The 72,089-nt window shown below is 36.8% G+C and overlaps 2 protein-coding genes across 4 annotated transcripts; both read right to left on the bottom strand.

Moving 5' to 3' along the window:
* Positions 1 to 34,307: 34,307 nt before the first annotated feature.
* On the bottom strand, positions 34,308 to 36,005 carry LOC149959712 (uncharacterized). The gene has a single exon (XM_090167379.1). It carries the CDS (start codon positions 36,003 to 36,005, stop codon positions 34,308 to 34,310), a length of 1,698 nt encoding a protein of 565 aa, XP_090023505.1.
* A 16,065-nt stretch (positions 36,006 to 52,070) lies between these two features.
* rogdi (rogdi atypical leucine zipper) lies at positions 52,071 to 60,590 on the bottom strand. 3 transcript variants are annotated; one of them, XM_090166529.1, is made up of 10 exons: positions 60,536 to 60,590; positions 60,276 to 60,347; positions 59,288 to 59,370; positions 57,689 to 57,752; positions 57,526 to 57,609; positions 56,045 to 56,155; positions 54,663 to 54,761; positions 53,041 to 53,169; positions 52,885 to 52,968; positions 52,071 to 52,646 (listed from the first exon to the last, which is right to left on the bottom strand). In XM_090166529.1, exons 1-10 carry the CDS (start codon positions 60,581 to 60,583, stop codon positions 52,605 to 52,607), a joined length of 816 nt encoding a protein of 271 aa, XP_090022655.1. In that variant the 5' UTR covers positions 60,584 to 60,590; the 3' UTR covers positions 52,071 to 52,604. The 3 variants fall into 3 exon arrangements, with proteins under 3 accessions (XP_090022655.1, XP_090022656.1, XP_090022657.1); XM_090166530.1 differs by having other exon boundaries at positions 56,054 to 56,155; XM_090166531.1 differs by lacking the exon at positions 57,526 to 57,609.
* Positions 60,591 to 72,089: the final 11,499 nt, after the last annotated feature.

Here is a 72,089-nt window from a genome sequence, read left to right as displayed (position 1 = left end):
TTGTGCGGTACAATGATTTTAAAATCCAATTTAGGAAAAAAGCAGTAAATAAAATATTATTGAAAATACAAAGCATTCTTTACCTACACAGCTACAAAAAAACGATAAACCAATCAAATTAATTGACTCCCTTTTCAGAAATTGTCGTATTTCCATTAATCGCTTCTAAAACCAACCCTGACAAGGCTTTAAGTTTGTCCATGTTGCCTTCAAAAAGAGCAACTGAAGGATTCGAATTTCTACCGCCCGCGCAACGCTGTCTCCCAAAGTACTGTTCTAGAGGGTCTTGGTTTAGATGCTGAGTCAAGATGTATTTCGCTCCTTTTCTTAGTAGAAATTTAACAATTCCTACTGTCGAAAGAGCTATAATCGTGAAACAAAACACATTGATAAGTTAAATTATTTCATAGTCCTTTGTGAAGTCCAAAAATAATTATACCTGTCATGCGTAGACCCTCAATAGTAGTTTGGCTCAATAACATCTTGCTCCTTGCACTCTTAGAAAAATCTCCAGTCCGATTATTAACGTCTTTCTCCCAGTCGTCCAAATATTTCATAAAATCTCCCTCAAGCCACTAAAAAAAAATATTAAAAATAATATTATTTATGGAAAAATTCTGAAAAGGTCTTCTTTACCTTTAATCGTTCATCATTCTCATTTTTGTAAACTCTTTTATCAGACTTCCTTTTACGTACACCTTCAATGCAATTTTTTACATTACACAAATCAAAAAATTTGTTGAATGTGCGAATAAACTTCACAGTTTCTGGGTATTTATTATCACCAAATAGCGTTTCTATTGCAGAGGCTACAGTATCGCTCATAACTTGGGTTGCCAAATTAACTTTCATTTTTGAATACCCGTTTAAAAACACATGGGCATATGTTAGTCGAGATGCATTTTTAAACTGCCCTATCATTCTTAGTTGGGAATAGTACAATCGGAAAATTACTTTCCATGAAATATCCTCACCATTTTTCCACATACTGCGTGACTTAGAGTGTGCACCACTATTACTGAAGCAGTTGCGAACAGTTTTTATTAGATGAGGTGCATCCGAAAGAAAAAATATATCCCTTTCTTCATCAGCAGCGTAGATATTAGGAGTAACGAAGGGAACAGCTGTTTCGTCAATGGCAGACATACGGAAAAACTTGCGATTTGTTGACGCCCCATCTCCAACAACAGCTAAAATTCTGAATCCATTATTTTCCAGCAAACTAATGGCTTCCCAAATAATTGAATAAAGCTCGCCACTTGTAACACCTTTTGTTGGAAAATGGGCAAAGGGAATTTTTATGTTACTGGTAATTCCACGGATCATAAGTTGGAGGATACTTGTTGCTAGAAGCGGTGTAGTACTACCCATTAAATTCTGTTCAATATCATTAAGAGTATTGTGATGTTCACTAATATCAGTAAAACCAGTAAGGTATCCAGTATCTTTATGGCAAATTAAATCTGGTTTGATTGACATTTCATCTAGTAAAAGTATGAAGTATTTTTTGTGTTCAGGGAGGTTGTCTATGTCTGTTATTTCTACCATTTCATTAAATGCATCTTCATTGAGCCCGGATTTGTTTTTTAAAGTGTGATTGTGATTGTACAATGTTCTTGTCGTGGGTAGCGTGATAATTCCAGATTTTTTTTGGGCTTCGTAAGCTGACTTTGACTTATTCTTGATGTATGAGCACCACTTCAGAAAGAAACTGTCCCATCGCATGCCATATTTTGATCTTTCCAAAGCTTTTAATTGCTGCTTAATAAAGATTGACATGAAAGATCCAGGTTTTTCTTTATTAATTTTCTCTTTAAAAAGCTGCTTTATTGCTGAAAAGTCTTTCTTTGCCTTCTGGGATAAAATGAGTTTGGATTTTTTGTTTTTGGATTTAGATGCGTTGATTTTGCCTGAAGTTTCCGTAGGTCTAAGATTAGCTACCGCTTTGGCCCGCAAACGTAGAGTTCTAAGACTAGATCGATATTGTCGGCACGCAACACAACGTTTCTTATTCACTTCAATGAGAGCATCACATCTATTGCTATATACAGCTCTTAAGTTATCAGAATAACTGCTGTTAGTTTTGTGGTTGTTTGGACGTCTCTCCTTGAATAGCCTAACAAGATCTTTATCATCGTTCCCGGGGCAAATTTTAAAACAATTCATTTTTATTAAAAAGTCATATATGTCCTTATTGCTCTCAATTTTTAAATTCTTCTTAATTTTATCAGATGATACATTTTTTCCCAATGCATTAATAGTAACTTTAAGATTATTTAATTCACTGGAAATGGGTTCAATTGCTGTGATTGAACAAGATAAAACTATCTCTTTATTTCTGTGTTTAGTAAAAACAACGCCTTTATCCAAAATTTCCAGCGACCATCCACTTGGTGGTGACAGGACTTTAAAGTTCAGTTGATTATTTCTATTATCATTACCAGAAACACTGTGATTTTCATTTCCTGAGATTTTGGTTAACGCTTTTTCATGTGTCGTTGTTTTCTACAAATATATAGGTTAAAAAATGAATAAAAAATCTACTTAAATTTCAATTTATCGTACTTGATTATTAAACACAAAATTAGAGTCCAAGAGATTAGTCAAAGGAATTGGATCCGGATGCTCTGTAGTTGGTCCGCTTAAACCATGGAAATGTCTTGAACAGACATATGTCCCACGAGTAACATTTGATAATGTTAAATCATTTCGCCCACAGGCAGAAATCCAAAGTTTACATTTTTCAGGATCTTTTTTTGCCGATGGAAACTTCACAAAAAATACTCCTGGAGCGCCATTAACTTGTCTATTTACGGAATTTTGTTTTGACACACATGAACCATATTTGCATGCAATTCTTTGGGGCATGATGATGATGAACGCCAAACTACTACCTAAGCCTTGGACTCCGTAGGAAATTTTCTACACCTTTAAAATAAGAGTGTTTATTAATAATAATACACATATAAAGGCTTTAATAATGTATTTTAGTACAATATTATTTACCTTTCTGTTTAAAACTTCACTATAAAGTATGTTTAAAATATTTTTCGTTCAAAAAACTTTTTCGGTTAAAATAAAAAAACTTGGTTCGGAAACGAACAACCAATGACTGCCAAGAGAGATAAATTCTCTCTGCTGCCAATGAAAATAGAGAAATAAATTTGTTTTTAAGGTATTGTCACGTGACCGGAAGAAGACCTGGCCAGAAATTCGAGCAACGGCCGCTCGTAGGAGCGACATTATGGTTTGTACTAATAAAGGCTAGCCTTCTTCTCCCTATCTAAATTCTCTCTGGCTGAACGTAGCCTAAGTTTCGCTTGTGCGTGAAAATAGCTAGAGGAATTTGATCGAAAATATCTTGTTTCCCAACCACCCGCTACAAGAGTTCTTGAAGTCTGAAATAATTGTAGATTGAGAGTGTATTTTAAACTATTTCTAACGCAAGCCAGAATATTACAAGCTACACGCGATTTCGAAAACGCGGTTCTATGGTTTCGTCGATCGTTTGTAGAAGATCTATTTATTAAAAAAATGGGCACTCAAAATCTGTAGAAAGGCTCTCTACATGTACATGTAGTAGGCCAAAACTGCGCCATAAATACCATTATACAAAAACCAGTTCTACGAACTGAAAAAACAGTGTTTATTCTTGTAAGTGTTACGGCTAAGAAGGGACAGACATTAAAATAAATTTAGAATTCATGTTTTTACGAAACATTATAACAAAAAATGTACGCAAAGTTTATCCAGAATAAACTCTATAAACGTTAAGAGATTATATACAAAATTAAAGAGTGGAAAAATAATTAAGATGTACGATTCGAAAATCGCTCTTGTCTACGTCACTCCGTAGTCGAAGTCGACCAAAAAGAATGGTCTAAAACTAGAAAAGTTTTATTTTTCATAATTTTCGAAGAGTCTCCGTGTCCTTTTTCATTCTCACATTGTGAGAAATTCAGAAAATTGTCACGGAGTTGTATTTTCTTGCATACCATCTCGTTTTCTCATTGTACTCTGAAATTGCCTTGTATATTTGTTCAACTTTATACATTTGTTTTCTTAAATTTTTTAAACCTTTTTTTTTTAATTTTCTAGGAGCAACAAACACAACACCCCACGCAAGGAGAACGCAACCCGTCAAAAGTCGTGGATTTTCTTGTGTACGTTTTTCATTGGCTAGAGGCTTTAGCGCCTGCTGCCGTCGGAAGGGGAAAATTCGGAAATTGTCTCCCCACCCCGCCCGTAAAACGTAAAGGCTCGTAACGCTCGTCAAATGAAATACGTACACAACCCTTCGTTAGCGTGTTTAAAGGCTAGCTGCGTTCTCCTTGTGTTTATTGCTCCTAGCTGTAGGGTTGCGCAAAAGTTAAGACAGTCGTAGCCCTTTGGCAACCCTATAGAGAGGTAGGGCTCGGCGTTCGGTGAGAAACTTTTCCGTTCATTTCTTTTATATCCATATCCGAAAATTATCCGAATAAAACTTATTGTTGTACATTAAATCGTATAATAGTCGTGAATAATATCCATAAACAGTTAATCGATTTTTTATTATTAATGGAAATTTTGGCGGTTAATTTAATACAACCTGTATATTGTTCTTCAATAAATAAATAAGTAAATCTTCTATATATCACCCCGCAGTTATAAATAAACGTTTTTAACTAAACTAAAACATCCATGATCACTTCCTTTCAAGAAATATTATAAGAACAACTAACTCTATTAAAATCTAAAACTACATCTTTTTTTAAGTTTTTAAAATGAGAGAACATACGTTTAGGACAGGAATCCATACCTCTACTTGGAAAGCTTATCGCGGCATATTTTCGTCTTGATGTGGCTGACGGTTTTTTTTGACGTCACTATGTTAACTTAACAAACAACAACGTGTGAGGGGAGCGCGTGGCCAAAGTCGTCAGAGTGATCTTACCATACGCGAAACGGCAGGATAAGCATTCCAAGTAGAGGTATGGATTCCTGTTTGGGAATATTATGCATCGTTAAAATTCTTGCTTTACAATGTATAAAATAGTCTAGCTTTACAATGTGCAACGTACTCTTGCTTTACAATGTGCAAAATAGTCTTGCTTCACATTGTGCAAAATAGTCTTGCTTTACATTGTGCAAAATAGTCTTGATTTACAATGTGCAAAATAGTTTTCCTTTACAATGTGCAAAATATTATTGCTTTACAATGTGCAAAGTACTCTTGCTTTACAATTTACAAAGTACTCCTGCTTTACAATTTGCAAAGCACTCTTGCTTTACAATTTACAAAGTACTCTTGCTTTACAATTTACAAAGTACTCTTGCTTTACAATTTGCAAAGTATTCTTGCTTTACAATTTACAAAGAACTCTTGCTTTACAATTTACAAAGTACTCTTGCTTTACAATTTACAAAGTACTCTTGCTTTACAATTTGCAAAGTATTCTTGCTTTACAATTTACAAAGAACTCTTGTTTTACAATTTACAAAGTACTCTTGCTTTACAATGTGAAAAGTACTCTTGCTTTGCGTCCTCGCGCTATTTAGGTCCACTCTCCCAACCAAAGGTCCGTGGGCCTCTATGGTTTTGAACCTTGAACACGTAATGTTCTATATATATTTTCACTCTGTGGGAAAACTTCTCTTTTTGTATCACTCTTCGACGATAATATAGCCATAATAAAAATAATTACTCAAGAATGAGACCCCTAGAAAAACAAATATGTAAAGGGTCAGTGGTAATAATAATAATAATCAGCTAAGCTAATACCAAGGCACCACCTACCGAAGGACTACTAATAGTTTGCGTCATCAAGGATTACTGGTCCCAAAAAAACATTATTTCGATGATTGTGATATTGTTTTGAAAGTGTAGATGGAGTAGCAGACCATTGATGACGACGAAGAAGCCAAGAAATATAAGGGTGACCATTCCCCTAAGATGTTAGTTTTGCTTTACGAGATCCCCTGCTGAGGCGTACCGATATGGGGGGGGCAGAGGGGGCATGTTTAACCGGGCGCCCAAAAGCACAAAATTAATCCAACTATATACATTGCTTATATTTGAATGACCCTAAAGGCCCTTTATATGAGCCTAGAATTTAGTTTTTAACATTTAATGACAGAACACTGTCGCAGGACGAACTCATCTGGACTTCGTTGGGAATTTAATCAATATATAATTCACAGTAGAGCAGAACCAACGACGTAATTTTTAAGTGATAAATTTATATTTATAGAGCTCGGGGAAACGGATAAATCAACCGACAAAATTTCAATTAATCATAAAAAAATTGGTTATCAGTTTATTTATGGATATTATTCACGACTATAATACGATTTATTATGCAACAAATACATTTTTCGGATATGAATATAAAAGAAATGAAAGACAAATTTCCTATCCGAACGCCGAGCCCTAAATATTTATAACTAATTTATTTTATTCATGACAAGCATCGGGGGTGCCATATCAAAATTTTAACCGGATGCCCCAACCCCTCGGTACGCCACTGATCCCCTGTGGGTTACAACAATCCAACTACATGGGAATATACAGAAATATGAAGCTAACCGTATGAAAACTAACGTTGTTTAACTGCTTGCAGGTAATAGACAGCTACGTGTCTTGGATAACGAACAAACATTTGGAAATTGCAATTAAAAGTCGTAACGCTCACGTGTCTCAATCATTTTGGGAATTTGGCTACTGCATCTACAGTTGCTTAGATGGGCAAGGCCATTTGGAGCGAGTTCTGTTGCCAAACGAAGCCCTGGGTTCCGACACTTACACCGGGCTCGTGATTTCATTGATCTCGGTGTCGTTGCTGTCTGTCTTTATTTACTGGAAACTAGACAGCCTCGGATGGCAGTATCCGATCCGAAAATTCCTGAAATGCTTGTTCTTTCATGTTTCTCATCTTCTGCAGAACCGTTTAAGTATCGCTTCAAACAAAGATTCAATATTTCGAAGGATTTTTCATAATTTTTCACGACTGGATGACAAAATAAGCTTGTTGGTGGCTTGCCATCCAGACGACGCACAGTAGGGCAAACTGAGCCCAAACCTGGTCCAAATTAATATCTCAAAAACCCATTCCTGTTCATCATCATATTTTATGCTATCGCCATGGATCGTTTTTAATTTGGACACCTTTTTTAATTTCATATATCTATTTAAAATCTGTACCAAAAATAGAAAATAGGCAAATATCGGCAAAAATTTTAATCGATATTGTGATACATAATGAACACTCATGAACTTAATCTACCTAAATTTATAACTAAAAGTCTCATTATTTCTAAAAGGAATATATTAGTTAAAGACCTTTAACTTCGTTTTCCAGAATTTACACTATTTGAACTACGCGGCTTTGTATAATAGTTTCATAACTCTAAAATATCGATATCTACTTGGTATTGATATTTCCAAAACTAAAGACTGCAAAAAAAATATCTTTACCTTTTAAATCAAGCCTGAATGTATACCAAAAACTATGCAAAAACTACTACATGTACTTAAAATTTCTAAAAAAATCTACTACTTTTAAGGAGCCTGGCGGAGAATAAAATTAAGCAGTCAAAAATCAAACACCGGTAAATTGTGCGGTTGTTTATAAACAAATATTATAAATTAAAATAAAATTCATACGCGCGATTTATTTTTTTGACTTTTGGCCAGGTTTGGGCTCAGTTTGCCCCACTGTGCGACGCGTGAACTTTCCCGAAACCATGAATGTATTCATTTATACCATGAATATCGAAATGTTTTAGGTGTCTTGCCATCAGTCGCTTGGATGAAAGGGACTTAGTCATTATGACTAAACATCATTAGAAGTACCATGTTAATTCTAATAAAGATTAATTCGCTCTCTCATTAGTAGATAGCCGTAGCAGTTAGATTTCATAACAGGTGGTTTATTTTCTATTTTATTTCCCAATGGGACCGCAAAGAATCGATGACCGTGGTCTTAAGAGACTCCGACGTTTCAAGATGTATTGTTCTGCACAGTCCTCGGCTTGAATTTTATTAAAGTTAATAAAAACCATCTATAGCCTATAATGCAGTTAAATTACGCGAAAAGGTAGAAAAGTCCATTCTCGAAGACCTATAATTGGTCCGAGTATTTCGTAAGTTTTCTCATATAAATTTGTTAGTGTTTAGCTTTTTTTACCACATTTTTATTATGGACTTGAATTTTACTAAGGTCGCTCATGATCACGCTCTAACCTCGTCTCAGACAAATTCAGGGCGCCTATATGCTTAGGCCTACCCAGCCTACTGATTAATCCACCACTGAATTCTGTACAATATCAGCTTATCCCATGACGAATATAAAATCTGAATAACTCTTACGTCGTTAGTGTCTTGCAAAATATATATTTCAGTGAAGACCCTCAATAGGCGCTTTATTAAAACATCTTCAAGTAAATCGCCAAGAATTAATATATCCGAGAGCCAGGACCTGAAAATTATTGTTGATATAGAGCTTGTTGAAATAACGTAAACCTTTCAACAAGTGTTTAATTTTAACCACGTAGCTTTTTCAGGTATATTAAGGCTTAGCAAAAACATGACGTTCGGTTTACAAGTTAAAAGTTTCCATTATTTCAATAAGCACTATATAAAGAGTAACTTGCAGGTCCTGGCTCTCGGATATATTACTTCTTGGCGATTTCCTTGAAGATGTTTTATTTAAGCGCCTATTTTCCGCAAGCAAAGACCTTTGATTTTATTTACAATTAGCCTTTTCAGTAACACAGAGCGACCTAGCAGCCCAGTAGATAATATAGAACTCCTTAGAAGTGTTTTATTGTACCCTAGATTCGAATTCTCAGAGCTCCATGATTGAAGGATTTGTATCGAAGTGTTTACCCACTTCCGACCCGTGACCTCCGAAAATTCAACCTCCATCAGTCACTGTATTGTCCTATCACGGCCAACTTTGATTACGCCCTGTTCGCGCGAAAGCGCGTCATCAAAGTTGGCCGTCGTTTTATCTATAGTTGGTTACCATGGTAGCTATGGAGCTAACTGTTTCGGCAGGAAGTGGGTAAGCGCTGTTGACTACGCGCGAGGCAGCTATTTCGAATCTAGGGTACGGGGTTTATACTATCTTCGGTTTAGCCATAGACCAAAAAGATTATCCAAGACAGCTATTCTCTCGAAAACGCAACGTAACCCTTGACCGGTAGCACCACCTTTTGGAAAACATTAGCGAACGCAGAATTACGTCACTTTGAGTACAACTTACGTCACAGACTTTTTTAAGAATTACTTGGACGAACACCTTCAAGGAAATCGCCAAGAAGTAATGTTTCCGAGAGCCAGGACCTGCCAGTTACTGTTTATATATTTGAAATAATGGAAACGTTTACTTTATATGATTAATTTTACAGCTGGTGGTGAAATAAATCGACGAATTTCGTCTAGGCTGATTCTATCCGGTTGGCTGTTGGGGGCTGCTCTGATTCTGACCAGAGCATATTTAGCCAACTTCAAGGGAGAGTTAATCACCGTGAAAGTCCAATACATTGACACCATTCAACAACTCATTGCAAAACCTGGATTGGCCGTTAATATTTACAATAACATTGGAGTTAAGAGTTTACTAGAGGTAAGCGAATTAAACGCCACACTTAAAAGGGATACATGGAGTTGTTGAGAATAATCCCTACACCCAAAGAGTATGAATGACTACGTGAACTAGAGTTAAAATGACCGGGTTAGTTCGACTCAAGTTGAAGGAGCCTTAGAGACGTATGGAACTCCTATGTTTAATACCCCAAATCACGGTACCGCAGCGCCATTACGGGTGCTTTCGGAGACGTAGTGCGTGGCATTTAAATTAAGAAACGCGTCGACGCGTTTTCTGAAAAATGGATTTACATCACAAATTTTCCAAAACTAACCAGAAAATAGAAAGAAAACTAAAGGAAGTAAATTTTCAAAAACCAAATTATTTGAATAATCGTAAATATTAAAAAAGGATCCGGTAGTGTCGCTGCGGTACTGCGATTTGGGGTCTTAAACATCGGAGTTCCACCCCGTCCGATTCACAAATGACTTGCAGGGAAACAAACATTTAAAGGATGCCATGTTTGGCTCGGCTTTAAAGCCATTCCTTTATAGTAGATGGCGCCAATGTTAACTTTTTTGGCGGGAAGTGAACCGGGGTGAATCAAGCTAGCTGTTAACGTCGTCTGACTTAAAAGAGCTGCTATATTTATAGATATATGGATATTAAAGCAGCTCTCAACGAGTGATTAATATTTCATATTACGAACTACAGCAAATGTGTAATATATGTTCCAAAAATTAGGATGGAAGACATTAAGTTTTATTACAGTAAGTAAAACTTCGCGTATTTTGTAGAGAGTTATGTAAAATCATCCTGCTTGATTGTCTAACTTAGATAGGTAAGACCCAAGGTGGGTATATTACTCATATTTAGAAGTAAACTATAAGAAATGTTTCTGTTGTAGAAAAAAGGATGATATTGTTTTAGTAAAGACAAGATGTTTTCGAAGCTGCAACAAAAATGATAAGCCCCACATGGTTATTGCTGCATTACAGATTTCAACGCCTACAATTTTGGATGGATACTGCGAATGTGCGGCTGGAGGTAATGGCACATGTAACCACTCAATTGCACTGCTTCGTTTGTTGTCCAATTTTAAAATGAAGGATATTAATGTTCCACCAATGGAGTTATCATGTGCCGACCTACCACAAAAATGGAGGCGACCAAGAGGAGAGAAGATAGTTCCATTATCTGTCATTGACATTAACTCCCAAGCACCGAAGGAAGGTGGAAGTATAAAGCCTACCTTGTGCCGAATGTACAAATCCACAAATGATCATCGGGACCAAGCCAAGCTCTCTCAGGCTACAACTAACCTTATTGAAAATCTCAACGCAAAGGGAGATGATGGTTGGGCAGCACTTCTTCCAGATCCAAAATTGGCAGAATGGGTTGAAACAGAAACTGGCGGTGCACCAAAAGGCTCACCATTAAGTTTTCCAGTTTCCCTACATGAATTTGGATTTGAAACAATTCATAACCTGACCGTGTTTCCTTACCAGTCTACGAGCATCAATATTGAGCAACAACGTTATGGGCTTATCCCCTGGACAACAGATTCCTCTGAACAAGCACTCAACTCTTCTGAAATATCAATAATGAAGGTATGATGGTGCCAAATATTTCTTAGGTTTAATTCGATTTAACAAATTTCTCTGATCATTATTAAAAAAATGAAATATCACTCCAGGCTGCCAAGGAATTAGAAGAAAAAACCAGGGCTCAAGTAGACTGTGAGCTTTGGAAAATTACACGCTTGACAAGGTTAAACTAATCAAATTTTTCCGCTGTCTGTAAAAGAAGAAACCAAGTATGGACTGCAGCTGGGGTTAGAAATATAGTTGCACCATAGGATATTGGACACAAAGCAGCGATAAAATATGGAAACACATTTTAAGTAGTGGCTAGATAAAAGTATGAACAACAGATGAAAGGTTTTTGACATCATGTTGTTGTTAAACAATCTGGTTGACCCGAGAAAGTGTTGGCTAAGTAGGCTAGGTACATCACCTTAGAAATAAAGAGTCCCTATTCTAATAAAAGCAGCACTCCGAGAGATGCGTTGAAATCAGATTTTCATTAAAATGGTTGATGTCAGGCCTGCGAACGCGTTCGCATTTTCGGTGCAAAGTGTAATCACTGCGTACGCAGTTTCTCGAGATCTCTGCGTTCGCAGTTGCTAGTAATTAGGGAACAAAGTCGAAAAACCGTGTTTGCAAAACCACCGTGGGACGGTGAGCGTTAACGGATTAATTTACAGTCGGGGTTGGTTTGGTGGTTTTTTTTCGTTAACGCTCGCCGTCACGACAGGTTTAATTCAGTGGTTTGGATATTTCGCTATTGTAATGTTTATGTGTAGGGTGGTAATGTTGTGTTATTGTTATGACGTTTGTGGGTGTTGAGTTTGTGGTGTGTATGTACGGGTGGTATCTCTCCAACTCTTTCTTATTGACTTTTGGGACGGACCGAGTGCTGAGTGTAATGCTACCTCTCAACATCCAATGGCAGGGTTTCCACCAATTGTTCACGGTATTCGTCTTAGTATCAATTTGCGATCGCATCGGGCGGGTTTCGAACCCGAGACCGCCTGTTTGACAGGCGGACGTTCTACCACAGAACCACCGACACTTATTACGTTTCATTGAAAATTAGACCTTCAGCTTTATCGAAAGCGTATTTAATAGAGTACGAAATTTTGGTTTAATTGAAATAGAGCAAGATTTCGTGGAAGATTTAAATTATTGCATCGAAGAAATTCTAATTTAGCGATTTCTCATTTGATTAAAAACAAATGCGTCACCCAGGTTTCGAACCCGGGCCGTTCAGTTAGGCAGTCGAGCGCTCTACCACAGAACCAACGATAACTTCAAGCAAATAAGACACTCATTGTAAGCATAATAGTTAACAAAGTCTTGAATTTTTTTACGAATGAAATTGTGAAGGCCTAATGTGGTTTTTTTACGAAAAAATTATAAAGACTTAATCTTGTTTAATATAATAAGTTGCTTTATTTCAATTTGGTACTTTTGTTTAGGGTTTTTTTAATGAATGGAGTTAAAGATTTTTTTCTTCTATTATTTGACGTTTTATTTTTGCGGTTGTATATTTGTTTTATCTTTTATTCTTTTAAAATTATTTACTTCTTCCGCAAAATGGTTCATTTTTTGGAGGAACCTTTTTACTTATTTTTTGTGTGTTAATGTTTTGAGAACCTTTACGTTTGGGAAAGGATAATTTTTGACGGAACCTTCAAAGTGTATACGTCGCATTTTCAAAATATTTAATGGTCAAATCTTGTTTTAGCGCAGTCAGCAGATAAGATAAAGGGTAGAACCCGTTAGTTTTTTGTAATTTATTTAGTTTTTTCAGTCGTATATTCTTATCTATTAGGTTTAGCGTATTGGTTTTCAAGCTTAATAATTCATTTATTAACAACATATCGAGTTGGTCTGGTTTTCATCTCGGTCGTAATTTATTTTAAACGTTTTCTCGGCTGATTAAGATGTTTAATGCAGTTCATCAATTGGGTTCGTTTGTGTTTATTTATAAAGAACCCTAACTATTCCCTCTTCGGTCATTTATTGATATACGTTTAGTCAAGTGGCTTTCTGTGCTTTGTGAATGGTAAGTTTTTCGCTTCTTGTTAATAAGTTTTTTGGTGGTGTGGATATTTGGATATCTACGATACCTAATGCAGTCATTGATATCCTGGGTGTGCGAGTCATTATATGATATTGGAAATTGGACGGTTTTGGTCTTTTTCATGCGGTATGTGTCACAACGTCAACAGGATGGTTCCGACAGTCTACGAGTCGTCCACTACCAGATATCTACGGTATCTTGATCGGGCGAACGTTGAAATAAAATGAGCGTTAACTATGCGGCAAGTATTTCGTAAGCAACAAAAATACAAATACCCTCTGTAGATATTTCTTTCATTAAAATTGGCTTCGTATTATATTTAACTGCTAAACTTGTACCGTAAATAGGGTTAAAGTCAATTGTGCATTGTTTTAGTACGTCTAACTCACTGTTGTAACTACTTAATTTATAATATTCTGAATAAATTAATCTCGGTTGTTTCGTCTCAATTATTTTAATTCAAATTAAAATTTTATACCGGGCGGGATTGAACCGGGATTACGTTATTAGTAAATAACTCTGAATTGGGGAGATATAACTTTGAGGGTCATCTCGATAAATTAATACCGCTAGTTGTATTTTAATTTTGATTGTGTTGAGCTTTTGGGCGGTATTGTTGGCTTTAATTGTCATTTTTTCGTGTGAAGTGGTTTAAAGAAGGTTTTCTGTGTTGTTATATCGTAAGCGATAAAAATACCAATACCCTCCGTAGATATTTCTTTTATTAAAGTTTGCTTCGTATTACATTTAACTGATAACAAATTTCTGTAAATAGGGTTAAATTCAATTGTGCGTTGTTCTAGTTCGTCTAACTCACTGTTGTAACTACTTAATTTATAATATTCTGAACAAATTAATCTCGGTTGTTTCGTTTCAATTATTATAATTCAAAATAAAATTTTATATCGGGCGGGATTGAACCAGGATTACGTTATTAGTAAATAACTCTGAATTGGGGAGATATAACTTAGAGCGTCATCTCGAGAAATTAATACCACTAGGGACAATGCTTCCGAGGAGAGGTATATTTTGGCTTGCCAGCTTGTTTACCTCTCCGAGGGGACAAAGTCCCCTAGGAGGGGTTATACAACGACCGTGGCTGTCTGTGGGTCTGTCAGGACTGCGCACGCGTTCGTATTTTCGGTGCAAAGTGTAATCACTGCGTACGCAGTTTCTCAAAGGGTTGGCAAAACCACCGTGTGACGGAGAGCGTTAACGGATGCATTTGCGGTTTGGTTTGCATGGTGGTTATTCGCTCACCGTCATGACGGTTTGGTGTATTACGTTTTTGTAATGTTTATGCGTAGGTTGTGAGTGTTGAATTTGTTGTGTTTGTGTTCTGATGGTTGTGCATGTAGAGTCTGTTCTGTTTATATGGGCGTTTTCTCTCCAACTTCTTCTTAATGACTTTGGAACGGTTGCTGAGTGTAATGTTACCTCTCAACGTCCAATGGCAGGGTTTCCACCAGTTGTACACGGTATTCGTCTTAGTATCAATTTGCGATCGCATCGGGCGGGATTTGAACCCGAGACCTCCTGATTGACAGGCGGACGTGCTACCACAGTTCCACCGACACTTGTTACGCCTTATTGAAAATTAGACCTTCAGCTTTATCGGAAGCGTATATCGAGTACGAAATTTTGGTTTAATTGAAATAGAATTGAAATTAAAATTATTGCATCGAAGAAATTCTAATTTAGCGTTTTTCTATTGATTAAAAACAAATGCGCCACCCAGGTTTCGAACCCAGACCATTCGGCTTGGCAGTCGAGCGCTCTACCACAGAACCACCGATAGCTGCTTAGATTCACTGAAATTAAGACAAGCATCGTTAGCATAATAGGTAATAAAATCTTTTTTTATTAATGAATTTATGAAGGCCTAATCTGGTATTTTTTAAAGGTTAAATCTTGTTTTAGCGCAGTCAGCCGAGATTAGAGGGTTAAAGGGTAGACCCTGTGGGTGGTCCACTTTCTTAACGACCTATATATAGTTCTGTTAATTCAAAGGAGATAACTTAACGTTAATTGCTTTAAGAGCTGGCGGTTAGTCAAGTGGCTCTCTGTGCTTTGTTGATGGTAAGGTTTTTGCTTCTTGTAAATACATTTGGTGTGGATATTTGGATATCTACGATTTCTAACGCAGTCAATGATTTCTTGGGTGTGCGAGTCATTATATGATATTGGAAATCGGACGGCATTGGTCTTTTTCATGTGGTATGCGTCACAACGACAACAGGAAGTGAACGAGTCGTCCACTACCAGATATCTACGGTATCTTCATCAAGGGCGAGTGTTGAAATAAAATGAGCGTTAAAGATGCGTCAAGTATTTCGTAAGCGAGTAATTCCAAAAAGCCTCTGTAGATATTTCTTTCATTAAAATTTGCTTCGTATTATATTTAACTGATAAACTTGTTCTGTAAAAGGGTTTAATTCAATTGTGCATTGTTATAGTACGTCTAACTTACTGTTGTAACTACTTAACTTATGATATTCTGAATAAATTAAAATTGGTCGTTTCGTCTCAATTATTTTAATTATAATTAAAATTTTATACCGGGCGGGATAGAAATGGGTTAATATTTTTAACAAATAACTCTAAATTGCGGAGATATATCTTTAAGGGTTATCTCGATAAATTAATACCACTAGGGACAATTCTACCGAGGAGAGGTATATTTTGGCTTGCCAACTTGTTGGTAATGGGTATGGTGTTTGGTTACGAGTTTTAAATGTTTTGGATCAGTCATTATTTTAAAGCAAAATACTCAGTTGTTAAAAGAAGACTAAGATAGCTGTGATACATCTGCGAAAAGGTACCTGATATATTTAGTGTATGATTTCTATTAATTACCTATTTTAGGGAATTATATTGTATTTCAATTCTAGTCCTTATTTAACATGTGATACATAAAAAATTAGTCTCATTAAAATGATTTATTATGCAATTTTGTACTAATTTATCTTACAAGTAAACAAAAAAAATTGGTAAAACATTTACTAGTTAAAGTAGGTCATTTACGATTAGGGAAAGTTGAAGTAATAGTTCTTTTAATAAATTGTTTGACCTTTACCAATTCTTTCTCTACTACTATTTAAATCAATTGGGTCCATTTCGCGCCCATTTGTACCGTCAGAGACATCAGACATTGAGTCTTCTACAAAATTGTCATTATGTTCCCAGTCTGGAGGTTCTTCTTCGAAAACAGAATTAAAATTCCCGAGAAAATTGCTATCACTAGAACAATCCTTGTCCTCAATGACTTCCGCTAATGCACTTTTTTAAGTGATAGGCGTTTGAAAATTGGTTAAAAGTACCGCAACTGTCCGTAACTGATTTATGACTGGTGCTAGACAGAGTGGGATTGAACGGTCAAATATATGGAATCCACGAAATCTGGCTATTCTTCTTTCGACATGGATACGTAGTGCTGCTATTTTCTGAGTCGTTTCTAACTCAGCCTTCGAAAATTGCTCTTTGTTACGCAAGAATGGAGGGATATTTAGTTTGACATTAATTTCTTTAAGCATGTCTTCAATTAAGAAACCTTAAAATATATACACCACTATTTAAGAACGTTATTGACGATTAACAGAAATTTCAATCAATAGGAATTTTACCTTTATATGCCATAACTGAATCCAGAGGAGAAAAAGCAAGGTTTAGAAACCCTCTTCTTCTGGTTAAAGCCTGGTCAGATATATACCCCGAGAACAGTTGCAATACGAAAGTTACGTAGCCACTGGGGCTAATGCCAATCAGACCTTTCCAAGTATTGCAAGACTTGTAGTTTGAGCACATCGAGGATTAGAGCACTAGGGATGATGAAGCTTGAGACTTGATCTCGGTCGCGTCAAGAATGACCCTCGTAGTGGGGTACAGTTTTTTAAACTCATCAGGCATACTATAATTATTTTTTTCTCTTGTTGGCCAGATATTTATTTGGCCAAGTCGGAGGTACATTAAGTTTATCCACGTATTACAGGTGTTGCTTACGGTACTGGGTGAAACTCAAAATCTGTTCGCAAGGTCTTTCACAAACAACCCTAGCCTCATGCGCATCAACACCATTAAAAATTGGTCATTCACATTTAATTTTCTAGGCCTCCCTGCTGGAGAACCTTTTGTCACGCACTTATTTCCCCTCCATAAAATAATATTTTCGCCATTGGGAACTGGGTCAATTAATTTGAACAATGTCATTCACTTATCATATACTTGTATAAAAAAGAACGCCACTCTCTTTGTCTTTTAAATTTTCTAAACTGTTTCATTTTTTTTATTCTTTCTTCAAGAATTAGTCGATGTTTTTCCTTTTCTTTCAATTCATTTTGCGTTTTTCTTATTTTAAACTCCGAAACATGCAAGTCCTTCACTGATTTCTGCTTGAGTTCTTGTATTTTGTTCTTTAAAAAAGATGTCTCATTAAGTAATTTATTTTTCATTTCCTCCAAAATATAGTTTTTAGTTTTCAGAATTTCATTTTCTCTCTGTAGTTTATTATTTTCTTCTATCAAATTCCTATCATTTTTTTTTTTTTCAATTTCATGGTGATTTTCTGCATTGTCAGTTCTGGGTTGTAGAATTAATTCATTTTCATTATTTTGTTTTCTTCGTTATCATGTGTTTTAGACTTATGCTTAAAATAATAATAAACCACCTTAGGCTTACCCAGCAAACACAATGGATATGAATATATCCAGGTTTAATGTAAATTAGATATTCACCAGATATCCAGATGTCATGGGTATGGAGACCCAGTAGATATCAAAACGCAGGATATTCAATATACGGAAGATATTATAGGAACATACTAGGATTTTTAAAAATAGCCTTTATCATAAAACATTTAATTTTGATAATATTGAATATCCTGCGTTGTTCTATCTACTGGGGGCGTCTAATTTGCATCAAACCTGGACATATGGATATCTTAAAGATATCCTAACCATTGTGCTTTTTTCTATGATCGAAGTCAATAGAGCCATGCTGAAAGTTTGGAGGCTGAAAATTAAAATTTTTACCTGGCAACTCAGCATTTGGACGGAACATCCGTTTCCTTACTTCCGCCTGTATATTTCAATGGTGGTCACGTGGTTCAAAACGTCACAAAAAGGATGTTCCGTCCAGAGGTCTCACTTAAGCCTCGTCTGCGGGCCCTCTTTTGTTATGGGTCTATAGAATTTGATTGTTTCAGAAGATATGTATATTCATAGAACAATTTTATTATCAGCTTGAAAAATAACTTGTCAAAACATACAGTAGTGCCTAATTCTTCTGTTGGGTGAACTGAAGGCAAACCAATAAAATACATCGCAGTAGAACTTATAGGGAGTGGGCGTTAGTAGCTTGGGCTACATGCAAGTTAGATACTTATATCAAAAGTCTGATAAGACTTCGTACAAAAAGTCTGGAACTAGGGCCGAGGCGAGAACCGTGTTACTTTCAACGGTTCCTCTTACGCCGCGTAGGAAAATATCACCCCATGATCTCTGTAAAGCGGCAGCTAAAATCATGTGACTTGCTGACCACTTCACCAATTCTTTTAAAGAAAATGTGGCTATGCGCTACAAAACATAGTTCTTCCAAATTTCGCGTTTTAACAGTATAATATTAAAACTAATGTAATAAAACAATAAGGAAATGATATTAATACGGTTATTGGTAACTAAAGCAAACCACATAGAGGAAGTTTAGTAAGAAAATGAAAATGCTTAAAAATAGATATGGTTATTGGCTATAATTGGACATGTGACTAGCTAGGGATTGGCCTAAACCATTATCTGCTAGTTTGTTTTGGTTGAATGCAGAACGTGGTTTTACACCACGTGTAAAACGGTGTAATTTTTCCTTGATACACGGTCTTGTAAGTAAATTTATTTTTCTTAAACAGGAATAATATATAATAATAATCACTATTTTAAAATGTTTGTTGTACAGATAAAATGACTAACAACAACGAAAAAGTAGCTTTTCAAGATGTGTTAAAAGTAGATGAAATATTTAGTGATTATGAAAATGACTTTTTCAAAATAGATGGAAACAGGAGAAAAATCTGTGGTGTTTTAAAAGCCAATGGAAATCTGAATAAGTTAATTCAATCTTTTGTTGAAACCTTTTTCGTATTGAAAGAACAATATAAGCTTGAGCGTACAGCAAATTCCATGTTCCTCTGTGCATGGAATAGCTGGGTGACAGAGTATTCATTGCAGAAACCTGATGCGTTTTACTCTGAGCTCAATTGCAATGCAAGTGAGTTTTCTGTAATCTCTTATTTTATTGGGAAGAAACTACTAGAAACGCATGCCAAGCTAAGAAGATCGTCTTCAAACGTTACCTTGCCCGAAACAATTAGTACCTCAAGTTCTAGGCAAGGCCATGTAGTCCCGAAGAAGAAGAAAGTTATGCGCCACAAGAAATCAGACCGAGTTTACTCTTTGAACAGACTGGGTGTCTTGGGGAAATGAGGAAGGTGAATAAGAGGGCCATGCAAATTAATTCCAAAATTAGACAAGGGAAAAAGCCTTTGACACAGAAGCGGAGAGATGCTGCCTATAAATTGTACCAAATAAGCTTATCTCTGCGGAACATGGATCAGTTTCCTAAAGATATCCCTCCGGCTCTCATTCACATAAATAAAGGAGGACTATTGATCCCTCACGTAGCCCTGAATCTCTACATTTCCAAGGTTCACGACTTAGTGGTTGATGAGTGGGTTAAATGGACTAAAGAAAAACCTGGAGAAGTATTAAGTAAGTTTTTAAACCTAAAAAAAATGCTTACTTTATAAACTCTATTTTATTTTAATTTTTAGAACAGACGATGACCACTCTCTTAAACAACGAAGAACTGAAAGAATTGTTTCACGAATCGTTATTAGACATAAGTGAAGTACGAGATAGGCATTTCTCACCAGATCAATTAGAGCAATTCAGAATAATTTACCAAAGAAAGATAGGACACGCGAAACTAGGGGATTTGGTGCAGGCCAAAATTCAATCAAGAAATGACCGAACCGAAAAAAGAGGCATTGGCGGTCAAAATTTGCGTTGCTATTTGTATCGGAATTCGGTGAAAAAAGCAGAGAATCAAAAGAATCCCAAGTCATTGAAGTCTGTGATAAAAAATAAATTTATGCAAGTTTCATCTCACAAATCCAATTCTAAAACGAAACCTGTGATAAAAAAGAAATTCATGTCAGTTTCATCGCACAAATCAACTCCTAAAAAGAAACCTGTGATAAAAAAGAAATCCATGTCAGTTTCATCGCACAAATCAACTCCTAAAAAGAAACCTGTGGAAAAAAACAACAGCGTGGGTCAACACTTAGCTCAGTTCATATTTTAAATCCTCTGAAAGAAATTGTAATAAATGAACAAGGTGCATCATCTTCTCCTTTAGTTAGTTCAGATCTGGCTGAAAGATCTTCACGGGGAAGACACATAAGAAAGAAGTTGCTCGATAATTTCTTATATGAATAGGTTATTCATTTCAAAAGTGTGATAAGGTTTTGTTTTAATGATAAACAAGTCATGTTCCTCTGAGATCGCCTCGAGCTTCTGATCGAGTCGGTTCGTTCTCTTTTGCTGCGTCGCTTAGCTTCCCCGTGGCTCTCGCTTGTTTTTTACGGCTGCGTTGTTGGATTTCTCTTTTCGATTTCTAACTGCGCAGTAAGTTTTTCCCTTCCTTAAAGGGCCAGTTTTTCTTTAGGCTTAGGCCGCTCCTATTCTCTTTCCCCCGCATCGAGTTGCGGCCGGTGCAAGAAGGTAACTTGTCTTGTTTGTTTTACCTCCTTATCTTTGTGTTCCCGTTTTTGCTTTTAGCGCTTGCGGGTTTCTCTTTTCCAAGCCCTTAGCGGGACATTATGCCCCCTAAGCGGTCTCGCCCCGAAGACGTATCTGTCGCGGGTCCGCCCGTGAAGATAGGTCACGTCCCGTCCGCCCCTCCTCTCATCTTTGTCGCCTCCGATCCTTCGAAGCCTCTCGTCTTGTCGGCAAAAGATGTCGTCCAGTCGAAGTCCTTCAACAGAGCCGATGCTTCTGATATCCGCTTTTTGGTTAATGGTAGAGTTTCCGTTACTCCAGTCAACTCCATTTCCGCTGGTAAACTTTGGAAAATTACGAAACTGGGAGGTATTCCAGTTAAGTTACTGGATGCGCCGAACCTCCTTCCTCTTCAACGACGTAAGATAATTAATGTTACTCCCACTTATTCCGATGCTGAGGTAAAAGCGGAAATTTCCCTCAAGGCCGGGTCCTTGGTGGACTGTCGTCGTCTGGGACAGAACAGTACGGTGTTCCTCCTCGGGTTCAACTCTGTCGTTCCAGAACGTGTCCAGATCTACGGTGACCTTTTTTATATCTTGCCTTTTGAGGATCGGCCTCTTTGTTGCCGCCGTTGTTTGAGGTATGGTCACTCTGACAAGCGTTGCCGTCAACCGCCTGAATCGCCGCGCTGTCCTCGATGCAGCGAGATCCATTCAGATCACGCCCAGTGCAAAAAAAGAGTCCCGCTGTCTTAAATGCAAAGGACCCCATCCCAGTTTCTCTCGTTCCTGCCCTGTTTATTCTAGGGAGATTATTGTTAAGCAGACCCAAGTTGAAAAGGGAATTACTTTCTCCGAAGCCCGTATTACAGTGGCAGCCACTTACGCTGCTGCTGCCCGTGCTGGTCCTCCGCCTCCGTCTTTCCGTGCAGTCCCTCAGGAGTTCCCTCCTCCCCCTACTTACTCATCCTCCAGGCCTACTCTAGGTTTACTTAGTCCTGGCCCCAGTTCCCGCCTTTTATCCGTTTACGCCCCCTCTGACAGCTTTGTCGGATCCCCCTCCACGAATTCCGGTGCTCCCACCGTTGTGACAGATGCCTTTATCACCTTCCTTGCAGATCTTGCTACCATCCTTAAAGTTCCCCGCCGCAGCCGTAACCCGGCAGCTTACATTCTCCAATCTGTTAAAACTTGTTTTGCCGATCTCCCATGCATTGATGGCGATGTCCTAGCGCCGTTACGTGACGTCCCAAATCTCCCCGAGTCCGCTTGGGCCGATGAGGTGAGCGGAATGGACGACTCCACTTGTAATAATGAATCCCACTGACTCCAACATATCAGTGGGGTCCGGACCCATTTGGGTTCTCTCGCGCAGCTTCTCCAGAACTACAAACCAGTAATTACGGGCCTACAAGAAACGCACCTCTCTGATTCTTCTTCTATTAATCTTCGCTTTGGTCGTTATTCCGTCTACCGCAGTGATCGGTAGGGTCGTCAGGGAGGTGGGGTGGCTTTGTTGGTTCAGTCCTCTATCCCCCAATCTCGCATCTTGTTGCCGAACTTTACTACTCTTGAAGTGGTGGCGGTTTCCTGTCTCCTCAATAACACCTGGACGATGGTGGCTAGTATCTATGACCCCCACGGCTCGGCCCCCAGAGCTGACTTTGACCTTTTACAACCTTTTCTGGGTACCTCCTGTATTCTGTTGGGTGATCTCAATGCCCATCATCCCTTATGCGGCAGTCCTACCGCGGATGCCCAGGGCGTATTGTTAACTGAGTGGTACGAACATTCCGATAGTCTTGTCTTGCTCAATGATGGCTCTCCCACCCGCACGGGTAATGTGGTACAGAATGACTCCGCAATCGACTAGACACTTTAGCCCCGCTCTGCTCCTGGACCCCACTCGCCGACTATGGTAGTGATCATGTTCCTATCTGTATAAGGTGCTCAATGACTGTTCCACGTCTGGTTGACTCCCCCCGCAGTGGGACTATGCTATGGCCGACTGGCCACTGTACAGGACCCTGGTTGTCAGGCCGTTTGCCGAGTGGACTCCTGCCAGGTCCCTCGAGGATACGGTGGAGCTATTTACCAGCTTAGTTGTCTCCGCTGCTACGATGGCTATTCCCATTAGAGGTGCCGGTCTCTCTGGTTCCGGTCCCGTTCCCCCTCCTTGGTGGTCCACACAGTGCTCTACTGCCCTTAAAGCCGCCGCTGCGGCTCGTCGTCGCGCCTCTCGTACTCGCCGGTCTGATGACCTTCTTTCTGCTCGTCGAAGGACAGCCAGGGCGAAATTATTGATCCGGCGTGCCCGTACTGCTTCCTGGCGTCGTTTCAGTTCCTCCTTGTCAGGTTCAGTCCCAATTAATTCATTGTGGAAAAAGGTGCGATGGTTTGAAGCCGTCCCCTCTCTTACTCCTATTCCTCCGCTGAAGACCCCTGATGGTTCAGTCTCTACAGCGGCGGATGCCGCTCATGTTTTAGCGTCTCATTTTTCAACTGCCGCCATGGCAGGGGATCGCTTTAGTGTCCCCGACCCAGTCACTGCCCCGTCGGCTCTCACGACCCCTTTCTCAGTTGATGAGCTTCGTATTGGTGTGTCTAAAGTGAAAAACACGGCGCCGGGAGCTGACAGGATCTCGGTCCTGCTGGTAAAAAACCTCCCCCTTAATGTCCTCACAATTCTCCTTGGTATTTATAACGACTGTTGGTTGAATGGCTACATGCCATCCTCCTGGAAGTCCGGCATCGTCCTTGCTTTCTTGAAGCCCGGGAAAAGTCCCGAGGACCCATCATCCTACCGACCCATTACTCTCCTGTCGGTCTTGGGGAAGATTTTCGAGCGCCTCATTCAGCGCTGCCTTGATTGATGGTTGGAATCGGCTGGAAAGCGTTCGCCATTTCAGAGTGTTTCCGGCGGGCCCGCCGAAGTATTGATAATGCGGTCCTGTTGAGTGGTGTTGCTCGCCATGCCGACATCCCCGCTCCTTTCTATTAGGCTACGGAGAATCTATGGGTCCCCTGTGACCTGATGCATTTATCGACTATCACAAAAAAAATCATGTTCCTCTTTCAGACATTTTTTATTTAAAAAAATTTGTTAAATTAAAGGCCTAGGTTTTCTTCTGTCTGCTTCCCTTTAAGTTTACTACCCGCTGCGCAAATATCCTGGTGGTAGGCCAAAGTGTTCTGCAGTTGGCCTACCACCAGGATATTTGCACAGCGGGTAGTAAACTTGAAGGAAACAGGCAGAAGAAAACCTAGGCATTTAAAAAACATGTTTTAACTAAAATTAAACCATTTTAAAAATACACGTTTAAATTGTTTTCTTAATTGTCACAAATATCAACTCCAACTTTTCGGTAGGAAGCTTCTGCATTTTGGGAGGTTTTAGTGCATCTTTTTATCAGCAAAGCTCTCCTAGCAGTACCATAATTCAAACTCGTGAGTTTTCCCGCAGTCACATATTTCTGTTGGCTAAAAATTGTTTCAACTGCAGAACCATTAATGCGTACTGGGAAAATGTATTTTGTTGGGTTTCGCGATGTAAAATCTGCAACTAAGCCACAGAAACCGAATACTGAAATTCGTAGTAATTCCCAAGTTTGCCTAGCTAAATATTTTTGTCCACTTTTATCTTTTAAGTTTTCTTCGCATAAAATTATTTCTGTGGCCCAATGTTCAAAAAATTCTAGGCCTTCAAGCATTGATTTCACTGGTGGAGAATCTAACGAGTCAACTTTTTCGTGTGCTAACAATCCTGTCTCAAATAATTTGTGGCACGCACTTAAGTAACTGTGGCACGCCATGACCTCATCTTTGTCCACAGGTGGGTCCTCAAACATTGGGTTTGCATAATTGAATAACTCACCCAAAACCTTTTGGCTTTGCATAATTTTAGCGGGTGTTACATTTAGTTTCACCCAAGAATCTCTCTCAATAATTGCCAAAATTAAACCTTTTACTTGCGCTAACTCGTTATTGTCACGTCGATCTACTTCTCTTTCATACATATCTATAATTTGGGACCAACCAAAATTAATATCACCAAGTATAGTAAATTCTTTCGTATCATTATCTTGTGAGTGATTCAAAGCGTTTATCATGTTTTTTAACTGATGGGTCGGACAAACTATCCAATAGATCCATCTATCTTTCAGAAATGGATGTTTGAAATGAGGATCAAACCTAAAGTTGAAAGATCCATCTTCATTTTCAATATAGGTGAAGGGCTTCTGCGTTCCTATTGTGTGGCGTAATGCCGAAATATTGCAAGTACCGCCATCACACACTAGAGCTGAAGTTTCTAATCCTACATTTTGAAACGCCCAGATTACATCACAAATACAGCTAATTAAGAAAGAATGGGACGCTGCTTTTGACTGCATAAAATATGGTCCAATAATATCAAATTTTCCCGAAATGCACCTCCACAAAAATTGTAGTACATACTCAGCTTCGAGGGTTTCCGAGACTGTAGTTTCTTTATACAAATCATCCATAGCTGGGTACTCCTCAGGACTAAAGCAACTGCCAATAAATTCATGGTTTCTGGAATTCCATATCATCTTTCCAATAATTTTAACCTCATCGAATATTAAAACTCCTTCTTTTGGTGGTTTATTCATTCCAGGATACTTTTCAGTGTAATCAGAAAATCGGTTTGCTTCCCCTTGAAGAAATACGAGGTCTACACCTTGCTTTGATGGAATTTTTCGAATTTTGTCTCTAACTGAATGAACACTAGGTAGTTTTAAAACATCGAAGGAAGCTAATGCTTCATAAGCGGCAGGAGATCTTGAGTATACACTTAAGGCTATACGGTAAGTCAAAGGACTCCAACGATTTCCTTTAGATCCTTTTTCACAATTTATTTGATCATTTACGAAACCATTTCTCTGGTTATCTAGCTCCCAGCTCTTCTTCAGGGCAATTCCTAACATTTTATTTTTCTCTGTAGCTTTTTGAAAAATTTCCTGAAGATCATTCTTGCCATAAGCATTTATTTTGTCCATAACATCTTGCATTTTACAGTGTTGCTCTTGGCTTAGTTCCAAACTTGATTCTTGCAACTTCTGTTCCAGTTGCTTAATTTTCTTATTTAGTTTAACTCGAAGATGGCGATTTTCATATATACGTTTAGATCTAGATTTCGGAGTTAAAATACTAATTCTACATCTTGAAATTGCGGTCAGTCTTTTACGTTTAGTTCGTGGGGTAACTTCATTTTTATTCTTCTGTTGTTCTAAAATGTACCAAAAAAGGAAAAAAGAGTTATATAAGAGAAATAAATTTCTAACACATTTTTTAAAGTTCACCTATTAAGATAGCGGCATTCGCTACACCGGTGCTGGAACATTTCCGCTTGTAACTGTTCCTTCGACACATTTTTGGGAGGGTTGAAAAAAACTGGACATCTTACGGACTGATATCTTACGAAAGGATAATTGATTTTCTCCAGATTTTTAGTATGAAAATTATCACAATTAATCTAGTTTGAATAAAAAAATAACATTAAAAGAAAACTAATTTCACATCAAATTCTGATTTTCACAAACCTCGGGAATTCCTGGGCAAAATACGAGGCTTTCAAACAAACTTCTTAAAACATCATCAATAATTTTGAAATTGACGTTTGTTGGTTGATTGCCAATTAAAGTAAACACTACATTTTGACTAGCTTTTTTAAAGGGGGTCAGAATGGTCATTAACCCATTAAGCGAGAATGTAATTCTAATAGGAGTATCACAGTAGTTTGCCACGGTTATTAAACTGTCAGATTTAATTACTTCAAGCTGATGTAAGGTTCCATCCAGCTTTCTCATTGGTGTTAAGACAATACGAGCTAAATAAGAAAAAAAACAAATAAGATGGAATATATAATTAATGTTTATTTTAATTTTTTTCTCACTTAGTTCTAATTTCAAGATGTAGTTGTAAATCATCTTTAATCCAGATTCAGTTGACAATTCATCAGGACCTAATTTTAAACGCTTTGATTTAGAGCTTCCGCAATCTCCAGTTTTCCTTTTTAAATTCTCGGTTTGTATTTCTCGTGAATGTAATTGTTTCAAGAAAAAGTCACACTGCGTTGAGATGGTAGTTGTGTAAACATAATCAGTTTGTGCGTTTGCTACTTGGGTGTCGGGTGGAATTTTATCTTGAAACTTTACATCAAAGGTTTGTGTTAAAGCATTTTTTAATATTAATCTCTTTTCTTTATCTGTTTGAGTTTCTTTGTTCCTAGAAAATGGGTTATCTTTCTGGGTTGCTTTAGCCGCAGTTACTTTTAGGTAAAAATTGCACTGGGTGGACTGATTATTAAGATGAACAGCTGGAGTTGTAGTAGAGGATATTTTAGTTTTGCGGGAAGGCATGGCCAAGGCTTAAAGTTTAAACATCTATAAAAAAAAGTTGATAGTTTAATATAAAACAATTTTAACAAATAGTTTCCAATTACAATTATTTATTTACCTGATAGCAATATATGTTGTGAAAAGGCCTAAAATGACGTATATATTTAAATCTAAAGCAGCTAATCCTAGTAACGTCTCCGAGTTTTTAAAATAATACGACAGTGTATAAATGACCAATAAGGAACTAGAATTCGATATAGGTTCTACTTTCTTTACGTCACATCTATTCTGATAAGCTATTGGCTTATTTTGAATGATAAATTTGAAAAAGCATCGTCTGCTCAAGAAATAACGTGTAAACTATACCCAAAGCTGCAGCTCGGCCCTAGTTCCAGACTTTTTGTACGAAGTCTTATCAGACTTTTGCTTATATCTATGTAATTTTAAAATTTTTTGTCAAATGAAATATATAGGTAGCGCCAAAATATCAAACATAATCTCTCATATTAAAGTATGCCCTAAAAGCATTTTCTTTAATGAAACCTTGTTCACGGGATAAGACGTAAATTACGTCCCTTACAATTCCGTGACGAAATACACATCATCTACTTTATTGAAGGGAAACGGAAGTTAGTGAAGCGGATTACCAGGTTACGATCAATGAGGTAGAATATGTTCGAGGTGTGCTCCGTTTTTCACGCATGCGCAGATATAGTTTTGCTTTTATAAATGGGCATCACTACGCTACTTGACTGTCCCATCGGTAAAAAATATCTTCATGCTTTGTTAGAAATAAACCTTATTTGCCACTGCTTCTAAATCATAGACACTCCTTGTACGTGTAATTATTCATTAGGACAGCAATGATCTCTTATGTAATAATTAAACGGGTGTCTACGCTGGATTTGAATCTCTGTAGAGCTCGGGGAACTGATAAATTAACTGCCAAAATTTCAATGAATCATAAAAATTCGATTAACTGTTTATTTATAGATATTATTCACGACTATTATACGATTTAATATGCAACAAATAAGTTTTTATAAGCATAATTTTCGGATATGGATATAAAAGAAATGAAATAAAAATTTCCATTCCGAACGCCGATCCCTAAATCCCTGACCATTAGCAAAAATGGTACAAAGCTCAGAAAGGGCAAATTGGTAAAAGGCTTAAAAATATTTTATTTAGCTTAACTTAATTAAGTTATCGAAATTAGTACTTCCACTAACAAAGTGTATGTGATCTTTACATAATTAATGACTTCAGTCCAGTAGCCGCGCCAGGATTTTTGGGGAGGTAGGCCAACCATTTGGAGGTCCCCCCAATATTATGGAGGCCCCCCACCACAATTTTTTTACATCCATCCCCGTGGATCAGCGGCGTAGCCAGAAATTCGTCGAGAGGGGGTCGAAGTATGTAAATGTTAAGAGGGGGTCGAGAAGGGGGTGGAAATTTATTACAGTCAAAGGTAGTCCCAAGGGGGGGGGGTCTGGACCCTTAAACACCCCCTTGTCTACGCAACTATCTTGGATTATTTTCTTTAAGCAAGTGGTGCAATTTTTGGGTAAAATGGGTACGCGACGAAAAAATTAGAACTAATAACACTTAACAAATCAGTGGTTATTTACTTATTTCTACGACTGAATTCAAGTCTATCAATTTACATTCATTCCTTCGGTACTTCACATGTACATCCCTTACATTAGAACTTACAACATTACGAAAATGAATGTTCATAGGTACACTAAAATTGTAAGTAAAGTAAGTTTAAGAACCATTTATTTGTAAAGATAAAATTAAAGATACAGATTGGATATAACGCTCGCCAAAAATGAAAACTAAAAAATAAACTACTGTCAAAGAAAAGTTACTCGTACCTTTGAAAGGAATAAAAACAACAGTGTCGTTAATCACTCGCATTGTATATAAACAAATAAATAAATAAATAATTTCGCAAACAAATTACAGAATTTTCCGATATTAAATAATTTGGAGGCCCATATATTAAATAATTTGGAGGCCCATATATTAAATTTTGGAGATCCATTAAGACGACTTTTGGAGGCCGGTACCAAAAATTCAAGTAGGCCCAGGCCTAACCCGGCCTGTTGCTGGCACCGCTACTGCGTTTAGTGGAATCAGGTACTAGCAAAAGTAAATAGGGGAGAAAGTCTATCACTGCCTTCAGATTTTACCTTCCACCATGCTTGACACCCTTTTCAAAGAGCTAGTGATCACGTGATATTTCTAACCAATAAGGATAGCACATTACGCGCGAAGTAGTGCATTTGTGGTATTCCGATCTGCGCTCAAGATGAAAATTTTGAATATTATTCCCTGGCAACCATTTCACCACCTCGCGATTTCAAATAGTCTCTCTGTCAAATGCCGACCATTATTTCCTTCGATAACGGTTGATTTTAATTCATAATTACTATATCAATTGTAAAATAAACAAAAAAAGCTCGTAGCTATAGCTATTATTTCGGTTAAACTTGCAAATTGTTAGGCCTTTACATCGTAGATTTACCAATTAGTCCCGATCTCAGCTCTTAGATGGCGCCACGCTCTCCACGATTTAAGTGAGTGTTATTCTAGTTACGGTTTATTTCTTTTCAAAAGTCGTGTTATTATTTTTTAAATGTCGCATTTTAGTTTCTATCATTTATCTACTTTATTTAGGAACTAAATTAACCAAATTATCGAAAGCAAAAGTTTAATATTAAATTAACGTATTTTATCAGAAATACATGAACCGAAATTATCAACGACCTCCTTTTTATTGGGGGGCATTTTCCCATAGTACAAGGAGAGGGAGGCAATAAAAACCGAACTGATTTCAGCCCGCCCGCGGGAGAGGAAAAATTCTAGTGCATCATGGGTAGATTACTTCGACATCTAGTGAGAGGAAAGATCAATATCCAGGTGGCGTACTCAAGTAGCCTTGGCAGGGGCGACTAAAGGGCCGGTTTGAGAGGGGCGCCAAAATTGAGTTGCGCGCCTTTTTGGTTTACCAACAATTGGATTTGTTTATAAAAATTTTAATGAAAGCATAACATAATTTGAAAAATCTTTCGCTAATTAAAAATACCAATCGTTTTCCCAACAAAAATGTCCACCATCGTCGATGAACGTTTTTTCGCTACTATTTACTTTACAATAGTAAATAAACCATAAAATTGCAGTGGATAGTACATCTTAGAGACGACGTTGTCTCCAATGTCATTGATGTAGATGATGAAGAGGAGAGGTCCCAGGACCGAGCCCTGTGGGACCCCAGACGATGCTGGGAGCCAATCGGAAGAGGCACAGGGCAGAACAACCCGAAACTCACTATTTTCAAGGGAAACATAGAGCCAGTTTAGCGTGCGACCCCGGACCCCATAAGAGTGGAGCTTAGCCTTGAAAAGCTCGTGGGGGATCGAATCAAATGCTTTGCGGAAGTCAAGGACACGGCCAGCCTGCTCAAGGCCAGAGGTCCAATCCTCGACGCAGCATAGGAGCTGGGTTTCGGTGCTGAAGTCACTCCTGAAGCCGTGCTGGAACGGGTTCATCAGATTGTGCTGGATGAAATGCGTAGAAATGGCAGACGCACAGACATGCTCATCGGCTTTCAGAACTTGGGACAGGAGAGCAATTGGGCGGTACTCACTAGGATCGGATTTATCTCCACCCTTTGGTATCGGTGTGACGTTATCGCGACTCCAATCACACGGATTTGCACCGGCGTTATAAGACAGATGGAAGATGGTCGTAAGCGGAGCCGCTAATGCATCGGCGCACTGGCTCAATACCTTTGACTGGATGCCGTCAGGGCCAGGGACTATATGCGGTTTGACTTGGGTCAACAGCTGGTGCATTCCTTTGACTGAGAAGATGATGTGCAAGAGGCGCCAAGAGCAGAACTACGGCTACATCATACGCCGGAAAAGTAAGTCGGAAGGTAGACGCCAGGAGATTGGCTTTGTCTACTGCTGTGGTGAATGTCGTTCCAGAGCTGGAGAGATCGGGAACTACCGCTAACTTCGCCTTCTTGGAGACTAGCTGTGTTGTGTCCTTCTTATTTAATAAGACACTCTTAGTTTAACACAAATAACATTTTTAATAGGAACAAACCAAAACGACATTATTACATCAGCCCGCCGCTTGCCGGACTGCCAGACCATATCTCACATTATTACCTGGGAAGATGGCCTAAGATAGTAAATTAAAGTTCAATGTTGAAACCACCAAAGTGGCGCCATCTATCCATACCTGGCTGGGTATGAACATAAAATAAATATGTACAGTTTGTAATGTATATTACAATACTCCTTTCTTTTAAAGAATTACACAATGCTAAATAAAATGTATAATATAAAGTTCGCTAAGTTCGGTAACGAGCTGGAATGTTGCGTTGACGAGTTGGCCTTGCTTTGGAAATGGGTAATTCTTCAATTTGGTGGGATTACGTCAGCGTTCTGAGCTTGCTTTTGGTCTGGTTGAGTATGATCACCAGAGGGAGCAGGACAGAAGTCTAGTCTAGTTGGTATTGTTGTTGGATGACTTCTACTCTCAGGAACCACAGTTTTGCGTGGAGTGTTCTGACTCGGTGAATGAGACATTTGAGGTATGGGAGCTGAGGTTGTATCTTTTAGTGTCACATCTGGTCTTGACTGTGTCTGTGTAGACTCGCCAAACGATGTAGCAGGTGATGCGTCTCTCCGGGGACGTATCTGATTCTGATGTCGGCGAATTTCTCCCAATGGGGTTTGAATGGTATACATCATTGCACCCACCGTATTTGTGATAGTGCCCTGGAACCATTTATTTCCCGTGCCATAGTTGTAAGCATATACAGAGTCATTTATTCGAAACTTGTGCTGTTCATCAGCATTCTCCCCAATAGGCTTAGTGAGGGAATGCGGTGAGGATGACAGAGGTCAATTTGAGTGGTAATTGATCTTCCCAACATCAGTTCGGCTGGGGCCTTCCCATGAGATGTGGGTGTCCGACGATGATTGATGAGTATTTTAGCCAGGCGTTCCTCTAAAGTTCCATTTGTGTGATTATGTAGACCAGTGGTGATAACATCCATAGCTTCGAAACGTAAATCGGAGACCTTACGTAAGTTGTCCTTGACAGTTCGAACGCCGCGCTCAGCAGCCCCATTCGAAGCGGGGTGATGAGGGGCGCTCCGTAAATGGTGTATCCCATTGTGAAGGACAAATTGTTCAAAGTCGGCACTAGTGAAACATGTCCCATTATCCGACACAAGTGTAAACATGATTCCAAATCGGGAAATGACCTCTCCGAGAATTCGTATGACAGCTTGCGAAGTTTGGGATGCAGTTATGTAAACTTCAAGCCATTTGCTATAGCTATCGACAATAACAAATAGATTCTTGCCTTCAATTGGGCCGGCGAAATCGACGTGTACCCGTTCCCAAGGGGCGTGCGTTGTCGGCCATGCCTTGAAGTCCTTTTCGGGGATTGGAGCGTGTTGGCGACAAACTTCGCATTTGCTTGTCTGGGCCTCAATGTCTTCGTCAATCCGTGGCCACCAAATACGAGCACGCGCCACAGCTTTCATTTTCACAACACCTTGATGGGTACTGTGAAGTTCACTTAAAAGCTCGCGGCGTTTAGATTCGGGAATAATGGCCCTGTTTCCCATGAGCAAGACATCATTAAAATTAGACAAATCATTACGACGTCGGTAATAAATTGCTAAATCTGTGTGGATTTGGTTTGGCCAACCTTGCCGCATGTATTTGGTAACCTTTTGTAGGATTGGATCGTCCTTAGTTGCGTTACCCAATTGGTGTGGTGTAAGAGGACCGGTAGCTGTTAAATCTCGCATAAGGAATATATATTCAGCTGGCACGGGTGTTGTGTTTCTCTCAAGTGGAAGTGGGGACCTGCTCAACGCATCCGCATTGACATTGGCAGAGCCTTTACGAAATTTAATACTGTACGAATAGGCCGCCAGAATAAGATCCCAACGCTGCAGGCGTGCTGCTGCCATTGGTGGAATGGGCTTGTTAGATGCAAGTAATGATACGAGTGGTTGGTGGACAGTGTAAAGCGTAAAATGTTTTCCAAATAAATAGTATTTAAACTTCTTGACCCCGAAAATCAATGCCAGAGCCTCCTTGTCTAATTGAGAATAATTTTTCTTAGCGGGTGCCAGACTCCTTGAAGCAAAGGCGATGGGCCTTTCTTGGCCATCGACGATATGCGAAATTACAGCCGCCACTCCTACGGGAGATGCATCACAGGCCAAAGTGATGTCCTTTGTGACGTCATAGTGCACCAACAAATTAGATGTTTGAAGTGTTCGTTTAGCGTCGTTGAAAGCATCTTCCTGGGCCTTTCCCCATGTCCAAGGCGTTGAATGTTGAAGCAGTGAATAAAGCGGTGCAAGACGCGTGGAGTTATGGGGAAGGAATCGGGAATAATAATTTATGATTCCCAGAAATGATCTCAAAGTTTCGACATTCGTGGGTGACGGTGCTTCCATAATCGCTTTCATTTTCCCTTCCTGAGGATGAATGCCGTTGGCGTCTAGTTTATGACCCAAAAACTCTATCTCGGTTTGGAGAACCTTACATTTGCGTAAATTCAATTTTAACCCATAGTCACTAAACTTTTGAAGCACGTTATCTAAGACCTGTAGGTGTTCTTCTTTGGAACGTCCACCTATCAAGGTGTCATCTTGAAAAGGGCTGACCCTTTTTACTTCAATAAGAATCATCTCCATAACACTCTGAAAAATGGCGGAAGAAGAAGCTATCCCTTTTGGTAAACGCTTAAAGCGGAAAAGCCCCAGCGTAGTATTGATAACAGTGTACTGTTGGGATTCGTCATCGAGTTCAACCTGACTGTATGCGTCGCTGAGATCCAACCGAGATAAAAACGTGCAACCGGCCAATTTTGCAAAAATGTCCTCGGTCCTAGGCAGAGGGTGTCGGTCAATATTCAGTTGGGGTTAACAGTTGTTTTATAGTCCCCACAGGTGCGGATACTTCCGTCAGGTTTTTGAACATTAACGATGGGAGAGGCATAATGTGAAAAATTGACCCGTTCTAAAATTCCCTCTTTTTCCATCCTACGTAGTTCGTCTTCCACTGCGTCCTTTCTAGAATAAGGGACCGTTCTCGCCCCACAGTAGACAGGTGTTGCAATTTCCTTCATATACAAATGTGCTTTAATACCTTTAATTTTTCCCACGCCAGGAGTGAAGAGGTGAGAGTGTTTGTCAAGTATTTTCCGTAAATCAGGATCTCCTTGTGAAGTAATGTCGTAAGTTGAGTCGACAGAGTAAACGTTTGTCGTATTGGCCATTTGTCTTCGAATCGATGGAAGGATGTCTAACTCTGAGAACAACCATTTGCGACCACATAAATTAGGTCTGATACCTTGTACAATCACAAGCGGTAAATTTGCTTCCTTATTTAGGAATTTAACATGCATCTGAGCTTTGCCAACAATGGTAATTATATTCTCAGAGTAGGATGTGAGCTGTCGAGAAAACTCTTGAACTTCCGTATGCTGTCCCACAATTTGAAAGTCTTTTTCGTTTATTGTTGAAAAACCACTTCCATTATCGAGCTCAAAAGTTAATGGATAACCATTAACTTCAAGAGTAATTATTTCAGGTGGAGGTACATCTTCGTCAATGATGTTTAACTGTTTAAGTGAATTTCGTTGTTGTCGACTGTCTTGAAGGTGATAAATGGCTGCATCGTATTCATCATCCTCTTGCGTTATAGGTTTCGGCTCTCCTATTTTATTAGCACGATTAAATTTATTTTTCTGTGACGAGTTGTTGCCTTGATACATGTCCCTACTCGGTGGATTTAAACATGCCTTTGCTAAATGACCAATGCGGGAACACTTATTACATTTAGCATCCTTGTAAGGACATGCGTGCGTTTTATGTTGATCACTCTTACATCTTATACAGCGTGTGTAATCAGGTTGAGGCTTATTAATGCTTTGGTTTCCTTGTCGTTGGTGAAAATTGCCAGTAGTGTTATTAGAGGTGTTTTGTCTTCCTCCCTTTGACTTGTTGGGCGTGTTGCGGGTTTGAACCTGTTTCGCTTTAATGCGGTTGACTTGTTGTTGCTTATCCCCTTCTTCCGACTTAATCTCGCCAATAATGCGCTTGGAATTTTCAATAGCCAGCAGAATTGTTGTGGCTCGAGCTAAAGTGATGACTTTCTTTTCTTCCTCTTCGGCTATGAGCTTCTGCTGCATTAAATCATCATTAATTCCAAATATTATTTTGTCAACTATCATCTCATCTGGCTTGTAAAATTTACAGTTGACTGCTAATGCCTGCAAATCGGCTATATAAGCCTCCACCGATTCATCAGGCTTGCGATTTCTTCTGTTGAAGCGGAGTCGTGCTATGCAGCGTAGCGGTTGTGGACTGAAATGTTTGGTGAGAACGTCGACCAACTCTGCATAATCTTTAGAGGCCAGTTTGGCTGGTCGCAACCTATTGGTCAGTAAGGTGTAAGTTTCCGTGCTTAACACAGTTTGTAATACTGCCTTCATAATGCCTGGGTCTGTTATATTGTTGGCAGTGAAGTATGCGTTCAACCGTTCAGAATAGATTTCCCATGACTCTGTTTTGCTGTCAAAAATTGTTAGGTGTCCAATCATTGCCATTGTCGTATAATGGAGTATTGTTCCTAATAATGAAAAATTATTCTTTCCTTTTTGTTGTCTGATGTTTGAACAGGGATTTATGGTTCGCCCCTTTTTCCAAGACAAGAGAATGCTGTGTAAGCCTTGGCACGTGGATGTGAAGTGTCAGATCTCTTTTCAATCAAAGTCACGATATGTAGAACCTTCAATTTAGGGTTGAGATCCCATCTCCGTCGCCATTTTTGTTGTGTCCTTCTTATTTAATAAGACACTCTTAGTTTAACCACGGCCCCCTGCACGCGCTCACGCTGCTCGCGACGATAGCGGCCCCGGCAAAGAATTTCCTCCCCATGTATTTTCGCGACAGCGATTTTCCGTCGCTTGGAACGCTGGTGTAACAACCGGAATCTATCAAAGAGGCGGGAAGTTTAACATACGTTTCAATGGCGATGAATTTGCATTAGTGAAGTTTTTTTCCAACTGTTTTATTGAATTTGGAGAAGTTTGTAACAAACAATTAGTAATTACACTTTTTAAGTATGTAAGTTTTCATTTAAAAAATTTTTTTTAATAAATATTTCAATATTTTGAGTGGTAACATTTTATTGCTAAGCCTAACCATAAATGGTTTAAGTTTTGTATTGGCAATGAGTTTTCAAGTTATTAAAAACTGTATTTTGTAGTTATTTAAGACTATAATTATGATAACTGCTCATAATTTTTGTCATATTCACCAAACTTTGTTCTTTATAATTTGCATAAGATAAAACATTAATATTTGCTCAAATGCCATTACCCTGGCTGCGTTACATCCTGTTTTTTTAATAAGTGAAAATTACTGGGAGGGGCAGGTCACTTCCATTTTGGGTGCGTCTTAATCATAGTAAAATTATTAAATCAAGGTAATCGTGATTAAATCAGCGTAATTAAAATTAAAAAAATTGTTGAAGTTTTCAACAGCAACACGGAGCAAAGCGCAGATACCGAAATAAATCCAGTGACATCAGCTACAAGTAATGAACGGTTTATTTTCGACTTGGTTAAAATATATATATACATAGCAATTAATGAAACGATGGTAGTACAACAGAAAACTGACTAGTAAGAACGGACTAGTACTGTTGAATGACTTTGTTACAAAATATCTTCATTGTTTTTTATTTCTTCAACAAAAATTAATCAAGATTAGAAAATCTAACCACGCTTTAAACGAGATTTAATCATTCTAATCAGGATCTAATCTTTTTAATCAGGATTTAATCATTTTAATCAGATTTAAACATTTTAATTAGATTTAATCATTTTAATCACGATTTAAACTTAATCATGATTTAAACATTTTAATCACGATTTAAACTTAATCATGATTTAAACATTTTAATCATGATTTAATCAATATAATCGGTCGAATCGAGATTTTATCGAGCGCGGTAAATACGAAATAATAATTCTAATCACTTAGTAAATTATTCTAATAAGCTCGATAAAATCACGCACAATTATAATCATTCCAATCACCAATATAATCATTCTGATTCTCGTTCTAATTTCTAATCGCGATTTAATCATACTAATCACGATTTAATCGTTTCAATCAGATTTAATTGTTTCAATCAGATTTAATTGTTTCAATCAGATTTAATCATTTATATCAGATTTAATCATTTATATCAGATTTAATCATTTATATCAGATTTAATCATTTATATCAGATTTAATCATTTATATCAGATTTAATCATTTATATCAGATTTAATCATTTATATCAGATTTAATCATTTATATCAGATTTAATCATTTAATCATGATTAAATAGATTTAAAGATTATATTAATTAATTAAACATGATTTAATCAACATAATCGTGATTAAATTGAATTTAATCAAAATAATAACGATTTAATCTTTTGAGAGGTGCGTCGTTAATCAAGGAAGTGACCTGCCCCTCCAAATTACCCATTTAAAAAATACCAGCATTGTTCTGTTCCATTGTGTTCATCTACTTTTAAGAAGACCAAAGTGTCATTTCATCAGTTACCCGCTGATGAAAATTTATGCAAACTGTGGATTAAGAGCATCTCTAGGAATGATTTTGTAGTCAACGAAGCATACACTTCACATGGAAGATTGGTTTGCGGTTTGCATTTTAAGGAACTTCAGTTAATGATAGTCTGTTGTGAGGCTAATGCGTAATCGTAGGATTTGGAACCAGATGTACGTCACTATCTATTACTTAATTGGTGGCATTACATATGAGCCAATATACGATTAGGTCTCAAATTCGAATATAACTACCATCAGAAACGAAAAGAATGTTTATCCACATCATCCAGCATATTTCAACCTCATCCAGCATATTCCTACATCATCCAGCATATTCCTACATCATCCAGCATGTTCCTACATCATCCAGCATGTTCCTACATCATCCAGCATGTTCCTACATCATCCAGCATGTTCCTACATCATCCAGCATGTTCCTACATCATCCAGTAATTTTAATTGAATCTTGATGAATTTTACTTGAAAAAAGCTGATTACTTTAATGTGAGCGTGGGACTACTAAGTTATCGAGATTCTTAAAAGCAATTAACAAAAACCAATTTTAACTTAAATTATGGTAAAAAAAATGGGAATCTCTACATTTAGACCTAAACCATATTGTGAACTGTGAGTGAGACTAGTGAGTCTGTGATTTAGAATGCTTACATGTCTCATACATAGATTTTCAGCAATCTTCAACATTGTCTGACTTTGTTAACGTAAAAATAATATTCTAGTTTTATAATCTGCATTACATTTACTACTTATTTACTTAAATTGAAGTTAACTTTGTAAATATTAAAACAACTTACTATCAAAGAACTGTAAGAATAAAATCGAAAAACAACAGCTGATAAGCGGACACATGACTAGTTCTTTTGTTTACATTATTAACGTCGACAGCGTCTTCTTTGTCTGGTTTTCTCGGCGCGTATTTTGATTTAAAAAATATCCAAACGTATTTTACTTATTTATTAATAAGTAATTTAAAGATTACGGAAAGAAATTATAACCCTAAAATTACACAATTAGTAATAATTAATGAAACTCTAAAAATTGGAACGTTTTCGCCATATACTCCAGCCATTTCTTAGTTGTTACGTCAGCGCCAAAGGTCGATGTAGGAAAAAAGTTAACTAATTTCACTTTCGCAATTTTCAGTCGATCGCCGGGGCCGCTATCTTCGCGAGCAGCGTGAGCGCGTGCAGGGGGCCGTGGTTTAACACAAATAACATTTTTAATAGGAACCATAGACATAATAAAGAAATAGACCCAATATTCTACGGAGGGTTAATACGGGAGCGATAGCTAGCAGACAACCGGTATTTGTTCCGTATTCCTGTGGTACCACGTTTAAGCGACGCCTGTCGATTAGGCGAGAAAATAAAAAATCATCACGTGACACGTCACACATGTTCGTGTTTGTAATCTTTTAGGTACTCTGACGTGATTCGCGAATATTTTGGCTGTGAGAATTTAAAATAAGGTAAATTTTTATTATAATTTTTAAATAAGTCAATTAATTCTTTCAAAACCCAAAAAAAAGCAGCAGATGACCTTATAATTAAAAACAAAAAATTCTAATTGCGAAATGATATTTTGTCAAAGGCTTAAGTAACTCCTGTACTACTATCGGGCTTGTTGTGGTTATGGCTTGTTATGGGAACATTCTGAGATTCTAAATAGTAAATTGTAAACTGTAAACAAAAGTAAATGGAATTTTGATGAAATGGATGATTCTACCTTGGATTAATAATGACTCCAAGATTCTACTAAAGGTATGTAGCTATTGTCCTTGAAATAAAATTAGCTTTTACAATTTAAGTCTGATGGCTTGACCCTTCATTTCTAGATTTTTGTCCTTCGCTAATTTGTGGAGTCTGAGCTTGCAATATAAATTAATAACTTTCTTAATGATGATGTTCGATTCCAACTTCAGCATCAAACATGTTCGTGGTGATCTGGTAATATGTCCATGCCAACAATATTTCGTAATACAGTTCTAGTTCTTAGACTACATATCTTTTATAGGGAGAGGAATATCTCTTCATAACAACTAAACAAAATTGGCTAAAAACCAACGAAATCTTACTCAAATTATAATAACATAATTAAACCTACACGAAATGATCCTTGGTCAAAAATTAAAGGTGGGAAGTTAACATCACCAGTTTTTTCTATTTCACTTTCAACTGGATGTAATTTCTTTAAATTAAATAAAAAAAATTATTTTGTCTATTTTTACTTGTTTTAATTCTATGGAAACCAAACCAGAGTTGGAATGGCTTTTGGTGTGACCCACCTTTTGCCATTTACAATTTGTATATCCTGTTCTAAAAAGTGATCATTACAAATTAAATCATGATTTGAATGTGTCGCGATTTACAGCAATTGTCCATTGAGAAAGTATTGTAGGTTTCGTTATAAAAAGATTTTAAATAAGAATGAATATTCATCGAAATAATATGATAATTTAATCCTACATATGGAATGAAACCTTTTCCGGTATTGTTTTACTTGTTATTGCAATGCGTAAAAACACTAAAATTAACCTTTTTTTACCAAATAAAAACAAGATTTTTAGTAGAAATCACTTTTTCTATAACAAACGAATTATGAAACATGTTAGCTAACATAAAAGTACTACCCGTTTATCAAATTCACCCCTAAAGTTTTTGCGTCTGATTTTTAACCGGATAAATATTCCTATGCGTTAGGCACTACATGGCCTAGGCCAAGCGCTCACTGATCCCCGTAACGTCTCTGTCCTGGCTTCCACAAGCCTTTGCTTCGTAACGGAGACAATGCCTTGTGGAAGCCAGGACGGATACGAAACGGAGAGCCAGTGGGCGCCTAGTCTAAAGCGCCACTTAAGTTTAGTGGCGCTTTATAAGTAGGATTAAATTATCATATTATTTCGATGAATATTCATTCTTATTTAATCTTTTTATAACTATAGGTTTCCCTTATCTAAACCTACAATACTTTCTCAATGGACAATTGCTGTAAATCGCGACACATTCAAATCATGATTTAATTTGTAATGATCACTTTTTAGAACAGGATATACAAATTGTAAATGGAAAAAGGTGGGTCACACCAAAAGCCATTCCAACTCTGGTTTGGTTTCCATAAAATTAAAACAAGTAAAAATAGTCAAAATAATTTTTTTATTTAATTTAAAGAAATTACATCCAGTTGAAAGTGAAATAGAAAAAACCGGTGATGCTAACTTCTCACCTTTAAATTTTGAACAAGGATCATTTCATGTAGGTTTAATTATGTTATTATAATTTGAGTAAGATCTCCTTGGTTTTTAGCCAATTTTGTTTAGTTGTTATGAAGAGATATTCCTCTCTCTATAAAAGAAATGTAGTCTAAGAACTAGAACTGTATTACGAAATATTATTGGCATGGACCTCTTACCAGATCACCACGAACATGTTTGATGCTGAAGTTGGAATCGAACATCATCATTAAGAAAGTTATTAATCTATATTGCAAGCTCTGACTCCACAAATTAGCGAGGGAAAAAAATCTAGAAATGAAGGGTCAAGCCATCAGACTTAAATTGTAAAAGCTAATTTTATTTCAAGGACAATAGCTACATACCTTTAGTAGAATCTTGGAGTCATTATTAATCCAAGGTAGAATCATCCATTTCATCAAAATTCCATTTACTTTTGTTTACAGTTTAGAATCTCAGAATATTCCCATAAGCCATAACCACAACAAGCCTGATACAGGAGTTACTTAAGCCTTTGACAAAATATCATTTCGCAATTAGAATTTTTTGTTTTTTATTATAAGGTCATCTGCTGCTTTTTTTTTTGGGTTTTGAAAGAATTAATTGACTTATTTAAAAATTATAATAAACATTTACCTTATTTTAAATTCTCACAGCCAAAATATTCGCGAATCACGTCAGAGTACCTAAAAGATTACAAACACGAACATGTGTGACGTGTCACGTGATGATTTTTTATTTTCTTGCCTAATCGACAGGCGTCGCTTAAACGTGGTACCACAGGAATACGGAACAAATACCGGTTGTCTGCTAGCTATCGCTCCCGTATATTTTTGGCAAATCAAACTCCGCGTAAGGTGTCTATTTCTTTATTATGTCTATGATAGGAACAAACCAAAACGACATTATTAAATCAGCCCGCCGCTTGCCGGACTGCCAGACCATATCTCCCATTATTACCTGGGAAGATGGCCTAAGATAGTAAATTAAAGTTCAATGTTGAAACCACCAAAGTGGCGCCATCTATCCATACCTGGCTGGGTATGAACATAAAATAAATATGTACAGTTTGTAATGTATATTACAAGCTGGTAGAACTTTTTCCTGTGGGTTGTGATATCCGACGCTACTTTGTCAACATGATGGGTGCGCGCAGCTTGGAGTGCAAATTTGACTATAGCACGATGCCGACTGAAGGCTTGTACATTGGCAGCAGAAGGGTACTTCCGGGAGCGGTTGTACCTACGCTTTGTGATGTGCATCAGACATCTGAGGGAAGAGCCTACCCACGGAAGATTATGCCTGGAGGATAGATGCTTTGTGGGAACATGATCCGTCACCACTTGCCTGACGGCCGAGGTGAAAGCGCTCCACATCTCTTCAATAGAAGTGGCACCGGGGAGGTGGATATCAGAGAGCAAGCATGCCGTAGACGCGAAGTCGGCCTTGTTGAAGTCAGGAACCGATCTATGAGGATTCCTGGGTAGGGGCGGACCCCACGAATATTGAGCAGGAGAAAAGCATGGTCACTGATGCCCAGAAGATGGGAGACAGTTTCAAGAATGTTGTCATCGGGAAAAAAAACAGATCAAGGATGTTGGCAGCTGTATAACGTAACCTGGTGGGCTCAGTGACACGTTGGTTAAGGTGAGAGGCCAGGAGAGTATGTAGAAAGCTCTCTGCCACTGACGAGGAACTTGTCTGCATAACCCAGTCGATACTGGGAAAGTTAAAGTCGCTGGTGATGATGAGATCGGACTTCCCCCCGGAAAGACATCCAAGTAGGGAATTAAGTATCTTGGGGTACGTGAGGGTGGCCGACGGTGGCCGATAAATGTAGCAGAGACGGAGACATGAGGAGCCGATTGTCACCCGGGCCGCGACCGCTTCGACTTCAGTCTTCAGGTCCAATGGGTAGGATTTGAGGTCCTTGTGGACGGCCAGGCAAACACCACCTCCGTGTAAGTTCCTGTCTTTCCGGTAGACCTTGAAAGCTCGAAATACGATATGGTAGCATCTAGTTTGGTTTCGGTGAGTGCTATGAAGGGAGGACGATGTGTATCAATATAGGCACGGAGTGCGTAGCGCTTCGTCTTAAGCGAGTCGATGTTGGTGTACAGGAGGGAGAGCCGGGTTCGACCTAGTCATTGCAACGATAGAAGTCCACGGTGATTCCTTTGGTCCAACGTTCTGGCGCCAAAACAAGGGGAGCTTCTTGCGCAGGAAGGGATACGATGAACGAAGAATAGTTCCGGCGATCAGCTCGAGTTTCAGTCAGGACAGAAGTGGTATGAAGACCCAAGTCGACGAGGTGGCCCTCAATCTGAGCCGCCGTAACAGAGGTATGCACCTGGGAGGCGCGGAGAGCTTTGGTAGTCTTGGCCGCTAGCCCGGAGTCGACAGCAGCCGGAGGGTTGGTGCCCCATTGTACTTGCTATTTCATGATCGTTTATCCAGCTTTATGATAAATTAACTAGCAGGCCATCTTCAATTTGTTTTTTAGGCTCTTATGAACCTGCATTCAATATTCTAAAATGCATTTAAATCGTTTTCGATGGCTAGTTCCAAAGGATTGTAGACCATTGGACCGAAATCCCATTCGTCCGAATGTACCATTCAACCGAATTCCAATCGACCGAAAACCGGGTTTTGCGCGGTTTTCATTCAATATACCGTTAGTGATACATATTTATATATCGTAGGTTACGTGACGATAGTATATCTAATTTGGACTAAACTATGTCTTAAATACTTATTATTTCGTACCGACGTGTATTTTTACACCTTTTTCCCTTGAAATTTGATATTTTCCGGGTTTAATTTTGGAAAATAACCTTGATAAGACCCGACGTGAAATAGTTGCCTACCATATCTAACCTAACCCAACCTAACCTAACCTAACCTAACCTAACCTAACCCAACCCAACCCAACCTGAACTAACCTAACCCAACCCAACCTGAACTAACCTAACCTAAACTAACCCAACCCAACCCAACCTGAACTAACCTAACCTAACCTAACCTAACCCAACCTGAACTAACCTAACCTAACCTAACCCAACCTGAACTAACCTAACCTAACCTAACCCAACCTGAACTAACCTAACCCAACCTGAACTAACCTAACCTAACCTAACCCAACCTGAACTAACCTAACCTAACCTAACCCAACCTGAACTAACCTACCCGAAGTGAAAACGAACCAGATTTAAATTTCCCATTCCACTGAATTCCGCCATGTTGGGCTATAAACGAAAATACTTTTCGGTTCAATGGGATTCGGTCCAATAGTATATAACCGTTCCAAAGCAGTCTATCGCGCAGAAAACCATTTATTAGATTTAGTTAGATAGATATTAGTTGAGTCACGTTGAATTGAATTAAGATGTCCGAGAAAAAGAAGCATTCTGGTTCTTTTTATAAAAAAAAGGAAATGAAGAGAAGCCGTTGAAGCAGAAAAGCAAGCGACAGCTTTTAAAATGTTCATAAGTGTAGGCCTTAAAAAATCCCGCAAAATAGTGTTTTAATTAAGTTGTTAAAGCAATTAATGTAAGGAATAAAAGAATTAAGTTTACTAAGACTAACCCTTGAGTTAAAAATCTTTCACTCAAGGGTTCTTTGTAAACTTAATTCTTTTATTTCACATATATTAACCGTGATACTATTCAGTATGGACATAATAATTCTTGCCACCTTACGTAGTGTTTCAAGCTCCATGTAAAATGACCATGTAATATAAAAAAGTTATTAAATATGTTTACACAAAGTATATAAAAAGTGATCAAAGGGATTATTTATTGTTATGAAAACGGTAAATTTATAACATCGACATGGTAATTTTTTTAAGAAGGGGGGGGGGTAGTTTAATTTAGTTTCAAGGTAAGAGGGGCGCCAAAAATCTCCCTTGCCCGGGTGAAAAAAATTCTTGAGCCGGCCCTGAGCCTTGGTGAAATCGGGAGAGGCGGAATTTCGAGGGGGGTTTTCTCCTCCTTACTAAATAGAGGGGGGAATGGGAACTTGCCTCCAGAGTTAGAGGAATAGGACGTTGATAATTTATATATAACTATTTTGCATCGTGGCGGAGTACAACCGATACCTTTGTGTCCCTGTAAAGAGGCGAGGGGGAAGTCATTTCCGAAGCCCAAAAATTTTACCCCTCAAATAAGACCTCGTGCGGTTGGACCCAAGTGCCAGACTTTCTCCCCCTATTTACTTTTGCTATTATGTATTTAATTAATACGATGTAATAATAAATTTGAATAATACTAAATTTTTGTAGATTTTAGCTGTATCAATTTCTTTTATGAATTTGTTCGCATAATTAGTATTACATAGGCCTATCGTTGTATGTAGCATAGCCCAATAAATCCACCCCCCCCCCCCCCAACCTTCGTCTGACTACCCACCCGAGATTAACACGATCCGCCGGCCCTGGTAATGACGATGTCTTAAGTGTTTGCTGAAGTGTTTTACTACTAACTGTAATACTTAAGGAAGGAGAACATGTTGGGCAAGATTGAAAAATGGCAGCTTAAAAAATCGCACTTTAGCAGATTAAAATCTTTGGAGGTTTATACAAAATGTCTTTCCATTTACAGAAAGGAAAAAATCGGGAAATGATAGCGTTGTTTAGAGAGCGAAGTTCGCCAATACAGAAGATTTCCCCGAGTTAGTAAGCGCCATGGCAGTTTATATGGATACCACTTCACAATACGCATTGTTGCAGAAACAAAGTAAACTCTGCAATAAAATATATCAGGGACAAGTGGAATACTTCTTGACCACTTGGCGCCTGTTTTTAAATTCCAGGCTTTCATCATCTCTCAAAGAGAGATCGGATTATCTGTAAGTATATCGTACAAAAAATGCAAAATTTACCGGGCCAATTGTTTAAAAGCCTGCCTGCTAGGCATACTATTGGGCCTTCACACAACTGTGCAGGAAGTGAGTTTCGCTCTCACAGCGTTGTTAATTTTACAGCACCAGACGTTTTAAGTCCAAAGAAAGATTAGGTTCCCCATCACGCTCATTTGTCAAAAATTCAAATGTAAATTGGCTTGATGTTACTCAAATAACTTGATTTTAAAAAAATAAAATTTTCCAGTGTTTCGCGCTTTGTGGAGACTAAACAGGATCGACCATACTTTGTCTTTGAAGAATTCAAACTCTACCGTGTCGACCCATTAGAGTCCATTATTATACCCAAGCAAACTACAATTCAGTTTCTAATGCCAATCATCCGTCAGTGGTTGTTTGGAATGGCTTCATCTGTTTTACTGATTGCCATGGAAATCGCTTACTTCTTACTCGCAAAAAGTGTGAGAACTGTTTAGATCACGAGTTAAAGGAACTTTGTTGCTAAAGTAGCAGTGGTACACAAGCAAGTCTCTTTGCATGATGTTACATTAGACCATTAAAAAAGATTTTGAATCGTGTGGAAATCAGTGATCTTGTAAAATGGCCGCCAATTTTAATCGCATATAGCCCCAAAACTACCGAACCAAAATCAACAAATGAGGTGTTGTTCTTATTATACATATCGTCTTAAACTATAATGTTGTAAAAAGGTCAAAGGTCATTGTCATAAGTTAAAACCACCACTAAAAATAGCTAAAATTCGGCATTTTCTTACATGTAAGCTACAGTTTAAAATGTTTGAAATGTAACCCTCTTTCGTCTGAATAGTTTACAATTTAAATATTTTAAATTTATTTCGATCCTGCCTCCTTGAAGACAGTCGGTTCCTCTGCCTTGCTAAGCACCTTCCAACAGTTGGTGTTTAACGCCCCATTGAAATTTTGAAGACTCCTTAGGACTTTAGGGTTCTGCTTCCAGACGTCCCTTGTACGGAGAGCGACCTTATAAGGTTTCGGCGGGTGACTGGCTTTTTTAACAAAAGCCTTGTTCCCTGAAGAACCTGTTCATTGAGGTCAATTAAGGCACCCCCCTCAGCTGGAAGTGCCAGAATCGAGGAAGATTTTTACCCGAGGGTATCCCATCTAGCCTCTCCAGAACTCCAAGCTGAATGGTGCCTATTTACTGCTCAGTTAAACAGTTCCGAGGGAAAGCCATCTTTTATGATGGCCATTCGCGTCTAACCGACAGCTTCACTGAAGGTCTGAGGTTTAGACCTTTTGCCTGCCAGTTGTTGAGAGTTTGTAGTCTTTTTAAGACTCTCTTGGTCTCTTGTTGGAAGAGGAGTTACCTTTTCCAGAGTCTTCTGCCAACTTCCTAAGAGCCTTGCGACGCTCGTTTATCTTACTATTGCGAGCCTTGGAAGCACTTATCTTGCTTCCCTTAGTCTGATTATTGTCTTCGGTAGACCCTTGCTCCAAATGCTGAGTACTGCCGGAGACAGACCCTAACAATTTGGGCTCGGAATCGTCCGAGACTAGCCCATGACCTAAGCTTGTTAAAGGGAGGGTAGCATCCAAAGATACACCCTTCCCCTGTTTAGAGCCAGGTGCTGTCAAAGACATACCCTTGCTCGATGGTTTTTGGTTTTTATTGTTGGAATTCATGAAAGATCCCACAAGTAAGGAGGAAATTAAAGTCACCACACCTTAATCCTATAACCGGGTGGAAGGCTAGAATACAATGGGGTGTCGCCTGGTACCCCGAGGGGATCGTTAACTATACCGCATTTTCGTTTCCTCGGTACCACACAGCCTTGATTATCCAGCGTGGGGAGTTGCTTCCCCACCTGTTAATCCCTTCCACCACGAAGAGGTTCAAGGTTGCAGTTTACGGAAGGGATCCGAGCAACTTAGATAAGTAATTAACTAATAAGTTAAGTAATGTAGCAAAAACCCTTCGAGGGGTAAGAATTCATAAGAAATACACTATAACCTGTTGCTATTATTTCTCACTAACGACAAAAAATATTGTATTACCGCAAGCTACCACATTTTCAAAATCTGAATTGCCGTCGGCAGTTTCGTCGAGGAGGACGTTACCAGTATTAAATAAAGTACTCAGAGTTACAACCTGCCGATGTAATTCGTCATTCAAAAGACAGTGGAAAGACACAACATCAACATTAGTACGTTCAAGCTGTTAAAGGACAAAATAGCAACTAAGTCTGGATGAAAAATGTCAGAAGCCGGAATTAAAAATAATTATCCTGTTATCTAGCTTGGTTTTGCCATAAAACCTACATTAAAGGGAATAGAACCTCCAACGCGTTCGTTATGAAAGACCCCATCAATTTACTTTATACCCTTCACAATCAGCGATTATCAGCGCCGCAGTTGTGAAAAGCCATGGGAGGCAGCGGACAATATTGGAACCCTCGGAGAGCGACAGAAATACCAGAGGTTACATTCCCTTTAAGGGCACCATGTTATTTTCCTTAGTCTGGAAGCCACGAGGGTGTTCATTACCCTTAAGAAGGCTAAAGGCTTGAATTTAATTCTAGATTAAAAAAATAGCCCGTGAACGTATATATTAAGCTATTCAGGATTGATTTTGTTCTACATTCATTCTTTAAATTATTTCAAGCTTATATAATATTTCAGACACAAGGAATTTATTTGAAGTTCGGCTCTATTTCAAATACCCTTTTTATTTGAATTTAGATCTACCAAAAAATCTCTAAAGGATCATTTTAGAATTTGAAACAATGCATTTAGAACCATAGCAATTTCTTAAATGACTTAATAACACCAGTCTCGGGTTTAATGGACACCGTCACGGGCTATCAGAACACCGTAACACGTTATATGGACAACGTCCGGTGCATTTGGCTTTTGACTTTGAAAGGGTAATGATCTATCAGAATATCGTATTGGGCTATTTGTACATCGTAGTGTTATATTTGGATACTGTCTAGCGGAGTATTTTCTTAAATCTAGAATCAAATTCAAGCTTTTTGCTTATAAAATGGTAATGATCTATCTGAATATCGTAATGGCCTATTTGGACACCAACTGGCTTTTTTTTCAATTTATAATCAAATTCAAGCTTTTGGCCTTCGAAAGAATAATTAACACCCTCGTCGTTTGCAGACTAAGCTGCCCTACATTTCAGAAACGCATTATCGACCAATTTTGAGATTTTGCGTTTCACTACCTTTTATACTAATTTTAAGTCGCTGATTCCTAATTTCAAATCCATTTATTTTTATATCTCCTAGATTTCAAGATATTGTAATTGACAAAACGCATTTTTAAGCCAAATTTTCAAAATTAGCGCGCAGAAACGCATTATCGTGCAGGAGATAAGCATCTGCTTAGGACGTAACGTTGGAATTGGTCCGATAAATTTTTCAAACGCGATAGCATTGTCTGCTAGACTTTCTCGATTAGTTTTAGGACCCACTGGTGCCCCTACTAAAAAGCATACCGGCATACCGGGCATACCGGGCATACTATTAGCCAAGATAGGAGCGAACTTGGCCAGAAATTTTTCTAGCTTATACAAATCGACCTGGCCAGCTTATACAAAGCGTTTTAGCTTCATTTTCGCGTAAGGTTTTGAATGTTTATCCATTTTACCGACATTTTTATTCAGTTAAAATTACTTTAAAATGATTTAATTTAATTTCAATAATAAAACTTGATAATAAATTGTTTTAACTTCATTTCCGAGTACTTTACAATGGGCATACCTGCGCTTAGAGGGGGCACACTTGGGCCAAAGGGATGGAACTTCATGCAAACGTCATATTTAAATGTTTTTCCTTCATTTCCGACTACTTTTCAATGGGCATACCTGCGCTTAGAGGGGGTATACTTGCGCCAAAGGGATGGAACTTTATGTATATGTCATATTTAAATGTTTTTCCTTCATTTCCGACTACTTTTCAATGGGCATACCTGCGCTTAGAGGGGGCATAGTTGCGCCAAAGGGATGGAACTTCATGCAAACGTCATATTTAAATGTTTTTCCTTCATTTCCGACTACTTTTCAATGGGCAATTAATCCTTCCAAGAAAGCTAAACTAATTGAGGAAATTATTTGTTGAATCCCCGTGATTCATAGATTATTTTGGATGGAGCTTCCAGAAAACAACAAAAAATTTAACTTATGATAATATATTTATAATGTTAAGATAGTGACTTTACTTAAGTTATTCTTTACTAATTATTTTGATTATTTTCCTCTAAAATTAACTTATAACTAAGCCTAGGTACTCTGACAAACACGATTTTTGTGGAATCGTCCGATTATAATTAGAAATGCAACAAATTGAATTTAATGCGTTTCTGTTTTGACTCAGGAGTTGGAATTTACTGCGCAGAAACGCATTATGTGTTTATAATACGTTTCTGCGCAGTATTTTGTTCTTTTGGGGATGTTCAAAACGCATTATGTCGCATTATTCAAACATCCAAGTAATTTAAGTCATTGGTAATGTCATATTCGGAATCTTCGTTAAAAAATACCCCAAATCAACTAATTTCCTCATTTCTAGTTAGTTTAATTTTCTTTTTTTTTTATAAAAATCACAAAAAGCGATTTTTCGCGAAAACAGCTTTTTGGAGATAATGCGTTTCTTAAAGTGGAATTTCTCGCAAAACCAAGTTAATAACAGGATAATTATTTTTAATTGCTGTCTAGCATTTTTCATTCAAATACTTTGCTATTGTGTCTATGCCCAACAAAAGCTTGACTGTAGTATTGCTAATGTAGTATCTTTCCGCTGTCTTTTGACTGACGAATTACATCGGCAAGTTGTTAGTTTTATAGCGTGTTCCATTTGACGGTTCTTCAGCGCTCCAAGATCGCCCCGATTAACTTTTCATGTTCCATTCATTTTCTTGCACGGATCTGCTCTGATTAAAGGGACTCCAAAGTTCGGTGGCAAAAAAAAAGAAAAATGAGCATGCTTTTCATCCCCCCCCCCCAAACCCTCACTCTGCCTTGGCAGAGCAGAGTTGCTTGACATGGGCAAAGCCAGAAACGCGAGAGGAATTCTCTCTCACTAACTTCCGTTTCCCATCAATAAAGTTGATGACGCGTATTTCATCACGGAGTTCTAAGTGACGTAATTTACGACATATCCCGTGAACAAGGTTTCATTAAAGAAAATGCTTTTATGGCATACTTATGAGTGATTATGTTACATATGATAAAACTAAAAAACCATTGGTCTATAACAAAACTATTAAAACTATTGGTCTATAATAAAACTACTAAAACCATTGGTTTATTATAAAACTAATAAAACCATTGGTCTATAATTTACATACGTTTCCTTACACCATACATCGTAAAATTTATTTATTTTTAAATCTTTTTATATAAATTTAAAAGAAAAATTCCTGGTCACAAAACATTTGTGCCTATTTTCAGGGAGTTTTCATTAATAGAGGGGGTTGAGGAGCCGTACGATTTCAATTTTGAAAATACGATCCATATCGTAGCTCTGTACGATAACCGGGCTTTCGGAATCTGGCAATGCTGTGGCAGAGGCGGGCAGAATCAACCGTAAATTTCGCACTTTACTGACTTTACACACATTTTGCCACCGAACTTTGGAGCCCCCTTTGATTAATTAATGTTCCTTTTATTGCTCTCTAGCGCTCTGAGATCGCTCATAACTTATCTGCCGATTTCGACCGATCGAAGTATCGAGATCGCGTGTTCCTTTTCAACTCTGGAATACCGATCGACAGATAAATGGAAAATGTTTCAACAATTTAAGCAACAATCATATTTTGTGAACATATCAGTTTGTCATTTAAGCTTATTTAGCAAGTGCTACCTCTATTTATACCCTGAATATAACTTCTAACTTCTTCATTAGCATTTAGTTGACTTAAATATTCAAGATAACGCTTCAATAAGAAAAATTCATTATCTATATTTTTATTACACACAAAATCAATAACAAAGAATATAAAGAAACAATACCAAGTGTAACTTTGAATGTAAAGTACCAGTAACAAATTGTGCATATTACAAATTTATGCAACAGGGGAAATTAGATATATAAATTCATTTCTGTACCTTTTAATGTGTTTAGCTACCTATAAATGTTCTTCAATCACTAAGGCAGTGGCTAATAACGTGTCTTACATTATATCAGTATTATAAAATATAAAATGACTATGGAACAATATCTATACTGCAACATTTCTTACAAATGCTACAGCCTACAGGCATGAATCATTAAATTAAAATTAATGATTATTGCTGATGTTGTGACTCCAATTTATAAAAGTAACGTAATTTTAAATATGTATATCACTTAAATTAAATTAGAAAAATAAATATGGCATTTATTGAAGAAAAAAACAATACTCTTTGGCACAACAACTCTAATTATTACTATTTGTAATTAACATTTACGATATGGCTGGGAACTAAATAGGATATATTACGTCTCACACTGCATTGAGTTCTGTGTACTGGCTGAAAACAGCTACCTGAAAGAAAAAATCAACGTGAAAAATTTTTAAATGATGTTTGGTTTTTGGTCCTATCGAGGGGCTGATAACTCCCCATAATCGGTGCACAAACTTGCAGCTTTGACTGTACTAAAGTGATTACGTAACTGATTACAAAATTAGCATTGTACTCAGTTTCATATGCCTGTAATAAGTGTACAGAATTTTAGGAAGTGGTTAGCCCCTCAGGTCCTATATTAATAGCAACGTAATGTACCTTGTCTTTTAGTTGCTGACATAATTGCAAAGCAACTGTGAAAAGAACCAAAGCTTCACTTAACCAGGGAACTGAGGACTCTGCCTTTAAATGATAGATATATTAATATATAAATTCACACAGAAGTTAGAATTAAAAATATTCAGTCGTCTTTACTTGGAAACAGTCAAATTTCTTTTGCCCATGGATATCATACTGAATGTGATATACAGCAAATATCAATTTGTGAGACTGGATATAAAAACTGACAGCTAAATCTGCTGGTAATGGAGGCTGAAGATTTTGCTAAAAACATTCACAAATATAAGATTATAACATGAGAATATGCTCATTATGAAACTATGGATGTACACTTTCTCCCATAAACCAAACTATTCGCTTACGTTTAAGTAATCTGCTTTCGGTATATGTTAAGTCATAATCGTCTACTTAAAAAGTCAAATGTGGAACTGCTCCATTAATGAGGTAAGCGAATTAAAAGTAGAGTAAAAAGTGTACACATTTAGTATCAAAACCAGCTAGTTTAAATAATCCACTTATTTTTCAAACCTGAACTGTTTCAAAAGGGTAGAATAAGTAAAATGACGTCAACTGGCTACACTAGCTTCCTTATCACAAATTTGGGAGGCTTACTCATTTTATAACTTTTATCTTGCAACTAAAGCAGCCCCAGGGCCGTGCCTAGGGGGTGACGAGCCGGGCGGTTGCCCAGGGCCTCTAAAATTTTACCATAGGGATGTATATACCGGAGGGCCGCTACAATCAGTTTCGCCCATGCATTTCGCCCTTGGCCGCGTGACCTCTAAGCACGGCCCTGGTAGCCGGGTTCAATACCAGCTTGTGGTACTGGGTGAAAACTCTGAGCAACTCCTAAGTGGATTTCGCAAATTCCCTCTCCACCCCAAATTCTACGGTTTACCATATTGGTAACATTTTTTGAGGTTAACAGTAATAATTAGTGTAGGGAGTTGCATTGAGGGCTTACCAACTATTATCCCAAAAGAAGTAAAAATATCCACCAAATTAAAAACACATCAATTCGCCAATTAATAAGCAAGTTTTTGTTGTCTATGCTCTGTGGCTACCTTACTTGAAAGGCCAAAACAAGTGAAAACTACCCTCAAACAAGTTCAGCATTTATAAATTGAGCAATATAGGGAAGACGATACATTCTACTAACTAGGTAGATAGTCTGGCAGCATTCATAAACAAGATGGCAAGGGTCATAATAGCAGCCTCACCTCTGGTCAATCAAGGGCCCAAAAGGTTATCACACCTGAGTGTTTTTGATACCCCATTCATGGACGTATCGTTTATATTAGTCGCCTCAGTGGTCACTGACAAATAAATTGACTGTTTCGCAGGGACTTATGCGTAACATTTTTATTCAGGGATGAAAAAACCCCCTTTGATCAACAATAACGGTTCAGTACTAGTATAGTTAGATAGAGGAAACTAATACCGATCAAATGCTGTAATTAATGGAATCATTCGCACGCACCACCGAAGAGAATTAACCGTTTTGCAGGGACTTACGCGCCCCAGTGTATTCAAAGCCACCACCATCAATAACATCAAGAGTGAAAATAACAGCCTCAATCCCTCTATAACTAGAGGTGAGGTTAAAAAGCAGGCACATTTAGACAAGACTGGGTTTTTTGTCAACATTGTCAATACTGAGAGAGTGGTGTTACCAAATTAACAAATTAAACCCTACATACTCATTTAATGTTATTTCCTAGAAATAGTTAAAATTCTAACTGAATAGACGAGCATACCATATTTCGACTCTGCTGCAGTTCATCAATTCTCTTCTTTTTGGGCATAATAAGGCTTTCACGACCACGTTGAAGGCAGCCCATTAAGTTGTTAACCATCTGGAGAAAAAGTTTTAATTTTTACTACATTAATATCAAACTTATGTTTTGCTTTACCATGTTAGTAAAATTGTGTCAATTTGAGCATGCTACAAGCTACATTTAAAGCAAAGTCAAAAACAGGCTCAGAAAGAAGGGAAATTATGTGAAATTTTTTAAATATATGTTACTGGTATTTCATAGTCAAAGTGAGTTTCTATCAAATTTTATTGGGTGAAACTAGCTTTCAGACCAACTTAAAACTAGGTATTATAGTCTTGTATTACCCTGGTTTATAAAAACCCCATACTTGGTTGTTCACGTGAAAGACAACTACAAGACGGAATATTAGTAAAAGCAATTGTTTGGAATTTTTCAATAAAAATAAGGATATCATACCAATAAAATTTGTTCACAATGTAAAGTAATTAACAAATTTCTAATTAATATTTGTGAGATTACGTCTGGACTAATTATATGTATTGCCCAATTTTTGCTATTCAGTGCCTTGCTCTGTGCGTATGAAGCCTACGTCATAGCTAAGCCCCATCTACAAACAGCAGTCATGACATTACTCTTAAGTCATAGCTCACAAAGGCCAAAGAGCAGACGATCCTATGTGACGAATAATCGCGTGACAACCATGGGTGGCTTAATGTCATGGCTGACAAATTCGTTAGGAAGAGTATTTTAAAATGATACATTAAGTCAATAAATTTTAAATTTTGCATAATTCACTACTTTTATGCTTTTAGGGCATTGTTTTTGGGGTCCATAGTTCAGTAATTTCTGAGATCGCAGTTCAGAGGGGTGAACGTTTTAATGAGAATTTCACTAAAATAGAGCTTTATTAAATTGTGGTTGGTCAAGTCCTTCTCGTCAAACCTTCAATAAGAAACACTTTGCATACTATATAATGCATTAGTGCAATCAATTCTAGACTGCAGATATATTTTATAACAACGCTTCAGACACCGATCTTAACAAACTACAATTCCAACTAAATAACAGTGCCAGAACTATCCTCTGTAAGCCAAAAAGATATTCTACCACCAACGCTAGCAAAGAAATGGGGTGTATGACACTCCAACAAAGTGCTTATTACCATACTATTTATTTTTTACTCAAAAAAAATAAAAGTTAAAAGTAAAATGGCGCTTTTACGAAATAGAAGTCTTGATCCTATATATCTACCAACAATCAAGTTCACAACGAAACTAATTAAGGTGTAACAGTATGTGTGTAGTAAGAGAAGGAAGAACGTAGAGAAGAGATAAAAACAGCCATCACAGCACCAGACAAACCTGTATCACCTCATCAGCTGAGTGAAAATCAAATTTCCCACTCGCGTTATCAAGTCGGTGAGTATCAAAAACTTGCAAGGCACCCAAAAGATGGTTTCCAGCATCTTGTATCTAAAAATATTTGCTCTAATTAACCAACCATTTCAAAATAGGGTTGGCAAAGTTTTTCCAGATTTGGAAATCAATTCAACTATCTCAGCTATTTTTTGTTTACTGGTAAAACTAGTTTTTGTTAACCCCGCTGTTTTTTTTAAAATAAAGTAATAATTCCTTTACTATATGTAAAATCGAAAATAAATTGAAAGACTGTGAAAAATAATCAAATAGGTAGTCAAAAAATAAGGTAACTAGAAAAACATTAAATAATGTATAGTACTATACTACAAATTTGGAGTTGTACAACTAGTGCAACGTTGGATGAATAATTACTGGACTGTAAAACCAAAGCAAAATACCTGGTTCCATCATTCGAGATAATCGCGAAATATTTATATCCAAATACAAAACACATGTGTAAAAATGTCGGATGATTGACCTGCAATCCATAGGCTTTAGATTATTCAGTAAAATTTTATTGCAATAAAAATGAAACGGTAATGATTTAATTTAAATATTAAGTTTGCTTAAATGTTCTTGCATAAATAGTTTGTGTGAAGGTTTAAATAGATTATCAATTTAAAAATGTGTAGTCCAAATGGAAATAAAGGTGTAAGCTTTGAAGGCAGTGATGAGCTAAGAACATTAGGCCTAACGTCGTCCTCTAATATTGGGCACGTGTTTAATATTTGGATAGAAATCTTTCCAATACTTGACACTACGGTGTTACCAGCGACGCTGCCGTAAAAGCACCAAGCTCACCAATTGGTTTCACGTCCAGTAACAATTTGTCCAAGATGCAACACTATTTATGATGTAAAGTTAAAAAGTAATTGATTTTAGAAGAGAATTAATGTTCATGACTTTGGGTATTAAGCTATCTAGTTGCAGCATAGACTAAGAAATGTTTCACAAATGTTACCAAGCACTCCGTTCTACACTTTTCCCTGTATATTAGGATCTTGCGGAATGGTTGCTGTTTTTCAAAAACCCTAAAGATTTTAAGTTTAGAAATGTAATATTAAAAACAAATTATATACCATTAAAAATAACAATAATCAGCTAGGACAATACCCAAGGCACCACCTTAGGTCTAAGTCTGACCGACTTTCAAAGCTGTTAATCCAAACTGAGTACGTAAACACATTGTACTTCAAATAACATACCCATAACAGCTTAAAATCAGTGATAGCTAGAGTAAAATAGAAGAACATGCTTGTTATTTTTAGTTTTTGTAACACCTGGCACCATCTCGAAGCGAGACATTTTACGGACCAAATCTTACCCTTGCGATGTTCTTGTGAAACATTTCCTAATCTACGATTGAAGTTCACATTACTAGGTTCTTAGAAAAATAAGAATATTAAAAATCATTAACACGGCACCTGTTGCAATTTCCACTGTTGGTCATTTTGTACAATTGTACGATGTCCAGGAACAATGTGTTTATGAAGTCGTAGGTTTATGTCCTAGAAATATTTTATTTCTAATGAGCCCTTTGAAAATAATTTGTACAAAACTATAACGAAACAGAATAACAATACTCACGGCATGACTAACATTGTCTCCACACAATGTCGCTATTACTTTAATATGATCTTGGGCAGATGGACTAATAACCAGAATGAAATATTAATTTGGTAAATTTTATTTGAAACTTTGGAGCTTATCACAGACAAGCTATAACTGTTAGTGTACTTTTGAGTCAAGTGTTCACTTTCACAAGACCCTTTTAGAGACCATATTCGTAAAAGAAAATCTTATGTAATCCGTGTATGGGTGTAAGATACTTAATGGGGCATATTTAAAATAACTATGAAATATTTCTACCATATTTAAAAATATGAGTACATTTCAAACTTTTTAAAAAATAAGGGGGGTCAACTTCTACACTCAACACTGGAAAGGGATTTAATTTTTTTTTTCCATTTTCTCTGATGTTCGATTTGTTTGTGATATTTTTAATTTAGGTGCCAAAACGTATAAAAAACTATTTTAATACTAGTCTATTTGGCAAAAAAATGTTTCTTTGAGGAAAATTCATATAAAAAGGTTATTTTTGTCTTGCTAAATTAAAATATCATAAGTGTATTACACGATTTTCTATTAAATCACTGATAGAAATCAAATTTTTTTAAAAAAATTATAAAGTTTAATTTAAAGGTACAGGTGAAACATCTAATTATTAGAACTACTTTGATAAAATCTATAAAAACCTCGTCGAAATAGTTTTAAAATGGGCTGTTCAATACATAACTATTTTAGAGCTCAACGTAATTTTTACCACATTTTGTCCATTTAAAATCTCAAACAGCTCTGAAACCATTAAACATTAAAAATAATTATTAAGATTCGCAAGCACTGGATTTTTGCTTTCTCTGTCATTGATACAGCGTACCACAGAAGACGAAGAAAATAACATTGGAATCAAAATTTAAGCGTTCTGAGGTGGAAAAACCAAGGTGGCAAATAGTATGGAAATAGTGAAAAAATGCCCTGGACAATATTTAGTTTATTGGGCAATGAGGCAAATATTGGAAAATAGAAGTTTTACTAAAGGGATATCAGATCCAATTAAAGAATAAGCAATCCAACTTGAACTTGGACTATTTTGGTGTACTCTTGATAATTTAAATATAACTTTTAAGTAGTTTAAAATTTTCAAAAAAGCTGTTTGTTTTGAGCATTTTACTTGCAATATTGTTTAATTAGCGATATGTATTATTAATATTTGCCACTATTAGCAATTTTTCCAATATTTTCCACTGGCATGGACTTTTGCTAACAATGGAATTTAAAAGCAGCCCACAAAGATGACTAATCTCATTTGTAAATAATGTATTGGCAGGTCGCGTATTTTTCCAATTTTTATCATATTAAATCAGAAGCTTTGACCCAGTAAACAATTTGTTATTGGTACAGTACCCAAGCACATGGATGGGTGGATGAGTATATAAGTACTTGATAGTCTGTAGTGATAAGACACTTATCTTTGGTCCTTAGGATTGAAAAAATTATACATTTCATTTCCAAAAATGATAAGAAATCTTAGTTGGGAAACACATATCAGTGGGATTTTAAACTTAAATTTTGAAATTATTTCCATTTGTGCTGTACTTTAAACAGAAAAACTTCATAAATTCTTACCTAGAATTTGTTATGATGAATTTTTCAGTTTTCACAAGAGATTCAATGTTTGATAAGGAAACTGGAAACCTCCGACAGCACTCCTGGGAACAAACACAAACTATTAAGATCCAAAAAGCCATTTAGAACATAAAATAAAAATCTAAATTGAACGAAAGTTTGACCCTCATATGACTTCAAAACTTTTATTTCCAGAGCTTTAATTAGATTTTCCTTTTCTTATAGAAGGTTTTTCTTTTTTTAGAAGAATATACAAAATACAACTTTAATGAGGCATACATTATGACACATTCTGCCATATATACCACAACATAATTCGATATTTCCAATGTTAAAGACTACAAAACTAAATAAGGCTCCAGGCAGTTTGAAATTATAATTAGTGGGAAAAGTAATTTAAAAACATAGAATGACAAGTCATTAGATTTATCCCCCTTCTTTCATTTCTTGCCCAAATCTAATCTATGTTAATATGTTATTGGTTTACTGATATATGAACACCTCAGCAGAGTACCACAAAAATTTCCTCAAAAGGAAGAACGAACTCTCAGAGCTAATTATAGAACAGAATATTCAACTCTAACACTTTGTCAACCCTCAAACACAAAATGGCTCCTACCCATACACTTCTCTACGCTTGTAATTTGAGAGAGAAGATGGCGGTCTCAGTGGCAATATTTTCTACTGTTGCGAATTTGTCGTCTCTCTCTCGCTGCCATGGTGGAGAGAACACTTTCAATTTATATAGAGGGAGTATACACAAGAATGAGGGGGATGCATAGATAAAATCCAGCTTACATTGTAGCTATTGCTAAATGGTTAACTTTGGGTATAATAACCAGATTAATAGATAATTTGCAGCCATTTCTCATTCATGGGGAAGTTTTGTCGATTTAAAAATGAATGATGAAATGGCAACAAATGTGACATTGATATAAAAGGAAACCATCACTGAATCTATTTCTACTAAAATATTTAAGATGCTTACCAAAATAAGGCTTTGAATTTGTTTTAATATCACTGTAACCTCTTCATTGAGCAACCATTCAAATTCTTTTCTCTGTAAAAACGAACTAAACGTGTAATAAACCAACAAAGGCTTAAAGCTAAAATTCGTGGAGAAATTTTGCAATGATAATGAAGTATTTTAATACGAAATTATGTATTTAAGAGATTATAAAGTAATATTAAGTAAAAGAAAATACTAAAACAATCAAGAATATATAAAAATAACGTAAAATTAAATACCAGTATAAGCAGCTCCTCCGTTTCAACGTCGGCCATATTTTCACACATAGGTGCTGTGAACCATGGACTAAAATTTACAGTCCGTGTGTGAACTCCATAGACCATTAAATAAAAAATGCTTTTATCAGAGATAATTTTGCTTTTATCAAAGCAGTTGCACGGCCAACTTTGATTTCGGTTGGCCGTGGCAGTTGAAAGGTTGAATTAATGGGGAGTAGTTGAGATCTATGAAGGCGCAGATATTGAAAATGTTTTAGGTTTAAAGAGTTTTGTTTTTGGAATTTTCAAAAGCGAAATATATTTCTAAAATAATTTCCATCGATTTTCCTCACCTTTTATTTATTTTAAAACCCTTCCCTTAAATTTGAGCCTTGAAACTGTAACAGTAAACTGAGAAAATTTTTAATTGTAAATGAGTACGCGAGTTTAGTTCTGAATTTTTTCTATTCTAATCGAAATATTTAAACCAATTTTAAAATCACACGCATTTAGCCGTGGATAAATTAATAGGGCTGTATGACCAAAATCTAGAAAGAAAAAGACAAAAATACGAGGTAGGCTACATTGCTTGATAGTTGATACGGCACCATATTTTTCAAATGAAAAGCTTATTTCTGGGCTTCCTGCGTTGATTTTCAATCCGATAGACGTCTGCTACGTTGTTGTAACTAGCTCGTGCAGATTTATTTTGCAAATTACTCGTAATCAGAGTTGGGCAAAACTCCGAGTGAATTTGTGCTAGTGATTTTCGCCTCTCACTTTTCTCACTCCACTCCCTAACAAAAAACTCTTTACGAGTGGAATTTTCACTTTTTCGTCACTCGCCGAGTGAGCTCGCGGGAAAAGAGTGAAGGTAGTCAAGGTCAGCTCCTTCACTCTTATCAGTTTTCAAGACTATTAAAAGAAGGCGGGAATTTTGAATTTAAATTTAATTTAATGACTTAACTGGAGAGCGTGCTGCCATCTATTAACGGCAAATGAGGCTAAAATATACTTTTTGGACCGAATTCAAATTTCCCGCCAAGAATAAGAGTGAAATTGGTGACCTTGAGCAATCTCACTCTTTGCGGAAGAGTGCACTCGGCGAGTAACGAAAAGCGAGAGTGGCAAAGAGTGAAATTTTTAATTCAGTTCCACTCTCACTTTTGAGTGAGAGTGTATCTCTAAATATCACTATCAATTTTGCCCATGTCTGCTCGTAATGAGTTATAACCTAATTAATTTACTTTTTTATGTTAAATTAAAAATGTTGTATGAATATAAAAGAAATTAAACGGTTAAAGGAGTTGGCAACGTTTTATGTTAGCTAATTATCTTGATGAATTTAATTGATGTTATATATGTCATATACTTATTTCTATCTATCATAGTCTGCATTTTTAAACTTTTCGTTTAAAGTAGAATCATTAACCTCATTAATCCATGGTAGAATTACACATAACAACACGGAGCTTTATACAGTTTTGGCATGCTTAATGAAAATCTGAAGCTCCACACAAGTCACGGCCAACTTAGATATACTCGCGTACTCGCACATAGAGGCCAGCTAGCTTTATTTAGCGCCCATGTTAACGAGCGTATAAAAAATTTACGATTTACCTCGCTTATCGCCGCTTGGAGCGCTAGTAAGAGGGAATGCCTCTCCAATGCTATTCTATGGGGAAATATTTTTTAAAGTGGCTTACCTATTAAATAACTTTTTGTAATTTTCGCGTTGTTTTCCGAAGCTGAATTTTAAATATAATTAAAAGTGAGTTTCAAAGATTATTTTAAAACCAATTTCATAATTTTAGACCGGTTTGTTCACTCACAATCTTTTTCTAAAATCGGTACAAATTTTAAGGCGGAGAAATTCACCAGAAGAGAGTTAAGCCTTGTAAGGGGAGTCAAAAAATCCATGAATGTCGTCAACTTGCAGAAATCTTGGATTAATAATAACATATTATTATGAATCCAAGGTTATTCCGAACTGGAATTAAAAAAAACTTCTGTAAGTGTTGAAGTTGTTAATTTAAACTTGTTTAAATTTGTTTTAATAAGTCCCTTTGGTTTTCAGTTTTACAGTTTCAAATATCGCATCATTATTCGCGCTAAAATACAGATATTAGGCTTAACTCTCTTCTGGTGAATTTCTCCGCCTTAAAATTTGTACCGATTTTAGAAAAAGATTGTGAGTGAACAAACCGGTCTAAAATTATGAAATTGGTTTTAAAATAATCTTTGAAAATCACTTTTAATTATATTTAAAATTCAGCTTCGGAAAACAACGCGAAAATTACAAAAAGTTATTTAATAGATAAGCCACTTTAAAAAATATTTCCCCATAGAATAGCATTGGAGAGGCATTCCCTCTTACTAGCGCTCCAAGCGGCGATAAGCGAGGTAAATCGTAAATTTTTTATACGCTAGTTAACATGGGCGCTAAATAAAGCTAGCTGGCCTCTATGTGCGAGTACGCGAGTATATCTAAGTTGGCCGTGCACAAGTCGAGTAAGCGCTGGTAGTAAAAAAAGAGACTTAAGAGTTACATTAAAACGCCATGTTTCTTTCAAGAAAGGCCTATTAGAATTTATTGTTATTGGAAGAAAAACAATGACTTATCTTTTCTAAGCCACAGGGCAAGACACACGGCTCTCTTTGCACTTGCAGGCTCTCTATAGGAAGATAATGTCATCTGTTGATTGTGAAAATAGAAGCTATAGTTAGTAGTTACATCAAAATTTTCTCTGTTAACTTGAACACCGTCACTCTTGATTAAAATTATTGCAAATCTCTTTTATTTATGACTTTTTCTAGTTCAGTTTCTGTTATATATGTATTTATACAGTGATTTCAGTGTCACGTGATACGACGTCGTTCTTGACGTCACCCATGCTTTTTGAGTTACACTACTTTATATGTGTATATAGAAGATAAATGCTGTCATTTTACAGGTAATCCTTCACAATTAAAAATTTTCTCAGTTTACTGTTACAGTTTCAAGGCTCAAATTTAAGGGAAGGGTTTTAAAATATATAAAAGGTGAGGAAAATCGATGGAAATTATTTTAGAAATATATTTCGCTTTTGAAAATTCCAAAAACAAAACTCTTTAAACTTAAAACATTTTCAATATCTGCGCCTTCATAGATCTCAACTACTCCCCCTTAATCCAACCTTTCAACTGCTTTGATAAAAGCATTTTTTATTTAATAGCTGTCCCTTTGCTCTGCCTCACTGGGCAAATTTTGCCTAAAATTAATGTTTGTAAAAGAAAGCCGTAAGTTGGAAAATAAAAAGTTTAATTTATAAAAATATTTTAAATAGAACAGATCAATACTTTGCTTAGGATATTTTACTATATTATTGGATGTAATTAACGGTATTTAAAATAGTTTTAAATATGTTATACTAAACAATGTATAATTGTTTTATGTCAAATTGACTTCTAAAAAGAAATGTACGATAATTTTTTGGCCTAGATACGATAATTTCAGATCTGGCAACGCTGTTTCTTAAACCCACATTGTCTACCCAGCAAACACAAAATCGTCCTTTGGACATCCGATTGACGTCACACTCGGATCTTTCTTTCGTCCGTAGGACGCCCCAAAATCCGCGGTTGACGTCGGTCGGCAGCATAGAAATCTCATAGGTAACTAGAATGCTGCCGCCTGCGGCCGAGCTTGGCGTTTTGAACCTTCAGCCAATGAGAGGCCGTAGAGTGGTTCCGCCAAGGAGGATAATAATCCTCTTTGGTTCCGCTACTATCGCGGGAGATAGGTGACGTCATTCTCTCTGATGACATAAAATTCTTGGCAGCTCTGATTGGCTGAGATCTGACTATCATCTGCCACGGCGTTTGGTCCATTTGCCAGTTACACGGCAGCATTCTAGTAACCTGTGAGATTTCTATGGTCGGCAGTGATGGTTAGTCGAGGAAAATTTCCCAGATCTAGGAAAATTTTTAACCCTAAAAATCCAAAAAGGGAAAAGGGAAATCAGGCTAAAAATTTGCGAAATCTAAGGAAATTCCACGTAGGGTGATTTTAAAGTGAAGTTACTAATCTAAATAATCACAATATTTAAAATAATTGATTTAATTTTATGAAAATTAAGAGAGTAATTTTAGCAAGAAAGCTTAATGTTTTCTATTAACCTGGCACCCCTGCAATTTTGCTTTCCACTTTTTCGTTTTATTTTCGAGGACTCGTCTTCCCCTCGGAATGGTGACTGTGGTCGCGTGCAGTGTGATAAATTATATAAACAATTATAATTAAAGTAATAATTTCTAGTTTCTAGTCATCTAACTCTGTTGATTAAACTAATGGGGAAAAGTAAAAAAATCGTTATTTCGTGTAATAACGTACTGTTTTTCAGCTAATTATTCTATTACATATAAAGCAATGAAATGTATTTAGATAAATAGAAAATTATAAATATATAAATTATAGTTTAATATTGGTTATCTAGAAGGCGCTATGTGTTAAATATCACTTTCTGAAAGCTAACAATGAAACTTGGGAAAATGTTGGTCAAAAAGGGAAGTTTTAAGTCCCTGTGAGGGAAATTTCAATTTTGGCGACTTGACATCACTGTCGGTCGGACGTTAGCACACCCACGGCCAACTTTGATTTCTCGCGCATCTCTCGCGCTACAGCGGCCATCTCAGTCGTTGACGTTCCTGTGTTAACCTATGAGCAAAAGATGTGTATGACGTCAGCGCCCCTAGCGGATTATTATTTTTAGTATAGTTTTTACATTGGGGACAATATAACCACCGAGCGTGGCGCTGAACTCCTACACATTATAGTACAGTTTATAGGGGGAAAATCCTTGCTCGCGGAATTTCGACGAATGTGTTTGCCGTAGTAGCGCGAACAGCGCGTGATCAAAGTTGGCCGTGGCACACCGTACAGACGCCCAAATGTCCGGTTTGTCTAGAGCCTATGGAACGATCCTAGGGATGTCAGCTGGATTTTTAACAGTTCATCTGGGGTTTTATTTTGGATAAATTTTGCGCCAGCAACGACGTCTTAGGGACATTAATTACTATTTAATTTTAAAAATAATTTATTCACAGTGAATTTAAAATATGAAATACATACAATTGTGAATTACAAAAAAATATTGCAAACCATACATATTTTCTGCTATTTTAATTTTGAAAGCTATACATTAATTTATTAATGCATTTCAATAAATTATCGCTTTATAAATTTGAGCTTTCAGTGAACCCTTGACTGAGTGATAAATAATAAAATGTAATGGGCCAAAGTGAACCACCCCAAAACTTACTTTTGGAGTAACAATTTCACTAAATAAACTACTGCTTTATAAATTAGGGCTTGAAGTGAACCCTTGAATGAGAGTGAACAATAATACAACCTAAAAGCAAAATAATAAAAAGTTATTGCCAAAATTTACTTTGAAAACTGTGATTGTTCCGCTACTTTTCAAGGAGACCACCGCAAAACTTACTTTTGGAGTTAATATTTCACTAAATAAACTACTGATTTATAAATTAGGGCTTTAAGTGAACCCTTGAATGAGAGTGAACAATAATACAACCTAAAAGCTAAATAATGAAAAGTTACTGCCGAAATTTACTGTGAAAACTGTTATTGTTCCGCTACTTTTCAAGGAGACCACCGCAAAACTTACTTTTGGAGTTACAATTTCACTAAATAAACTACTGATTTATAAATTAGGGCTTTAAGTGAACCCTTGAATGAGATTGAACAATAATACAACCTAAAAGCTAAATAATAAAAAGTTATTGGCCAAAATGTACTTTGAAAACAGCGAATCATCCGTTCTTTTCAAAGCAGCTCAACCAAATAAACCATCAACTTTAATAAAAATGTTTAGTAATAATAGTTAGTACTATGTGATAGCTAACATTAAATATGTAAAAACTAATCGATCCAGAATGGTTAATTATTATATAAGAAAGTTGTAAATTTAGCTATTACCGTATTACAGGGGTGCAAAAGCTTAAGTTTTTAAATGTTGATTACAATTAATTTACACAAGATTATGGTTATTTTATTTTTTTAAATAATTCTTTGTGTATAATTTAATGCACCACAACCAAATTTATTTACAAATAATACGTTTATTAACACTGAGAAGATTTAAAACTTTTAAGGCGGTACCGACCAAAAATTTTATTTTCAAACTTTGGAACAGGGTTGCTCATGAACTTCCCAGCCGATAAGTAAAGCCGTCATGTCAAAAATGTTTCAATAAAGCAAAGCCTTCGGTAGGATTTTACCTACTGTCGAGTAAACCATGCAATGTATTGCGATTATGAAGTGTTTTATATTTTAAGTGGACAGTAATAACAAACTCGTTAAGCTATCGCTAGACTCCCTAATACCGAATCTTGGGCATGAAAATCGCTTAAAATTTAAAAGTGAAAAAAAAGCTTACGTTTTTGATAGCATTAATAGTGCTTTCAAAGTCTATGGAGAAGCATGTTGGCCCCTTATAAAGATTCCACTATAGAGATGTGCACTTACTAGATTCAAAGATAATTTAAACTCGTACCCTAGATTCGAATACTGAGAGCTTTCCCATTGACGGTTTTGCCACGAAGCGTTTACCCTTTTCCGGCACGTGACCTCAGAAAAATCGGGCTCCATTGGTTGCGGCACGGCCAACTTCGATCACGCGCTGCCTATATAGCGCGGCAGCGCGTGATCGAAGTTGGCTGTGGTTGCGGTAAGGCGCAAACCATGGAGCGAATTTTTTCTGAGTTCCGGCGGGAAGTGGGTAAACGCTATCGGCAACGCGCGAGAGAGTGATTTCGAATCTAGGGTACGAGTTTAAATTATCTTTGCTAGATTGGTGGGCAGGCTTGGAAATAAGCGGTGGTCACTGGGTCAAAGACCAGTTTATTAATTGCTCGGACCAGTTTTTTTATTGAAAAGCTAGGGGTTCACTGGTCCAGTGTCCAGTTTATTAATTCAAAATTATCTACTGTATTATTAACCAACTGGTCTACGTGACCACTTAAATAATTCAAGAGTTGGGAGTCACTGGCCAAATAGACCAGTTTAGAAATAAACCTTATTTCCAAGCCTGTTGGTGGGTCTCTACCAGCCTTGGAAATAACGGTGGTCAGGTGGTCAAAGACAAGTTTATTAATTGCTCAGACCAGTTTATTTATTCAAAATTTGGGGGGTCACTGGTCACCGTGTCCAGTTTATTAATTCGAAATAATTAGAAAAAAATAGGTGACCAGTTTAATAATTCGAAATAATATCAAATAATATCAAATAATAGGAGATGAACAGATTATTTTTTCAAGGTTTCGATCAATTTTGATTTCCCAATTCACCGGATTTCTATTTACCGCGACTCCGCATCCCACTAACGAGTCAAACTGTTGAACCCCCTCTGGCCTCAAAGCCCCAAACCCTCAATCCTCTGTCTCGCTTTCTCACGAGTACGGTAATGTACGCGGTAACGGACCGGGGACTCGGGAGCTACGGGGCCTAGAGTAGAGAGAGAGAATACGGTAAATTACGAGGGTCTTCTAGGTTATGGCAGTAGTCTTAGATGAGATAGTACTATATTGTACTATTCTTGTGATACTCATAAAATAAACTTTACACTATTTTGAATACGTGTAAAATTAATGTTAAAAAATGACATTAGAACATTTTATATGAGACCAGTTAAATAATTCATAAGCTAGGGGTCACTGGTCATAATGACCACTTTAATAATTCATATTCTAAGGGGTCAGTGGTCATAAGGACCAGATTAAAAAAAACCTTATTTCCAAGGCTGGTCACTGGCGCGGGAGAAAAGCTTTACGCGAATTTTCCCCAGAGTAAGTTCTGAATGCGCCCCCGTTGAGGTACAACTAAATCTGGCTGGCGCGGGACCAATTTCGTTCCATATGGAGACGTTATCAACTTTATCGTTCTACCGTGGGGGCATCTGTCTCTAGTGGTGGCAACTATATACAGTGATTTCAGTATCACGTGACATTACGTCACCTATTCTTTTCCCATAGAGAAAAAATCCCGTACAAAATATCGGCCATAGCCAAAGCTACGAACTGAAACTACTCTATTGCAATTGAATTTTTTCGCGAATCTGATGCGAAATTGAAATGTATGATTTCTCGTAACAAACAAGCCTTTGAAGTTGTTTAAAAATAATTTTATTCTGTCAACACGATCCTTTTTAACTCAAGTTACGGTGAGTTAGCTAATAATTATTTATTTTTAGCCATATAACTTTACAAAATATAGATGGCGCTACCGCCTAATTAAAAAGATTAATTTCGTACAGTCTTATCAGAACAGGTCCCGCGTAACCACGGCAACTGAAATCGTAATTGTAATTCTAGCAGTATTATTCCCAATTGAATTATTTTAGCTCTCCGAATATTAGTCGGACTCCCCACGTAGCTAGAGCTCCCCTATCTACTTATCTGTGAGGCCTATAGAAATTGACAATGACCAATGAAAAATTTGGAAAACTTGGACCTACCAGGGAAAACCTCTTTTAACTTAAACAGGACTGGTGTGGCCCGTATGGGGAATAATTTCCATACTTCGTTAGTCTTAGACTAACGAAGTATGGAAATTATAGACCCATAACAAAAGAGGGACCGCAGACGAGGCTTAAGTGAGACCTTTGGACGGAACATCCTGTTTGTGACGTTTTGAACCACGTGACCGCCATTGAAATATACAGGCGGAAGTAAGGAAACGGATGTTCCGTCCAAATGCTGAGTTGCCAGGTAAATTTGTTAATTTTCGGCCCCCCAACTTTCAACATGGGTCTATTATTCCATAATTAATAGTCTTGCTCTGTATACTCCTATTTCAACAACTTTTAGGGGTGGTGAGGGGGTGAAATTTGAGCATGCGCAATGTATAACAATGTTTCGTGAGACGCCATCTAGGAAATCGCGCCGTGTATTCTCAATGGAGATTATTTAGTCTTAACGTTAACGTGATAGTAATTAAATTAAGTATGGTTTGGTGCAGCATCGTCGGTTGTAAAAGTAGATATGGAACGCCAGAAATTCGATTCCATCGTATTCCGAAACAGAGAACTCGAGTTTGGGAAAGAATTATTAACCGAAAAAATTGGAAGCCTACGTCAAGCTCCAGAGTTTGCAGTCTACATTTTCACTCTGGCTATCCAGGTTGGGAACCTTCAGATCCAGATTGGATTCCATCATTAAATATACCATCACGAAGAATAATAACGGAATCAAAACTTGAATTAGCAAAGCAAAGGGCAGACAGACTTAAGGGGGAAGTCTGAGGTAAGCTCAGAAAAACATAGTTTTTTCTTGAACTAGTTACAGAATAACTAATACTGATAAAAATAAACGGTTTGCGGCGCTTTGAAGTAAAAGGTTGGAAGTAGTTAATGAGTGCATTTCGTAAAGCTAATACTAAAATTTAATTAAATACAAATGAATAAACGTAACTTTCTATTTGTCATAATAATTAAAATATGGCTTGTCAGATAACTATGGTTGAACCTTTGAAAAGTAGAGAAACCAACAGGGTATTTAATGAATCTTTATCAAAGTTGACGTATGAATTGTACTATTAAAAATTAATGTTTTACTGAAACCCCACCGTTTTGTCGTGGTTTAAATCGAAAGATCAGAGATGTCGCTACTGTGAGATATTTGGAATATATAGGTCTTTTGAAGACAGTGTGTCAATCACTTAAGCGACAAAAGAAAATCCCATTTCCACGAATTACGACAATTGGAGGAGTACGCGCTATCTTTCGGAAGTCACAACAGGGAGTCTCGCGGGCCACCGAACCACCCGCCGATAGCCGGTAGAAAAATGTCCGTAGGGTAGGAAAGGGGTGGGTAAACAAAGAAAGGGCAAAGGGCGAGTCAAACATTACTCTGGGTATAATGGGGGGGGGGGGGGTTTAAAAGTGCAGAATTAGAAATATTTGGGAAAACAGGGGATTTTGCTACTTCTTCCATGGTCTCGCTAACGTCATATGGTTGCTCTATCTAAATTTAGACATTTCATATGAATTATACCAATTTACCTGAATTTAGATATTTATAGTAAATTTACCCAATATACCCATTTGAATTTAGATTTTTACCCAAATTTATTCGCCTTTATCGACCAGAATAACCCTTTAAACTAATTTTTATCCAAATCTAAAAAGGTAGGGTGGTAAATTCCAAAACATTTGGTCGATTTGTCGTGGAATGACCCCAAATTAAGAAGTTTACCAAAACTTAGATATTTACCCGAATTCAGATATTTCAAATTAAAATATTTACCCAAATTTAAATTATTACCCAAATTAAAATACTTACCTAAATTCAATTTCAATATTTAAATTTAAATATTTACCCAAATTTAAATTATTACCCAAATTAAAATACTTACCTAAATTCAATTTCAATATTTAAATTTAAACACTTACCTAAATTCAATTTCAATATTTAAATTTAAATATTTACAAAATTTGCATATTAAGCTGAATTAAAATATTTACAAAATTTGCATATTAAGCTGAATTAAAATATTTACCAAAATTTGCATATTAAGCTGAATTAAAATATTTACAAAATTTGCATATTAAGCTGAATTAAAATATTTACAAAATTTGCATATTAAGCTGAATTAAAATATTTACAAAATTTGCATATTAAGCTGAATTAAAATATTTACAAAATTTGCATATTAAGCTGAATTAAAATATTTACCAAAATTTGCATATTAAGCTGAATTAAAATATTTACCAAAATTTGCATATTAAGCTGAATTAAAATATTTACAAAATTTGCATATTAAGCTGAATTAAAATATTTACAAAATTTGCATATTAAGCTGAATTAAAATATTTACCAAAATTTAAATATTTACCAAAATTTAGACATTTACCCTAATTAAGATAGTTACCAAAAATTACACATTTACTCAAAATCAGATATTTAGCCAAAATTACACATTTACCCAAAATTAAACATTTGCCCAAAATTAAACATTTACCCAAAATTAAACATTTACCCAAAATTAAACATTTACCCAAAATTAAACATTTACCCAAAATTAAACATTTACCCAAAATTACACATTTACCCAAAATTACACATTTACCCAAAATTACACATTTACCCAAAATTACACATTTACCCAAAATTAGATATTTACCCAAAATTAGATATTTACCCAAAATTAGATATTTACCCAAAATTAGATATTTACCCAAATTTAACCACCTTTGTTTAATTTTTTTTGGAATAATTTCATAAGAGGGGGGACCCTTAGAATCTTCGATTTTGCCATGTTAATTTACATAAATAAAGAAAAATTAAAAACCACTTTGTTTACGTAATACAAATTTTAATTAAAAACAAATTAAAATCGACGACTAGTTTCGCTCTCTATACACAGGCATCACCCGGTCTGGACAGGAGAATACAAATTCCAAATGAAGTAAACTACGTTTCGCGATAAAAACATACAAAAGAGGGGGGAAATAAATATACATAGAAATGATCACGTGTCAAGTGTAGAGTTATATAGATTTTTAAACCAGAAATCAGTTAA

The sequence above is a fragment of the Leiobunum rupestre genome, chromosome 2 (assembly GCF_980474605.1).
Source record: "Leiobunum rupestre chromosome 2, qqLeiRupe1.1.hap1, whole genome shotgun sequence".
Lineage (NCBI taxonomy): Eukaryota > Metazoa > Arthropoda > Arachnida > Opiliones > Sclerosomatidae > Leiobunum > Leiobunum rupestre.
This window is presented reverse-complemented; position numbering and strand designations above follow the sequence as displayed.

Excerpts from the sequence above, each read along its gene's own strand:
- LOC149959712 (XM_090167379.1), bottom strand. The coding sequence starts at position 36,005 with ATGGCAATGATTGGACACCTAACAATTTTTGACAGCAAAACAGAGTCA.
- rogdi (XM_090166529.1), bottom strand. The coding sequence starts at position 60,583 with ATGTGTGAAAATATGGCCGACGTTGAAACGGAGGAGCTGCTTATACTG. Across the intron at positions 57,753-59,287 it reads TTCATCATAACAAATTCTAG|TCCATCTGCCCAAGATCATA; the intron begins GTAAGAATTTAT and ends TCTGGTTATTAG. Across the intron at positions 53,170-54,662 it reads TGCAGCAGAGTCGAAATATG|CAAAATCTTCAGCCTCCATT; the intron begins GTATGCTCGTCT and ends GAATGTTTTTAG.